This window comes from Astatotilapia calliptera, chromosome 3, assembly GCF_900246225.1.
Source record: "Astatotilapia calliptera chromosome 3, fAstCal1.2, whole genome shotgun sequence".
Lineage (NCBI taxonomy): Eukaryota > Metazoa > Chordata > Actinopteri > Cichliformes > Cichlidae > Astatotilapia > Astatotilapia calliptera.
In genome coordinates, this window is record NC_039304.1 from 39,058,152 (window position 1) to 39,127,904 (window position 69,753).

The 69,753-nt window shown below is 39.8% G+C and overlaps 8 protein-coding genes across 10 annotated transcripts in view; 2 read left to right on the plus strand and 6 right to left on the minus strand.

Moving 5' to 3' along the window:
- Positions 1–1,475: 1,475 nt before the first annotated feature.
- On the plus strand, positions 1,476–5,631 carry LOC113019499 (programmed cell death 1 ligand 1-like). The gene is made up of 3 exons (XM_026163256.1): positions 1,476–1,750; positions 3,056–3,376; positions 3,603–5,631. The coding sequence occupies exons 1-3, from the start codon at positions 1,681–1,683 to the stop codon at positions 3,761–3,763; spliced, it is 552 nt and encodes a 183-aa protein (XP_026019041.1). The 5' UTR covers positions 1,476–1,680; the 3' UTR covers positions 3,764–5,631.
- A 3,642-nt stretch (positions 5,632–9,273) lies between these two features.
- On the minus strand, positions 9,274–11,059 carry LOC113013230 (Fc receptor-like protein 5). Its single transcript, XM_026153968.1, has 6 exons — positions 10,990–11,059; positions 10,870–10,905; positions 10,334–10,594; positions 10,009–10,254; positions 9,766–9,933; positions 9,274–9,680 (listed from the first exon to the last, which is right to left on the minus strand). Exons 1-6 carry the CDS (start codon positions 11,018–11,020, stop codon positions 9,580–9,582), a joined length of 843 nt encoding a protein of 280 aa, XP_026009753.1. The 5' UTR covers positions 11,021–11,059; the 3' UTR covers positions 9,274–9,579.
- A 5,528-nt stretch (positions 11,060–16,587) lies between these two features.
- LOC113019501 (low affinity immunoglobulin gamma Fc region receptor II-like) lies at positions 16,588–18,842 on the minus strand. The gene is made up of 6 exons (XM_026163259.1): positions 18,649–18,842; positions 18,529–18,564; positions 17,949–18,221; positions 17,624–17,869; positions 17,375–17,530; positions 16,588–17,268 (listed from the first exon to the last, which is right to left on the minus strand). Exons 1-6 carry the CDS (start codon positions 18,677–18,679, stop codon positions 17,165–17,167), a joined length of 846 nt encoding a protein of 281 aa, XP_026019044.1. The 5' UTR covers positions 18,680–18,842; the 3' UTR covers positions 16,588–17,164.
- Positions 18,843–23,266: 4,424 nt separating this feature from the next.
- Positions 23,267–25,381, minus strand: LOC113014582 (low affinity immunoglobulin gamma Fc region receptor II-like). The gene is made up of 6 exons (XM_026156220.1): positions 25,319–25,381; positions 25,012–25,047; positions 24,034–24,294; positions 23,709–23,954; positions 23,475–23,633; positions 23,267–23,370 (listed from the first exon to the last, which is right to left on the minus strand). The coding sequence occupies exons 1-6, from the start codon at positions 25,347–25,349 to the stop codon at positions 23,267–23,269; spliced, it is 837 nt and encodes a 278-aa protein (XP_026012005.1). The 5' UTR covers positions 25,350–25,381.
- Positions 25,382–34,102: 8,721 nt separating this feature from the next.
- LOC113019500 (low affinity immunoglobulin gamma Fc region receptor II-like) lies at positions 34,103–36,611 on the minus strand. The gene is made up of 6 exons (XM_026163257.1): positions 36,347–36,611; positions 36,227–36,262; positions 35,628–35,894; positions 35,303–35,548; positions 35,055–35,231; positions 34,103–34,946 (listed from the first exon to the last, which is right to left on the minus strand). The coding sequence occupies exons 1-6, from the start codon at positions 36,375–36,377 to the stop codon at positions 34,843–34,845; spliced, it is 861 nt and encodes a 286-aa protein (XP_026019042.1). The 5' UTR covers positions 36,378–36,611; the 3' UTR covers positions 34,103–34,842.
- A 1,504-nt stretch (positions 36,612–38,115) lies between these two features.
- Positions 38,116–49,612, plus strand: LOC113019502 (uncharacterized). Of its 3 annotated transcripts, XM_026163261.1 has the most exons (4): positions 38,116–38,435; positions 38,526–38,615; positions 47,480–47,809; positions 48,048–49,612. In XM_026163261.1, exons 2-4 carry the CDS (start codon positions 38,543–38,545, stop codon positions 48,254–48,256), a joined length of 612 nt encoding a protein of 203 aa, XP_026019046.1. In that variant the 5' UTR covers positions 38,116–38,435; positions 38,526–38,542; the 3' UTR covers positions 48,257–49,612. The 3 variants fall into 3 exon arrangements, 2 of the variants coding, with proteins under 2 accessions (XP_026019046.1, XP_026019045.1); XM_026163260.1 differs by having other exon boundaries at positions 38,116–38,615; XR_003272028.1 differs by lacking the exon at positions 38,526–38,615 and having other exon boundaries at positions 38,117–38,435.
- A 9,528-nt stretch (positions 49,613–59,140) lies between these two features.
- On the minus strand, positions 59,141–60,981 carry LOC113013240 (Fc receptor-like protein 5). Its single transcript, XM_026153979.1, has 6 exons — positions 60,951–60,981; positions 60,831–60,866; positions 60,003–60,266; positions 59,678–59,923; positions 59,408–59,602; positions 59,141–59,313 (listed from the first exon to the last, which is right to left on the minus strand). Exons 1-6 carry the CDS (start codon positions 60,979–60,981, stop codon positions 59,309–59,311), a joined length of 777 nt encoding a protein of 258 aa, XP_026009764.1. The 3' UTR covers positions 59,141–59,308.
- Positions 60,982–65,937: 4,956 nt separating this feature from the next.
- The window catches only part of LOC113013249 (lachesin-like), a 9,648-nt gene continuing 5,832 nt past the window's right edge, over positions 65,938–69,753 (minus strand). The window contains exons 7-10 of the mRNA XM_026153991.1: positions 68,391–68,639; positions 68,096–68,166; positions 66,580–66,630; positions 65,938–66,444 (exon numbers count right to left, since the gene is read on the minus strand). Coding sequence (XP_026009776.1) covers positions 66,604–66,630; positions 68,096–68,166; positions 68,391–68,639 — 347 coding nt within the window. The 3' untranslated portion in view covers positions 65,938–66,444; positions 66,580–66,603. The remainder of the gene's footprint in view (positions 66,445–66,579; positions 66,631–68,095; positions 68,167–68,390; positions 68,640–69,753) is intronic.

Here is a 69,753-nt window from a genome sequence, read left to right on the forward strand (position 1 = left end):
CCACAAACAATTTGGTCCACAAAGAGACTTCACCCTGTTTAAATCCTTACTAACTCTTTCATCTGTCGCCCAAGTTGACCTTTGACACCAGAGGGAGGAAACATTAGCACATCTCTGACATTTACAAAGAATTTTCTAAGTGTGGTGCAAATGGTTCTGTGTGTAAAGATAGCAGGGACTTTTGAATTACATGACTTCTGTAAAAGACTTCAGTTGAAGTCATGTGACTTAAGAGAAACTGGTGATCTTTACACTTTATCTGTAGACCTGCCTCATTCGCTCTGCTGCTGCTCTCTGAATAAACACCTGGCCACACAATCACAACAAATGTTATAAACAAGTTACAGTGAAGTTATCAAGAAACCGTTTAATATGATCGTTTCAGAATCAGAATCAGAGAAACTTTATGAATCCCAAGCTGTCAGCAGCAGAATACATACATACAGCAGACAGCAGAGCAATCGTATAAAAAGAATTGTAGAAACAGAGATAAAAATATAAAAGGAAAGACATATTAACAGTAATGTTAGTGGGATATTAACAGGTATTATAGCTGCACAGGTATGCAAATGTACGTTGTGGTGTACAAAAAGTGACGGTTTGCAGTGAGGTGTGTTTACTGTGGTTCAGTATTTGTGGATCTGACCACGTGGTTGAATTAAAGAGTCTGACAGCAGCAGGAAGGAACGGCCTCCTGTTGAAACCTAGGAGGTTGGAGTCATCGCCAGGTTTCTGTCACCAAAAATAAATGAAATAAAGTTCATGTGAGGTTAAAAGTTTAATTAAGAGTAAAAGTTTTGACTGCAGCATTCTGAGGGTCCTGTATGGATGTTACTGAGGTTGTGGGAATGTTCCTTGATAACCGGGTAACAGTTAAAATATCTGAAACAAAAGTTTTTTTCACATGTTTCTGCTACACTGATTTTTTTTTTACCTTTTTCTTAACGTGACCGAGTTGGTTAAATTTAGTGGTGGGATGAGAACTGAACAGTAAGTATGAAAGTTTCCTGAAAGAACAAAACTTTTACTTATTCTGATGCACAAAATCAACTGATTTTAGTGAGAGGCAGCAGTTCTGACAGCTTTTTGCACTGTGGCTGCTGAAAGTCGGGGTTTTGTTAGCAGTCGACTGTCCTCAGTTTGTTTTCTCGCTCCTTTGTTTATTTTGGTTCTTTCAGTTTACTTTCTTGTTTAAAGACATGACTCACTGTGTGCACTAGCATTCATATAGATAGGCTGCTGCTGCTGCAAGCCCCACAGCACGGTGGACTAAACCATTTTTTTATCTGTAAGGGGTGAAATGGCATCACACCTAGTGTTATCACGGCTAGTTAGGAATCAAAGTTTAGTCACCTGACTGATTTATTCATGAAATTTAAATATGACACTAATTACTAAAAAACAAAAAAAATGCAAACTAAAAAAAAAAATGTTTCAGGTTTGGATAGACCCCTCCCACCTCAGGGGCCCTGGGTAGTCCTACTCTTCCTCCACCGCTTCCACGCCCCTGCTTGCGTTGACACGATCACGGAAGACGCGGAAGACGCACGGATATTTAAACAACATTAAATGTTAATGTTTTTAATAAAGTACAACTCAGATAATCTCACGCCCAGGATCTATCGATAAGGAAGTTTAAAGTTTTTTTAAAGCTGAAGAAGGAAAAGTCCGAACACGGAAATGAGAGCTGGCAGGTCTGCGTGTCTCTGCTGGAGTTTACTGTTTGTCTGCGTCCTGCTGGTCTCTGCAGGTGAGACTCAAGCTGTTTTAAAGCAACATGAAGTATGAGAGTTCACTTTATATTACTCTGAAAAGTCCGTAATACTGAGCCTATCATATCTGTGTCATTAGTGTCTGTTTAACCTGTGCTGTGGAAACTCAGCACGCAACCCGATTTATTTGCAGTTATTCTGAAATACGCACGGCGGGGTGCTGCGCTCAGTTCCCAACAATTTCTTTTCACTAACACGACAAGGTCCGGAGAAATGATGTTGCTCTGCGCTGTCACTGAGGGAGGAGTTTAAGGTGTGCAGGAGGAGGTGGAGACTATATGGACTGCATGTTTCCAAGTGATTCATGTATTTTAAAAAAACAGCTTTTACTATAACCTATAATTTCCTATAACATGCATAAAACTAGACCCGTTTTGGATAATTAATTGCAAAAGTTGTGCATTTTTACTACCACCAACAGTTTATTTTGTTCCCCTTTCTTGGAACATTATGTTATAGCCTACAACAGGATTTTACCACAGAGTAATGCTGTGCAATACTACATATTCTTGTATTCATCCAATATCGAGTAAATATAGGGTCAGTATAGCTTTTAAGTCATAAAGGCAGATTATGTTGGGGTGAGCAGTGTGTTGTGATTTATGGGCTCAGTCATCCTCAAATTGAAAATTCTGAACACATTTTCAATCTGATACCAATATCATCACTGTACTGATATTTGCATGGATCTGCCCACCTCTATAGGAAGGGTTCAGAGGCCGATGTGCTCCTAATACCTGTCCCAAGACCAGATAGCTCAGTGCAGGTGAGCTGAGTTCTATCAGGGAGGGTACAGGGACGTTTCCCGGCGGCCTTGGGATCATTTTTGCCAGCCATGGACTTCAGCTGTGCAGGAAAGCATTGACAGGGCTCTGACAATCCACACATGTGGTGTGGCTGTGTTAGGCTCACTTAAAGACTGTTTGCTGTTACCAATGCATTTGTAGTTGTAGGGGACTGTAACACTGTCATGAGAACTCCCTCTGTTCCATTTGTCCACAGTGTTCCCACAGAGACGGAGACCTGCTGATCTTTGAAGGATTATGAAGAATCTCCAAACAGTTTAATAGTAAAACGGCACCGAAAACAAGAAAATAAACAATTTAGATTAAAAGATAGATCATAAAAGGACTTAAGGGGCTCATAAGATTATAAAGTTACCTGAGCTGCCGTGTGAAACACATGAAAATCCCACACTGAGTGGTCTCTTAGCTCCTTACTCTGATTGGCTACTATACTTTGAACCCATTAAACTCTCTGCTCTGAATTATTTCTTCTTTCAGACCGCAAAATCATCACAGCGGATAGTGGACAGACTGCCACTCTGCCGTGTCGAGGTCCAAACAGCGACATCATAGGTGTGGAGTGGAGCAGAGCTGACCTGAAGACACAATATGTCCTTTTGTACCGAGACGAGCAGCTCGATCCAACAAACCAGCATCCGAATTTTAAGGACCGGGTGGATCTGCAGGACAGACAGATGACGGATGGAGACGTGTCTCTGATTCTGAAGGATGTGAAAACTGAGGACACAGGAACATATGAGTGTCATTTGTTAGATGGGAAGTCCATCAGCAGCATCTATCTGAGAGTTGTTGCTCCAGGTGAGTGAGTAGAGTTGAGTGTGTGTGTGATCAGAGGTGAAGCTGCTTCCTGGTTGTTGATGTTTGTTTGTAAAGATGTTGTTGATGAGACTTTGTAGAAAGCAGCTGGTCTGAGTGATGTGATCAGAGTGCAGTAGATAATGTCTGACAGCAGTTTGATTCTGTTCTGTTCTTCACTCATCACCTACCTGACAGCTGACACCTCACACCTGTTTCTCACCTGCAGCTCAGACAGGAGGACAGAGTGGAGATGGAGTGAACGAGGATGGATTTGTTGGACTGAGAGCTGGTCTGCCTCTTCCTGTGATGTTCATCATTGCTGGTGTATTTTTAATTTACCGAAAACATAAAAAACGCAGGCGTCACGGTTTGTACTATCATGTGTGAACTGAAACTCTTTGTTGCACTACATGAAGCAGGAAAATGGTGGAGCGGTTTACAGTGGAGATGTGGCCATTACTTTTATTTATTTTTTGCACAGAAGGACAACAGAGCAATGCTAAACAGTATCCTGCTAACAGAACTTTGGCTCTTTGCAACCATTTGCACAGACAGCATGCTAACACTAAGTTAGCCAATAACACAGAGTGTTGCTGAAAGTGGGTGTATGCTGACCCCAGCCCAGCAGCCAGAGTCTGAACTTGCACAGGTAACAAAGGCAGAGATGATCAGTCAGACTTGAAATTGGTGTTTCTACCTGTCCGTGTTTCTATAGTAGAGCAGCTGTGGTGATCACTTTGAAGTCATCTTTGCTTTGTGTTGAAACCTGAATAATAAAAGAAAGATCATATATGTGTGTCCTCATTAGGACAGGGATTTTTGTTGATGTGTGGGACTCGGTGTAATGACACCAAAGCTGGTTATAAGACACAAACACAAGAATCAAACTGAGCTGTTAAGAGTTCATGACAGAAACTGAGTAATTTGTCATCACATGAAGTCAGATTATATCAAGTAATTAATAGACATGGAACTATTTTTTCTTCTCTCCATTAAGTGTTTTCTCTTAAAGGTGAAGCTAGTTTTCCTCTCTATGAATTATAATGTAAAATGTCCTGTTTTTACAGTTTTGTAAACAAAGCTTTATATTTTATACGCTAATGCTAACAAAAACTGTTTCATTTGTGAATGTGAAGATATCCTGTAAGTTGTCAGATTAATGCAGCTATTACAGTAAAATGACTCTTTGCACAGATAAAGCTTTACCTCCATGTGTGAGTGATCGAAGCAGATGCTGTATAGACATGTTTGTATTCACTGAAATTCACAAGAACGTCTCGTGTGAAGTTCACATTTAAAAACAGGGTCTAAACGGTAAAGATGATTTGGTAGACAGAGGATGGAGGGTGGGTGGATGAATTGATGGATATTTTTTATACATCCAAATAAGAAAAAATGATTATAATTAAGGATTAAACTATATCACTGTACATTCATGCTACTGGAAGGATTCATTAAATAGAATAACATCAAGTGAAACGCTACATGTATAAAGGCTACCTTACACCACAAAGCCTCGCTCTAAAAAGCTTTCACAGATTTAACACTGTGAAGCTGGGAATAAAGTTTCTATTTTTAGAGTATGTTTGGCACCATGTTGTGCAAGTACCGCATGTGATGTTACTGGGTTGGTTGGCTAATAGACTTCTATTCATTTATGTTAGCTAACTAGTGACAGATCAGATGTACCTGACTCAAACTGGCTCTCCTCCTCACTCTTAAAACAGGTGGATTTTCATGTTTCAGTTCAGCTAGCCGATGTTGAAGAATCACTTGCTGCTAAAGAGACAGAGGTGTAAATTAACCTTTACACATGTAATGTTTCATGTCCACTTTAAATACAATGCAGGGATTTAGTGTAACACATGGGATACGTCCAAGTGAACACATTTACGTTAATTACTTACATAAAAGTCTTCTTAGCTTACAAAGTTTTTCTATCAGGCTGTAAAGATGTCGTTATGTAAACTTTAACAGATTGACAGGTGACAGGATATGATGTATGCTGCTGTAGTGAAACTGGAATGGGGTTTAAAACTTGTGATTTTAACACAGATAATTTATGCACTTTTTAATTTTATGATGTTTAAGACTTTGAAAAAGTATTTTCATGAAGTCAGAGCTCCTATCTTGAGAGCACAGGGTTAGCTTAATGTGACATCAGAGGCTGAGGAGGAGGAGAAGCTTCCACTTTATCTTTGTGGTAAAATGTTTCACTGTGTTTAAAGACATGAATAAAAACTGTGTTAAATCAATGTTTCTGTGCTGACTGTGTTGTTTTCTGGTAGAAGGAAGTTTCAGGAGGAAAAGGTTTTAAAACTCAGAGAAGCTGTGCTGAGCTGTATGTTCCTTCCAGGCAGACGCAGATCAGGGTGTGATCAGTTAAGTAAAGACGGCTAATGCCCAGGAGTGCAGGGTGCTGTCCTCAGACATGCAGTTTTACTAACGCACAGACATGAAAAACGGAGAGAGTATAGAGCGCTCTTCCAACAAAAGGTCAAAGGTCAGTAAATGCAACATAAAATCCAAAGCAAAGAATTACTCGGACATAGAAATGGTGATTAGTGATCAGACGTCTGAATCTGGGACTTTTACTGTGAAAGGGTTTTAAAAAACTGCTAATTAATAACCAGACAATACAGACCAAAGAGAATTGAGGGAAACATTTACAGGCTGGATTATAAAAAAATCAAACAATAATCAAACATCTTATTTGGTCTCTTATGACAGAAAAACGCTGAGCTCAGGCATTTAAAGAAGACATTAAGATTAGAGACATGTTGCCTCACACACTGACCACATATTGGTCTTTTTGTAGAAAGTATTTGTTATTAGTATCATGTAGTCCATCCCAAGCTTCTCATTGACTCTTGAAACAAAAGGCAGTAAACTCTTGCTGTGTCCTCTATACTAGACTACAGGTGGACACAGCTGTAGTCTAAAGGGGAAAAGTCTTTCAGGTCACATCAGGAAAAGAGGCTATCCTAGATCATAGAATATTAAACAGATTCAAAGTCTAATCAGAATTCCTGATGGGTGTAAAGGAGTAGCTTCTTGAAGCAGCCAGCAGGTGGCAGCAGATCACCTCTTCAGTATCCTTAGAGAGCAATTTAGGATGTAAAATTGGATTCAGAATCCAGCATTTCTCCATGAGTCATTGAAATAGAGACAAAGATGGTTAAAAACTACAACACAGAGCAGAGAAGTGAGTGCAGAAACAAGGAAAATAGAAGATTGTTTAACACAGACAGGCGACTAAGACAGAAACAGATGTGTAACTGCCCATATGGAAAAGAAATAGATTAAAAAAAAAAAGATTATAAAAGACTTGCATAAGATGTGGCCTACTTCATACAGTGAATCATATAAGGCTTAAATGATTTACTCATGAAAGTGGCCACTTTCTCATTACTTTCATATATTGTTTTAATAAGTATCCAAAACATACAAGTTTCATTTATATAATTTTTCAAGGGATCTTATATCTGTTTTCACTCTTGTATGCTGTTCATACAAGTTTCACACAAGACAGATACAAACAGATATCTCCAAGCTCATAACCATGCTGCACTCAGTGAGCCCATTCTGAGAAGTCGCACCTCGTCCCATCGTTTCAATCCCAGCGGGCAGCCTTGTGGGGGTTTGAACAGCCGGTTCCGCTGTCTTAATTCTCCGATAAGCCAGGGCCAAGCCAGCTCCGATCAGCAAGAACCCTGTTATCATGGTCCTGAATAGGTAGATATCTTCAGCGTCCTCGATCGACAGTCCCGCCAGGCACATGATCCTCCATGTCTGCCACCCGTCCATCGTGTATCTGGCAGGGAAAGTCCCTCCAGGGCACTCGGGCTCTCCCGAGCCCAGACTTCTCGTTGAGAAAAGGGTGTCAATAGCATTCAGAGACCAGTTGATCAAATCCATAATTCTCTTTAGGTTTTAGAAACAGACAGTGAGAGAGTGTTCCAGGGAAAGTAATGCAGACAAGACAAGGACACAAGAGGCCAAGCAGGGAAGATAAGGGAGAGGAGAAAAGTGTGACTGCCTTTGCCGAGAGCCAAATGAGAAATATAAGATTTATATATACCTTTTCCATATGGGTGTGTCATCTGTCCATAACTCTGGTTTTCAGAGCTAGCCTAAAGCTGCTCTCAGAAACACGGAAAACACACAGTGACAAAGGCTTAACTCAGTGTGAACACACCCAGAAATGATTAACAGCATAATCAAGGAACAAAAAGTCGGAGCTTAAATTAGACTCACAGTTTTTTAAACATGCTTTATCTGTGTCTGTAGCTCAGACTGACCTTTGAACCAGAAGAATGACACATTAGAACATTTACTCAGCTCGCCATCAGTCTTTGTTCAAACAGCAGGAACCAAACTAGGTGCAGAAACGCATTAATGAGGTGTGTCTGTAGGAAATGTACAGATATTTATTTTACCTCTCCAAAAGTTGATTCTGTTCATCTGGACGTAGCGTTTTGTAGGAGAAACGTTTCATCACTCATCCAAGTGACTTCTTCAGTCTCAGCTGACTGCAGGTTTCCCCAAATCAGTGGGTTTTGGTCAGTGGTTGTTGATCAATGGTCATGAGAATTTGCACAGTAAAGATTAAGGAACTGACCTCCCAGCTCATTGTCCCTTCAGTGGGCTGGTTTCAGTCATTATGCAAATGTACTGTTTATAAGATTTGGGGAAACCTGCAGTCAGCTGAGACTGAAGAAGTCACTTGGATGAGTGATGAAACGTTTCTCCTACAAAACGCTACGTCCAGATGAACAGAATCAACTTTTGGAGATTTACTTACCTGAATGATTGAGCATGCATCAAGTTATTTGTCTGTGAAGGTTCTCAGTCATCCAGGTCATCGTAGTCAAAGGAGCTTGCAAAGAAAAGCGTCTGGACTAAGTTCTAAGGTCAAACCTTGTCTCAGGCGATTAGAGGATCATCAGGGGGTCCTTTTGTCCCTCTGTGGGGGGTCACTCCCACTAGGTTTATATCTGGGACTCTCCACCATTTGACCTTAGAACTGAAGAAGCTTCTCGGATGAGAGGTGAAACGTCTTCAAGTAACTTAAAGAAGTCCAGACACTTTTCTTTGAAAGCTCCTTTGATATCAAGTTATTTATTTTACATTTATCATTTAATTATTCATATAAATAAATATGTAAACCAGCAAAACTGATTATTGACATGGTTCCCTATTTATTTAATTCTCTGGAGTACAGGTGTGCAGAACATTTTTATGCATCTTCTTTGGATGTCATCACAGGAGAATTCAGCTCAGGCCTGTGCATGGAGGCAGCAGTACATTTCTGCCTGCCGGTGGTCTTTATGCTTTACGTGCTCTCTGTCTCACTGGATTAACACCTGGCTCACTGTTTGCTGAGAAAGGCCGGATAGTAAATAATCAGGAGATGCAATGGTGGGTCAACTTTGAATAAAGATAATTATCTGAGTCTGCTAGAAAATGTTTTCTCTACAACTTTATTAGAACTACTTTAGCTTTTACCAACTTTTCTTACTGCAGGTTTTTATGTTATTGCCAGAAAAACTGAATGAGCTCTGGAAAGATTTCTGTGAAACCTTTTTCAGGTTTCAGGTTTCCATAGTGTGGTTTAAGGTGGTTTGAGAATGAGCAGAATAACCTGACATGCATGTGTCTGGGCTGTCGGAGTACCTGACAGAATCCATGATCCACACTGGTCGTCCAACAATCCTGCTATCAGGGAACATTTCCACAACAAGTTCTAGTGATGCTCTCAAAGAAGGAAGTTCCAACTAATGTTTCTGTAAAATGTTATTTCATAAAATGTCCCCACAGTGGACACGACAACAGTGAAAAGAAATCTCCATTATGGGACATTATATCAATCAGTGAATCAATCAGTCAGGCCTTTATTTGTCACATGCAATGTTACACATACCTGCGTTGAAAATACATACATTGCACAAACATCACATTGGGAAGACAGGTCGGAAGCAGAAATAAATGTAATGGTTTGTACAATAATTAGTGACAGAGCTGCAGTGATGCACACAGACAGTACATGATGACCTCCTCCTCTGAGCAGGAATATTTACTGGTTATCTACAGAAAAAAATTTGAGAGATGAACATCTGAGTCCATTTATTCAGATAATCTCCACATCAGAGATGGAGAGGACAAAGTTAGTGAGACTCACAGAGACACAACAGAGCTCTGATTCAGAAGTGATACTCTGTAGTGACATCGGTGATGACATCATGATGATCATCCAGTCCCTGATCAGGGTGAGCTGGCAGGATTGAGACACGAATGTTATTTCCTGCAAAAATGTAAGAAGTGTTTCAGCTGTTAATTTATAGAGAATTCTGCATATTGATTAATCAGAGAACGATTCAAAGTGTTACCTTTAGTTCTCTGTCGACATAAAGACACGACAAGGAGAGTGGAGATAAAGTATGGACAGAACACCACCAGGTGGAAAACTACAAGCTCAGGTGAAAATAAGTCAGGATGCAGAGTTGATGGAGTGGGAGGTGGTGTAGAGGTGGGTGGTGGTGTGGTAGTAGGTTTTTCTGCAGACAGAATCCCACCTGTTCAGGTGAATATGTGGATGGAATAAGAGGTGAAATCAGAGTGAAGCTCCTCACCTGTGACAGTGATCCAGCTGGATGGAGACTCTCCATGACCGCTGATGTCACACTTGTAGAGGCCTTCATCAGACCTGGAAACATGCTGGATGGTCATGTGACCTGTAGGCCGCTTCCTGATGAGGGAGCCATCTTTATAGAAAGCAGCTGGGAGGTTGGAGGGAGTGGTCTTTGTTTTACAGAGCAGAGTGACGTCATCTCCCTCCATCACAGAGAGGACAGGACTCTGCAGGATCACTGATCCACCTCAACACAGAGACAAACTACAGCATTTCATCCATTTACACACAGCTTCATCAACACTAACTCCACACACTCAGCTTACCAGTGACTGTCAGGTTAACCATGTTACTGATGGGACCCTCTCTGGACTCACACCAGTAAACTCCACTGTCCAATGGGAAAACATTGATGTTACATGAAGAACCAGCACCTTCTCCCCACCCATCTCCACACTGAGTTCTCTGTTGTTTGCTTGTGTTTCTCCTCAGAGTCCATCCAGCAGAGCTGTCGTCCTCCTCACAGCTCAGAGACACAAAGTCTCCTTTAAAGAACTGAGAGCTGCTGGGACTCACAGTCAGACGAGCTGTGAGGAAGAAAACATATAGAACTACAGTGTCAGTGCAGTCTTATACAACCACTTAAGTCCTCATACCAGATGTCATTGTATGGTCAATAAATCAGTTGTTTCTTGCATTAGACTAATTGCCAACAAGCAATTTTTGGTGTGTTTGATCTAAATAAGACATGACAACATTTAGACTGAACAAGAGTAACTCTGACATGTTCTTAATAAATATGTCCCACAGCCTCCTGAGAGAGTGAGTCAGGTTTACAGTGTGACAGAAGAAGGTTACTGACCTTGGTTTGTGGTGCAGCTCAGCAGTGAGATCAGAGCTAAAGAGAAATTAAACTCAGGTTAGTTCAGAGTTTCACATTCAACAAGACAGCAGAGGCATGAAAAACACAGAGTGAGCTTACAGAGCAGACACAGCAGAGACGTTTCCTCCATCCTGCTGCTCAATGATATCACACCAACACTGAGATCAGTTCATGGTTACACTGAGTAAAACCCTCCTCTTCCTCTTTCTCTGTCTCTGGGTCTTAGACTTGTGGTTAGAAAAAAACCTTGTGTGAAAAAGCTTTGTGTGTTTATTTCTCTGCTTCCTTGAAACCAAAGTTTTACACGTTTCAACTGAATATTGAATAAGAATTAAAAGCAACAATATCTACGACTGACAGTTGACCTTGAATGCAACACCAGTACCTGTATGATGTCTTCACTGACTCTCCGACCTCTTTTAATGGATGTTTTCTCAGCTCTTTGAAATAATTATATTGACTGCATTAAAGTAATCATTGATTTAATTAATAATGTCGCAGATTGAGCCAAACAAACTGTGTCTTCCTGTAGTTGACTGCACGTTAACTGTGCAAACTTTAGTTGCTTTTGTGCTTCTCTCTGTTCCAACCACTGACTTGTGGTCCGAAAGACTAAATAACTTGAATGGCTGCACAACATTAGACTACACGTCACGCCCTGGTTTATATTTGTGAAGGTCTGAAGGAGACATGTGCTGCATACAGTGATCTTTGTTCATGTACCTGCAGTGACAACACAAGATCACAAATCTTGTGTTTCTCCTCAGAATCTATCTGTCAGTTAAGTTAATACATTATTATTCCTACATTATTCATGACAACATTTATGTTACTTGGGATACAATATAGTTTTTCAGTTATCAGCACAAAGGTCAGATAAACATTAAGTGTGCTTTGCTGCAGCGCTCACGTGATCTCAGCTCATCTAGAAGGAAACACAAAATCACAGACCAGAGCATCAGGATTATGATTCTAGTTTGTGTTCATATGAAGGATTTTTCAGTGTGTTATTTGATGACAATTACAACACAACACATCTCTGTGTGTAATTAGTTCTACAGTAAATAAGTAAAGTAATCCTTTATACTAACACTGCTACTCATACAGTCTTTGTTGAAGGTTCATCATAAATTTAGTGATCTGTCAAGCTTTGGTTGGTCTTTTAAAGCTGTACAAACAAACAAATAAGTGCAGAATTAACTGAAAGAAGATGATCCTTATCATACTGATATTTCATAACTGTCAGATTAGAGATGCATGAAGTATCTGAGCAATAAATTTGAACACATTCTGGTCCTGCTTCCTCATTGGCTGCAGTAGTAATGACTTCAGAGTGTCACATGATGACGTTACTGACTTTGGTTTGTGTTGTAGCTCAGCAGTGAGATCAGAACTAAAGAGAAATGAGTGTCAGATTAGTTTAGAGTTTGTGGTGTTTTTAATGAAGTGGTCAGAGAGCAGAGCCAGGAACATCTCCGTGAGCTGATTGTAAGAAAATAATGAAGCAAAGCCAAAGCAGGAAGTAGGGACATTGTTGAATTCAAAGATATGAAGAAGATTCATGTTACAGACAAACATCAATGAAATCAAACTACAGACATGACTGGGGCAGAAAGTCAGCCCTGGCTTATTTTAGCCAGGGCTGATTTTATGTCTAGTCTCCGCTGGGCTGCCCAGGTTGCCTAGCAACCATAATACTAACAGCTGGAAACGTTTCATACAGCTTTGTTTGACAGAAACGAAGGAGAAAATCTTTTGTTCATTTGTTTGTTTGTTTCTACATGAGTGTTGATCATTCTCTGTAAGATTAAGCTCAGCTATTGAACGGCGTATATTTTAAAGTAAAGGCTTTAAAACCAAGTTAGTACAAACGTCTCTAATGTCACATAACTTTGCCGATATGTGGCCAACAGTAATGTTTTAATGTTCTTCGTTATTAAACATTTGCACACAAATAAGTGACATAATATTCAGTACTTACTTTTAAAAGTGTACTCTTCGGGCGCCCCTCATCCGCCATTTTTTTTCCGGCAAAATTATCCACACCCACCGCCGCGCTATGCATTCTGGGATATGTTGGGCAATGAAGTCTACACCGCCACATCCTTAAAATTCAGGGAAATGAAGGACGCATTTGAGGGCCGCATTTCGAGCAGCCTTCGAAGTGGCACAGCCTTCGTCGCGTCGCTGTGACATAATCGGGCTTAAAATGCGGCCTTTAAGGCTGCAGACCCTGAATTGGGATACAGCCTATTGCTGTACAATGCCATCTGCCATCTTAGTTGAATTGGTCACATGACTGCATCATATGACTAAAATGTGTCATCATTTTCGAAAGCCTCGGTTTTTCCAGTCCGCACTGCAACGGGAAAACGCTATTTTCAAATTTATCTGCGTTTTCAAAAAGCTCACATTTCCTTGAACAAAAACGCCGTCTCAGTGTGGACGGACGAAGACCAAAATGGAGAGAAAAAGATGCATTTTCAAACAAAATCGGATTAGTGTGGACGTAGCCTTATTGTGACTGCTTTCCCTCCTCCTCCACTTCTTCTCACAGTTACAGCCTCCTGTGACTGTGATGAGTCGTTACTCGTTGTTGCTGGTATGACTGTTGACAGTGCAGCAGCAGCCCTGAAGGCTAATATGTGATAGGAGTCTTTCTTCCTCTTTCTGCACTGTTACATATCAGTGCATCAGTGTGCTTTTCTCTGAGGATACAAGTGTTAAACCCACAAACATGTGACCCAACTAAACACTGGGTGAAAAGCTGACACAAACGCTGAAAAAATAACACTTTAATGTGTGAAGTCCTTCACCTGAATCTCAAAACATTAGAAATGGCTTTGTAACCATAATAAATGTGTCTCAGTCTCCTAGAACTAAAGATCATGTTTCCTCCGGCCTGCTGCTTCCTGATAATCAGACCAACACTGAGATAAGTTCACAGTCACATCTAGTAAAACCTTCCTCCTCCAGCCTGTGACTGACTGTGTTGTGGCTTTCTCTCCCTCAAGCATTACGAGCAACTTTCATTAATTGACTGAAAAAAATTGGAAAAATAAAGTGTTAAAGATTCAAACTGAAACAGTAACGATGTACAACAACTGATATCAGGACCTGAAGGCAACATGAGCGTCTGTGTGATGCTTTCATTGACCCTCCGACCTCCTGTAAGGAGTGTTTGAAGCTCTTTTCACACAAAGAAAATAAAATTCAACTATTTAATATATTATTGATAGTACATTCAATGATTTTTTTCAGAACATTTGCAGATTGTTAGAAACCAGCTGTGTCTTCCTGTAGCTGAATGTAGGTCAACTGTGAGGTCTGAGTTGGAGGTGGGCTTTAGCTTCTTTCTGTTTCAACCACTGACTTGTGGTCAGAAAGATAGTAAATAAATGTTTGGCTGCACAACATCAGACTGACAGAAACACTAAAGATGTGAATCAGAATACTTTATTGATCCCTGTAGGGGAAATGTTGTGGGTTACAGTGCTCCAGTACAAACAGTAACAAAAACAGACAATACAAGAAGTAAAAAATAGCACAATATATACAATATATACAATATATATATATATATATATATATATATATATATATATAGAGAGAGAGAGAGAGAGACAGAGAGAGAGAGAGAGCATGTGCAAAAAATGTGTAGCTATCGCAGTGTTTACAGTGTGTTAGATGGATGCGTTGTACAGGGAGATGGCCACAGGCAGGAATGATTTCCTGTGTCGTTCAGTGGTGCTTTTCAGTAATCTCAGTCTCTCACTGAACGAGCTCCTGTGACTGACCAGCATGTCATGGAGTGGGTGGGAGGTGTTATCCAACATTGTCTTTATCTTGGACAACATCCTCCTCTCCGACACCACCTTGAGGGAGTCCAGCTCCATCCCCACAACATTGCTGGCCTTATAGATCAGTTTATTGAGTCTGTTGGCATCTGCGACCCTCAGCCTGCTCCCCCAGCATGCAACAGCATAGAGGATCGCACTGGCCACAACAGACTCATAGAAAATCCTCAGCATTTTCTGGCAGATGTTGAAGGACCTCAGTCGCCTCAAAAAATAGAGACGACTCTGGCCCTTCCTGTAAAGTGCTGTGGTGTTTTTAGCCCAGTCCAGTTTATTGTCAATGTGTACTCCAAGGTATTTATAGTCCTCCACAATGTCAACACTGACCCCCTGGATTGAAACAGGGGTCAAGTGTTTCCTGGTCTTGCTGAAGTCCACGATCAGTTCCTTGGTCTTTGCCACATTGAGCTGCAGATGATTCTGCTCACACCACGTGATAAAGGAGTCGACCACAGCCCGGTACTCTGTCTCATCATCTCTGCTGATGCATCCAACCACCGCAGAGTCATCAGAAAACTTCTGAAGATGGCAGGTCTCTGTGCAGTGGCTGAAGTCTGTGGTGTAGAGGGTGAAGAGGAAGGGGGAGAGGACAGTCCCCTGTGGTGCCCCTATGCTGCTGATTAACTTGTCAGACACACACTGTGGAAGACGCACATATTCAGAATCAGAATCAGAAGACTTTATTTATCCCCAAGGGGCAATTAACAAATAACAGAGCAGCATAATGTTGAATGACAAATAATAAATATACAGTATATACACTTTTAAAATGACACAGCTTTAAAAGTAAAGTGACTGAAAGGGGAATAAATAACTGTAAGTGACTAAAAGTGAACAAAGCGTTGGTAGTATAAGAAGAGTGTAGTTTGTATTGTGGTCTTCCTGTTAGGTAATCAACAATCCAGGACACCAGAGAAGCAGCCACCTGCATCACTGTTAGCTTATCACCCAGGAGGGTCGGCCTGATGGTGTTGAAAGCACTGGAAGTCAAAAAAAACATGACCCTCACAGTGCTCGCGGCTGGTCCAGGTGGGTGTAGACACGATTGAGCAGGTAGATGATGGCATCCTCTGTTCTGAGACGCAGAGAAGCTGAGCTGAGCTGCTGTCAGATCACTTCTGCTCTCACACTAACAGAGTTTTTGTGTTTACTCTCCATGTCGTCAGAACTCTAATCTCACTGAAATCCAACTGAATGTGTTGCACAGAAACCACATCAACACAAGCTGAGCTGTGTTGATGTAACTGCAGTGAAAACACAGAGTCAGTATTTATCTCCACATAATGTTCAAAAGAAACAGTGTTAAATGGGTCTCTAAATATCTGAAATAAAATGTTCATTAATCAGTGATTTGATAACAAATTATTTGTTATCAAATCAAATGTGATTTACATGTGGTGGTCCTGAAACATTGGCCCTGACCTACTTAGAAATGTCTGACAGTCATGAACAGTAAAAATTAGGATTTCAGTCCTGCTTTGATTTGATTTGTACTTTCACTCATATTTCTATGGATGTAGCATGTTGCAGCTAATGCGTGCTCCACCCTGTTGCACACATTTGATCACTTATGACAACAACAACAACAAGAAACACTGCTGTGAAATAATTGAAGCTACAAACTAAATGATCCAAAATCAGTCGATCTTTCATACTGTCTGTGGGTCTTATGAGCCAGGCTGTGACAATGTGCGGGCTCACCTGGGATTCAGACCCAGGACCTCTCATTTCATATGAGGCTATGACAAAAAGAGTTGGGACAAAGAGAGCAGGGGGCCATCACAGCACAAACCACATGAGCTGTACGTACAGATACTAAAGAGTGACACGGACAACTGGAGCAGTTTAAAATGTTTCACAGGATGTGGCTTTAATAACAAAAAAGCACCAACAAGAAAGAGTCAATTTCAAGGCTCACTGAAAAATTCACAGTTTGTGTTGATCCAGGAAGAGGTGAAAAGACAAAAACTGCATTAGTCCAGTCTGAGTCATGTGATCATGTGTTTACAGTCAGGCACCAAAACGCTATGACAGCATCTGTGTGTGACGGGTAGATTTTATTCCGGTCAGAACCATCAGGACACCTGCTACTCCAGTGAGGTGATCAGGTAGGATGTGGAAACATGAAATACCAAAATCAAACAGGAAGTAGCATGACTTTGTCTTTTTCTCTGATATTTGACCTGAAAATGTCTTTCATGTAAAAATAAGCTGAAAACGTCTTTCAGTGACAGAGCTGCAGTGATGCACACACACAGCACATGATGGCCTCCTCCTGTGAGCAGGAATATTTACTGTTTATCTACATAAAAATATCCAGAGATGAACATCAGAGTCAATTTATTCAAATAATCTCAACATCAGAGATGGAGAGGACAAAGTTAGTGAGACTCACAGAGACACAACGGAGCTCTGATTCAGAAGTGATACTCTGTGGTGACATCAGTGATTGCATCATCATGCTCGTTATCCAATCCCTGGTCAGGAAGAGTGGGCTTGGTTGAATCACTGATGCCATTTCCTGAAAAAAACAAAACAAATGTAGAATATCTATCGGCTGTTTATTCATGAAGAGACAGGATTTAATCATCAGCACATTCATTGATCAGTGAATGATTCAGTGTTACCTCTGGCTCTGCATTGATATAAAGACATCATGATGAGAGTGGAGATGATATATGGAGAGAAAACCACCAGGTGGAGGACTATTCTGAATGCAAGCTGTAGAGAGGAGTCAGCAGTCAGACCTGGAGCGGTGGGAATAGTTGTAGTGGTGGGTGGAGCTGTGGTTGTATGTTTGTCTGCAGAGAGAATCCCACCTGTTCAGGTGAATATGTGGATGAAATAAGAGGTGAAATCAGAGTGAAGCTCCTCACCTGTGACAGTGATCCAGCTGGATGGAGACTCTCCATGACCGCTGATGTTACACTTGTAGAGGCCTTCATCAGACCTGGAAACATGCTGGATGGTCATGTGACCTGTAGGCTGCTTCCTGATGAGGGAGCCATCTTTATAGAAAGCAGCTGGGAGGTTGGAGGGAGTGGTCTTTGTTTTACAGAGCAGAGTGACGTCATCTCCCTCCATCACAGGGAGGACAGGACTCTGCAGGATCACTGATCCACCTCAACACAGAGACAAACTACAGCATTTCATCCATTTACACACAGCTTCATCAACACTAACTCCACACACTCAGCTTACCAGTGACTGTCAGCTTAACCATGTTACTGATGGGACCCTCTCTGGACTCACACCAGTAAACCCCACTATCCTGTGGATCAGTGTAGCTGATGTTACAGGAAGAAATTATTGAACCAGACCATTTTCCCCACCCATCTCCACACTGAGTCCTCTGTCGTTTGCTTGTGTTTCTCCTCAGAGTCCATCCAGCAGAGCTGTCGTCCTCCTCACAGCTCAGAGACACAAAGTAATATTCAAAGAACTGAGAGCTGCTGGGACTCACAGTCAGACGAGCTGTGAGGAAGAAGAGGGGACACATACATTACATTGTTATCAGACATATTTTACACTGACTGAATTCACATTGTGAGTTGTTTTCTGCTGACCTTCAGTGATGGGAACTTATCACTTTCGTTCTTGTACCTCACATTTATATGACATCTAATCATTGCGACTGATATAATAACATGATTAGATACACCGACAATGACTGAGGAGGAGTCTGTCTGCAGTTAGCTGCACCATGTTCTTAATTAATGTGTCCCACAGTCTCCTGAGAGGGTGAGTCAGGTTTACAGTGTGACAGAAGAAGGTTACTGACCTTGGTTTGTGGTGCAGCTCAGCAGTGAGATCAGAACTAAAGAGAAATTAAACTCAGGTTAGTTCAGAGTTTCACATTCAACAAGACAGCAGACGCATGAAAAACACAGAGTGAGCTTACAGAGCAGACACAGCAGAGACGTTTCCTCCATCCTGCTGCTCAATGATATCACACCAACACTGACATCAGCTCATAGTTACACTGAGTAAAACCCTCCTCTTCCTCTTTCTCTGTCTCTGGGTGACATACTTAAAAAGTGTGAAGGAAAAAATGTCCATCCCGGTTTTCCCTCCAAGGCACGAGCGATAAGCAGAGTTTTGTCCTTTCCTTATAAGATTCCTAATTATTTAAAGTAACACTCAGGTATGCCATTCAGCTGGGTTAGTTACGACGTCGGGAGCAGCTTGGGAGAACAAGAAAACAGAGACTGCTTTAGGTTGCCTTCCCAATCGACTCAAAGGTTTATTTAGTACATAACAGCTTATATAGAGGAAAAAAAGGTTCGTGTGTCAGCAAGTTCTCAGTTCAAACCGGTACAGACTAAATAAGGAAACGTCTTCCTGCCTTGTGAGCAAAGAAGTATCCTGTGTGTAGTTTATCAGTTCAGCTACAATTTATGATCATCCCAGCAAAATACACAGAATACAGAGTTCTTTCATTAGTGAATTCTGAAACAAACCACCTAGCCTTTAACGAGCCTTTTTCTAAGAGATAAAGAAAAAGGGAGGATGGGAGTAAGGAAGTGGTCTCGTCTCTGTGGTGTTTTCAACCTTGGGGTACCAGCCTGTGAGTCTTACACATTAATTCTTGGGTCAGAGAGAAAGAGAAAAACAACTATTAAATGGGCCTTATTGAGTAACTCTTTTCTGTATAATATCACAATAAAACAATATCCTGTAAATGCTACCATGGTATCAAAATATCACAACAAAGTGCTTATGAAAAATTGATCAGGCAGTTAGACATAAATATGCTGACCAATGACCAATACTGACAAAGAATTCATGACATCTTGCTTTTTTTCTTCACCCCGCCTTTTTTTTTTTCCTTAAACAGCAGAGCAAAAAAGGAAACCCTCGAAATAAACACTCTTACTCAATCCTTTTCTGCTTCAACTTCCTCTTCTTTCTTCTCGCTGATGGCAGCATCATTTTTTCCACATTTTCCCTTGTGGTTAGAAAAAAACCTTGTGTGAAAAAGCTTTGTGTGTTTATTTCTCTGCTTCCTTGAAACAAAAGTTTTACACATTTCAACTGAATATTGAATAAGAATTAAAAGCAACAAAATCTACAACTGACATTTGACCTTGAATGCAAAACCAGTACCTGTGTGAGGTCTTCACTGAGTATCTCACCTCCTTGGAGGGAAACTTGCGCAGCTCTTTCTTGACAATTACATTTGAAATATATCGACTATGCTAATGTAATGTGTCTTCCTGTAGTTGAGTGCACGTTAAATGTGCAAACTTTAGTTGTTTTGTGCATCTCTCTGTTCCAACCACTGACTTGTGGTCAAAAAGAGTAAACACATTGAGTGGCTGCAAAACATCAGACTACACATCATGCTCTAGTTAACATTTAGAAAGGTGTAAAGCAGACATGTGTTGGATACAGATAGTTGTGTTCATGTACCTAAAGTGAAAACACAGAGTCAAACATTATCTACCAATAATGTTTATAGGAGACGCTGTGACATGAACGAAAAGGGCTAAAAATTCACTGATTTGTTGACATTCAAAGGACAATGCCTAAAAATCACAGAGGTAACAGAAAACACGGACACTACCTGACGTAAACTTACACATTTGTGGATTCCTCTACAGATATCAGATGTAAACTACAGATGGAGAGGATCATCATCAGCATACTGTCAGTGTCTATATCTGAAAATAAAGATTTTTAACAACTCGGTGATTTGTTGACTTTCTGCCTAAAAACAAAAAATAGAGACAGTAAAAAACACGGACATTTACTTACTTTGAGTCACACGTTTGTGAAATCCTCTACACATTTAGCAATCCAAGTACAGACATGGATTTTAGTGCACACACAAAATGACATTTACAGACACACATGCATTTGCTGCAACAATATCCACATAGAATCCTCTTTCACATGAGTTGGACAATGTAAGGAAAGTTCAATGTGCGAATTACGGAGAAAGCTGTAAGATGTCAGCATTACCAATCGATGGAAGCAAATCGTACATTTTAACATTAGCTTTTTAAAATTGTATTTTAATCCTCAATGTTCTCAGAGGTTTGTGCTCAGTCAGGAAGATAAGAAGCGATTAATGAATCCACTCCCAGTCACATGATGTTATTTTTACCATCTACTGGACACTATTTAAAGTAACATGTCAGTATCTGTGAGGGAAAGTGCATGATGCATATCCTCATCTGAGCAACCAGATTATCCATTGATTTCAATAACAACACAGGAAAAACTATAATAAAACAGTCCTTATCAATAACTCTTTTATGTGTTCCTCAAATATCACTGCAGGTTTCATTTAGAGATAAACTGGATGCTACTGTCAATAATTAGTTACAGAGTTGCTGTCATACACATAATGATGATAGAAATCTTCCTCTATGAAAGAATATTTGGTTTTTAATTTAGATAAAATGATCCAAAGATGAACATCAGACTCAATTTATTCTAATAATCTCCACAACAGAGATGGAGAGGACAAAGGTAGTGAGACGCCAACATCATCATGCGTATCAATCAATCCCTGCTCAGAGTGAGCAGATAGGATCAAGGTATAAAGATTGTTTAGTAACGAGTCCATTAGCTGAGCTATGCCAGAAAGCAGTTAGTGAACACCAGAGTGGTGTAAATCATGTCCTCTCTGTCATCCTCTACACGAGTCCTCAGGGTCCATTTCTTGTTCAAAACACTGTGCTGTACATTATGATTCAAATAAAGACTCCAAGGTAGAGTGAATTAACAAATAGTGAATGTTTACTAAGGGTTACGTTGCAAAGATCCAACTAACTCCAAAGGTTAAATAAAAAAAAGAATCAGCAAACCAAAGTCCAGGTAGTTTCAGGAAACACCAGGAGTCTAATCAGCTCATCAGAAAAGAGGACAAAACAGGAAATACCAAAATAAAACAGAATGTACCAAAACATGTTCCTTTAACACCTGATCTGAAAACATCTGCAGGTTTCATTTAGAAATAAGTTGGATTATTTGTACAAAACAGTAGTTACAGAGCTGCAGTGGTAAACACACAAACAAACCAGGAGATTTAAGCTAGAATACAAAACAAAATATGGCAAGAATAATAAAGCATGACTTAAATTTCAAGTTAAAAAGTACTGGAGCAAAGACCCAGGCCTGTGAACAGTCCATGGACCTGAGAAGGAAGGAGAGGGACTGAGGAAATATCCAGAGGAAACATTATCTATATAGCAGATGTTTGGTGTTTTTTCTCCAACATCAGATCTGAAAGCATCTGCAAGTTTGAATTTTTAGAAATAATCTGAATGCTTTGAAGAATCCCTTAGTTACAGAGCTCCAGTAACACACACAGTATATGATGAAAATCCGCCTCTTAGGATCAATTTATTTGATCTTCCTCCACCAGTGGCAGACGCCCACAGACATCGCTGCGTTGGTGGTTCTTTGTGTCCGGGGATGGGCGTCCAGGTACCCACCGGCTCACTCCTGGTGGCTGCTTGTCGGGGCCTGGAGCCTGGGGCTCGCTCGGGCCTCTTCGGGGGTGGGGTGCCCTCAGCCTCTCACCCTGGGGCTCGGTCACTCAGGCACAGCTGGCTGCAACCCAGCTTTGCCAGACGGGCACGTCACTGCAACTCCCCCTGGCTTCTGCTCCGCGGCTGCTGAGTGAGCCCCTCATCTGGGACTCTCCTCAGCTCTTTCTGGGACAGTGGCGCAGCTGCCCCTCTGTTGGTCTTCCTTGGTCTCTTGTGTTCTGAGGGCCTCTGGATGTCTGGAGTTTTGATCTCCTCCATACCTGCTTCATGCCCTGGAGGACGGGGCAGTGGCCCCCCCACACTCCCTAGCAGATCATTACATGAAGGAACCTTTTAAATACAAGCGCGTCCATGCTCACAGGTGTACACACTGGTGCTCACACACACAAACTACACCCTTTTTGGCTCCTACCTCAAAGCACACTGTGTTCTGTCGATCTTACGTGCTGCACAATAATGTTTAATATTTAGTATTTACTGTTATATTCACATAGATCATCACGATGATGTTGTTTATTATATTGTTCTCTTTTTTGCTTGTTTTCTCTTTTTTCTCTCTCAACAGGTGATCCAGGTGATTGATAGATGGATTTTTTGTCTGTTTGTTTTGTTGGTTTATGTTTTTTGCCCTCTATGACAGTTCCTCTTTCCTGCTGTTTTCCTTTCTCCCTTTTCCTTTCCCAGTCAAGTCTGTCCTGTATTTAGCAAGTGAAAATAGAATAAAATAAACAATAAAAGGTGAATTCAATAGACCATTACGGCAAGGCTGGGATGGTCCATTTGGTAAAGTAAATCCGTTTGGCATTTTTCTTTGCCTTTAGACAATAATTCTGATGGCAAAAGAGCCAAACGGGACAGGCAGAAAAAAAAAATTAAAATAAATGATGAATTTATTTGTTTAGCTAGATGAAAATATCCCGAGATGAACATCAGAGCCCATTTATTCAGATGATCTCTATGCCAGTTCTGAAGAGGACAAATTTATTGAGACCCACAGAGACACAACAGAAGTTTGTTTCAGAAACGATGCTCTGTGGTGACATCAGTAATTACGTCCTCATGTTCATCATCGAATCCCTGCTCAGGATGAGTGGGCAGGTTCAAGATGCAAAGTTTGTTTCCTGCACATACAAAATATGAAAACGTATCAGATGTGAACCACTGAAGAGTTCAGATGAAAAGAATATAATCATCAGCATATTAAGAGATTGATTCAGAGTGTTACCTTTGGTTCTGTGTCGATATAAAGACATCATGAGGAGAGTGGAGAAAAAGTATGGACAAAACACCAGCAGGTGGATGACCACTCTGAATGCAAGCTGGAGGGAGCTGCAGTCAGGGGGTAGTGCTGAGGTGGTAGATGAAGGTGTGGTTGCATGTTTGTCTGCAGAGAGAATCCCACCTGTTCAGGTGAATATGTCGATGAAATCAGAGCTGAAATCAGAGTGAAGCTCCTCACCTGTGACAGTGATCCAGCTGGATGGAGACTCTCCATGACCGCTGATGTTACACTTGTAGAGGCCTTCATCAGACCTGGAAACATGCTGGATGGTCATGTGACCTGTAGGCTGCTTCCCGATGAGGGAGCCATCTTTATAGAAAGCAGCTGGGAGGTTGGAGGGAGTGGTCTTTGTTTTACAGAGCAGAGTGACGTCATCTCCCTCCATCACAGGGAGGACAGGACTCTGCAGGATCACTGATCCACCTCAACACAGAGACAAACTACAGCATTTCATCCATTTACACACAGCTTCATCAACACTAACTCCACACACTCAGCTTACCAGTGACTGTCAGCTTAACCATGTTACTGATGGTACTCTGTCTGGACTCACACCAGTAAACTCCACTGTCCAATGGGAACACAGTGATGTTACATGAAGAACCAGCACCTTCTCCCCACACATCTCCACACTGAGTCCTCTGTCGTTTGCTTGTGTTTCTCCTCAGAGTCCATCCAGCAGAGCTGTCGTCCTCCTCACAGCTCAGAGACACAAAGTCTGTTTCAAAGAACTGAGAGCTGCTGGGACTCACAGTCAGACGAGCTGTGAGGAATTTAGTGTATTTTAACTAAAATTACTTGACCTGCTGACTTTTCCAGTTCATTAATGGGATGACAGGAAGACATTACCATAAGCATACATTAAGGTATTTACGTTGCATTTGTATCTAATTAGTAATTTAATGAATTATTATTCTTAAGAACACTACTGCAAACAACCAACACCATCTAGATAACAATCAAAGGAATATTTCAGGGTTTTTTTAAGCATCACATTTATTTAACTTCACCTCAGCTTATTAAAAGTCACAACAAAAATCACAGCGTGATCTCCAAGTCTGCATAAGTCTGCACTAACATGTCATCATCTATGTTTTTTCATCCTGATTTTATGCTGACAGTTGCAACACAATCTCACTATATCTGTGTGTAATTAGTTACTTTTTAAAGGCAGTAAATAGGCTTTTTAAATAATGAACTGTTAGTCTCACAGCCTCCGTGAAATGTTCATAAAATTAATGATCTGTCAGGTTAGTTCGTCTTTTTTATCTGTAAAAATGGACGAATAAATACAGAAATGAGAGAAAAATGTGACCCTCATTGTATTAATATTTCATAACTGTCAGATTACAGATGCGTGAAGTAGTCGAGGACTAAATTCAAACACATTGTGATCCTGATTCATCATTGGCTGCAGTAACAACTAACAATGTTAATGACTTTAAACTGCGTGACAGCGCCATATAATGAACTCACTGACCTTGGTTTGTGTTGAGGCTCAGCAGTGAGATCAGAACTAAAGAGAAATTAAACTCAGGTTAGTTTAGAGTTTGTGGTGTTTCATGAAGTGATCAGAGAGCAGAGCAGACACAACATCTCTGTGAGCTGATTGTAAGGAAAGACTGAAGCAGAATCAGAGCAGGAAGGAGGAAGACTGTTGGATTCAAACATGTGAAGAAGATTCATATTACAGACAAACGTCACTGAAAACAAACTACAGAGTGTTTTATGAGCTTTTTAAAGATTTCATCATCTGAATCTTCCAGAAATACACAGAGTGAACTTACAGAGCAGCCACAACAGAGATGTTTCCTCCATTTAAATCCTCAAACTTTCTGTTAGATGAAGTTGTTCCTTTTCTTCAGGACGATGGAGGAGTTTTCTTTGAAGCTGTCAGAGACGAGGACGATGTTAAACACAAAGTTTGATCTTCTTGTTAGTGACAACAGGTCAGCTGAGACTTGTTGCTGCTTTTCTGTTCTGATGTCAGAGAGACATAAACTGTGTGGCTGCGACTGCACCCTGCATCACCAACAACACACTGACTTTAGTTCAGCTCAAGCGTCATAAACTGGCTTCAGTGCAACTAAAACCTGCACGAGCCTAAAACAAGAAGCAATGAACCAATTATCACATCTACTTTAACATGTGCAGTCTGAGTACTAACGTAACAATAATGTTCACATGATCTCAGATCTATAAATGGTGTCTGCTCCCTGACATCAATCCTAAGAAGTAACTGAGATCAGCAGCAGTTTGACAGCCAGTAAACGCGTCTCTCTGCTTCTTCTTCTTCATTACATGTCACAGGGTCAGTGCGCGTTTCTCTACCAGGAAGCAATTTTATATGAGAGTTAACCCCACAAACACAAACATGTGGTCCTAATAAACACTGACAGAAAATCAGCTTTATTCTTATTGACTGCTCCAGCTGGCTCAAACACTGAAGAACTAAACAGTAGAACATGAGCTGATGTTTATACCTGAAGTGTAAATGACACATTTCTTTTCTATAAATTCAGTTTTAACTGCAATTGGGTGTTGAATAAAAATATTCTATTGCACAGATATATTTCCTTATGTGTGGATGTTTAATTTAGAAAAACAGGTGACATCATCTAAGACTGTCAGAAAATCAGGTTTGTTGATGCAACAGGGAGAGGATTTTTTAATTTTATTTAAATAAATGTGTCCCACAGTCTCCTGGAAGAGTGAGTCAGGTTTACAGTGTGACAGAAGAAGGTTACTGACCTTGGTTTGTGGTGCAGATCAGCAGTGAGATCAGAACTAAAGAGAAATTAAACTCAGGTTAGTTCCGAGTTCTGAAACGTTTCCTCGTGCTGCTCGCTGATATCAGACAAAGACTGAGTTCAGTTCACTCTCATACAGAGTAAAACCCTCCTCTTCCTCCTCACCTGTGACTCGGTGCCAGTGTTGTGGTTTCCTCTCTGAACTTCATGCAAAAGTTAAATTATTTGGTGGAAATAAAGCAGAAATACAAAATTTTAAATGAAAAAAATTGAACCAGAACATGAGGTAAAGATCAACAGCAACAAAATCTACAACTGCACCTGAAGGCAACTTTAGCAGTTGTGTGATGCCTTCACTGACTCTCTGACCTTTACTTGTCAAATAAATGCATCAAGCACTGTTTGAAATACATTTTCACGATTAAATTAAAATAAATCCTTAAGTGTTTTATTGACAATAATGATTTTATCAGTCATGTTGCAGATTGTTACAAACCTGCTGTGTCTTCCTGTGGCTGACTGTAGTTTAGCTGCGAGGTTTTTGAGTTGGAGGTGGGCTGTAGCTTCTCTCTGTTTCAACCTCTGACTTGTGGTCAGAAAGGCAGTGAGTTCACTGTTTGGCTGCTCAACATCAGACTGCACATCACAAACTGATGGCTTTTAAAGAACATCCTACCTATCAGCACTAAAGCACAGTGCTGATAGAAAACATGGACCTACTTTAACTCTGTTACTGAGTCTTAGAAATGTCTGACAGTCATGAATGATAAATATGATTTCAATTCTGCTGTTTTCTAGACTCCAATAAATTTTTTATTGAATGTATTTCAGTTTGATTAATTTCTCATTTTTGTTATTATCATGACCATATAATGCCCAAGTAGCATCCTCTGTAGATGAAGAAGCTAGCATAATACTTTTCACTATTTTGCAGGTATCTCTATCTGTATCTAGCGACAAATTGCATGATCCAACACCAACTAATCTTTCATACTGACTGTGGGTCTTATGAGCCAGGCTGTGACAATGTAAGGCTTGTGTGGGATTCAGACCTGGGACCTCTCACAACCTGTCATACGAGGCTATGACAAAAACAGATGGAGAAAAAGTGCAGGGGGTATCACAGCTAAAACCAAATGAGCTGTAGGTACACGAACGAGAGGAACAGTTTAAAGAGTTTCACAAGATATCATTTTAATAGCAAAAGCACCAATAAGAAAGAGTCAATTTGAACACTTTTACACTGTGTCAGTATCTGTGAGTGAGCAGCAGCAACAACCTGGCCGTTGGAATTCAGTCAGAAACGTCAACAATAGGACGCCAGGTAGTTCAAACTGATGATCGCGAAGGAGGCAGAGCAAGCAGAGTTGGCAAAAGTTCAGACATTAAGTACAAATACAAACACTACTGTAAAAAAATACTCCAGTAAAAGTTGAAGTACTGATTCAAGTTCCTTACTCAAATATAAGTAGAAAAGTGCAGGCTCTGAAATGTACTCAAAGTAAGAAAGTAGAAATTAGCTCTATTTTCAGTCACCTACATTGTAGAGGGTGACTTTGCCTGTAAACAGTAAAATGTGCACAGTCAGAGGTTAAAGTGGGTTCAGTAGGTGGAGAAACTCTAAAATTGATTGTAGTGACTGAGTGTAGGGCATAAAATCATAAGTCAATATAATTTCTATTGAGAGCTCCAGTAGATTTTCTTGGGAACATTTGTTGCTTATCTACATAAAAATATCCAGAGATGAACATCAGAGTCCTTTTATTCATATAAGATTCACAACAGAGGTGGAGAGGACAACATTAGTGAGACCTAAAGAGAAGCACCAAAGCTCTGATTCAGAAGTGATACTCTGTGGTGACATCAGAGATGACATCATAATGCTCATCGTCCAGTCCCTGCTCAGGCTGAGTGGGACGGATCGGGACACGGAAGATTTTTCCTGTAAAAATGTATGAAGTGTTTCAGCCATTAATTTATAGAGATTTCAGCATATTGATTAATTAATGAATGATTCAGTGTTACCTTTAGCTCTCTTTCGATACAAAGACACCATGAGGAGAGTGGAGATGACGTATGGACAGAACACCACCAGGTGGAAGAGCAGTCTAATCACAAAGTGGAGTAAGGACGAGTCAGGGGGCAGAGGTGTGGTTATATGTTTTTCTGCAGAGAGAATATATGGTTATTTCAACCACATGTGAATATATAATGAAAAAAGAGGTAACATAAAAGTGAAGCTCCTCACCTGTGACAGTGATCCAGCTGGATGGAGACTCTCCATGACCGCTGATGTCACACTTGTAGAGGCCTTCATCAGACCTGGAAACATGCTGGATGGTCATGTGACCTGTAGTCTCATTCCCAATGAAGACACCATCTTTATAGAAAGCAGCTGGGAGGTTGGAGGGAGTGGTCTCTGTTTTACAGAGCAGAGTGACGTCATCTCCCTCCATCACAGGGAGGACAGGACTCTGCAGGATCACTGATCCACCTCAACACAGAGACAAACTACAGCATTTCATCCATTTACACACAGCTTCATCAACACTTTAATGCCTGGCTTCTGATGGCCTTGTCTCGTCTCGTGTAACTTTAACCCTCAGAGAGTCTTTCAGTCTTGTTCTCTAAAACCTAAAGAAGATAGATTTGATCATCTGGTAACTGGGTTCATTAGTGCCCGATCCCAAAACGTAACATATTACGCTATGTGACAACACATCTCTCTGCTACACGTTCAGAAACAGGAGGAAACATGAGAACTGTTTGGACTGAATCAACACATGTATATTTATTTTACTTTCTCTTCATGAATAGTTTTGGAAAACTCTATCAAACACGATTAAGGTTGTTGTTAAAGTTAGGGATAAGTTTATGGTTGGAATAATAATAATAATGTATACTTCATTGAGCGATGGGAAGGGTGCAGCATCATGCCGCAGGACCGTATGCTGCGGTCTACACCGGCGAACTCTCACCCCATTTACCCACCCCTTTAGCTTCCTGATGATGTGATGTGTTTTCGTGTCATGTTGTGAAGATTCATGTGCTTTTTGTGCTGAGGGGTTTTTGTTTTCTGTTCTCATATTGATCTTCTACCAGGAGCTCAGTCTGAGTAGAGTTCTCTTTTCTCTCCTCCACTGCCCTCTTGTGTCCTACATTTCATTTGTTTTCTTTCCACTACCTGTTCTGACCTGTCTCGCCAATGTGATTTTTGTGTAATATATGTATGGTTGGAAGAGGTCCAATCTTGCTACAGGCAACTGCAAGTGACAAATAAAAGCTTTGTCATCATCATAATCATCATCAACACAAACTCCACACACTCGGCTTACCAGTGACTGTGAGGTTAATCATGTTGCTGACGGCACCCTCTCTGGACTCACACCAGTAAACTCCAGTGTCCCATTCAGGAATAACTTTCATGCTACAGAAATATCCTGGTCCTTCTCCCCACACATCTCCGCACTCAGCTCTTTTGTCTGTGCTTGTGTTTCTCCTCAGAGTCCATCCAGCAGAGCTGTCGTCCTCCTCACAGCTCAGAGACACAAAGTCTGTTTCAAAGAACTGAGAGCTGCTGGGACTCACAGTCAGACGAGCTGTGAGGAACAGGAGATGATATATAATATATTATAGCCATTTTTCAATAATTCTGACACTATGGTGAACAGCTCCTTCGAATCAATGGTTTCTGTGGAAGCATATACACTTGGACAAATAAAGAGGATAATATCTGATTCATTGTTATTTTTGCTGTGAAGAGCAATATACGCTTCTCATTTACTTAAACACTGAGATCAAAAGTGTTCATAAAAATTGCTTTAATCAAACATTTACTGATATATAGAGGGAAAGAAAGAGACTCTTGGATGAGCTCCAAAGAGTTACAGGAGAGAGAGATCGGCTCTGTGCTGTGATTGTATTAAATTATATCAGAAAATCAGACAGAACAATTTCCAGCTCTAACTTTCATCTGTTTTCGTTTTTCCTTTTCTCACTGACAGAAAATATCTCAAAAACCGAGAAAGTCATGCAGATTTATTTAACCAAAACGTCAAACTCAGACTAAATGAAAAATAATGCATATGTCATCTATCCATAGCAGCATGCATATCAAATAAAGTTTTAGGAAAGTTTCTTCATTCTTTGCTGAAAAAGTTCTGTTTCTTCCGATTTAAAAAAAATAGGTATTTATCAGTTTGAAATGGACTTACAGTTATTACAGTTTCCCAGAATTAGCCAGTGATAGCTTTTGTAAAATATGTCCTTTCTTGTCGAAGGAAAACTATTTTTATTTTTAAAAAAAATATTATTTTCAAAATTAAACTTGAGAAAGTTGATCGGCCCATTGCTTAAGTGTTTGGATTCTGGCGCCTAGGTCCATGCACAGAGCCACAGGAGCTTCTAGCTTTGTTTGACTGTGTGTACAACAAACCCGATGACATTAACTACCAGAAAGTTGAAAGGCCAAACAAAAACACACTTTGACACCAAAGACTGGGCAGGCAAATGATTCAGCCCCAAAACAGCTAAAAACGTTTGTGGTTATTAAAATAAAAATGCTCATCTTTTCTAAGGACCTTGCAAAGAAAAGCATCTGGACTTCTTTAAGTTGCTTGAAGACACTTCACCTCTTATCTGAGAAGCTTCTTCAGTTCTAAGGTCAAAGGGTGGACAGTCCCAGATTTAAGCTCTGTGGGTGTGTCCCACAAGAGGGTCATGGACCCCTCATCATCCTCTACCTATTCACACGAGCCAAGGTGTGAAAACAGTTGTAGGCCACAACCTGAATCTGTCATGATGTAAAAAAGCTTCTTGGATGAGAGGTGAAACATACAGACGCTTTTCTTTCCAAGCTCCTCAGACTACGATGACCTGGATGACTGAGAACCAGTCATCCAGACATGCCCATCTTTTCTCACTATATTCATACATTTGTTTATTGTGCATTGTACTGGATTACTAAGCAACTGAAACAGCCTCACATATGTTAACACAGGGGAAAATAGTATTTGCTGAAGTACACTGTTTTTGTCAGCTTGTTTACTTTAACAGTCTCAATGTTTCTTTCCTTGTTGTACAGGGATTTCTCCATTTGTACAGACATGGGTTTCAAGTTGTTTCGAAAGATCAGTATAATTTTAGCTAGTTGGTTTCAGTATTTCTCAAAGCCTCGCTATCTTTTACAACCCTTAACCTCGTACAAATGGAAGATAATTTCTGCTGACCTTTGGTTTGTTTCATCTGCAACATTTTTAGTATTCCTAGTCTAATTCTGATAATTTTGATAAATTCAAAAATTGTAGGAAAAAAAGTAGCCAGAAAAGCACAGGACAAATCGACTGTGCTAAACTGGCCAATTACAATAGTCGTGAGCTGCATTGACCCGACTTGAAGTCACAGTTCTCTGGAGGTGTCCATCGGGCTAGTTGGAAAGTTAGGACACTGAGGTTAAAATAGACTTTCCGGTTACTTCATAGGTTGCAACACAGATTTCCCACAGGAGTCTAAACAAGACCTTAGGAAAAAAACTAACAAATGGACAACTGTACCCTCATACACACAATAATAACATGGACTAAACCACCACTCAAAACCACTAGCACTTTATATAGCCTCTGTAGGAATTATCTACATATTTCACTGATCTAAACTGCACTACTGTAAATGCTGTAGACACAATCATTCTGTGCAATAGGATAATTATAATTCTACAACTGTTTACAACTGTTTATAACTTGCATAGCTCATATTTCATATTTCTGTATAGTTTTCATATTTATATCCTGTTTATACCTGTACATAGCTTGTACACTCACTACAGCCTGTACATACTTATAGTATAGCAGATCTGTACGCTCTACTGTACAATATAAAGCGCCTTGAGGCGACTGTTGTTGTGATTTGGCGCTATATAAATAGAATAGAATTGAACCGTGACACTCCACATTGTTCTCCTCCATAAAAACGACATCTGCATCTGCTGGGTCCAAAGTGGTCAGTTACTGTCATGGGGTTGAGTGTGAGGAGTGAGGACCCAAATGCAGAGGCCTAGAGGCAGGCTAAGTTTAACTGAAAGCAAGCCGTTTATTTTGGCTGATGGTAGGAAGTACAAAAAGTAAAATATAAAGTTCAAACTTGTGAAGCAAAAAATATTAACTTATTGAAACCGAAAACATTCCAATTAAAAACTGGAACCTGTGCTAAGGCTGGACATATTATAACTGGGAGAACAGACACTTTGACAAAGAGTATACGTAAAGAAAAGGAAACTTGAGAGAATGAGACAACTAAACAATTGAAGTAAATCAAAGCATACAAGACAAAGGAAGGAACTGAAAGAGGAACAAAACTAATGCAACTATGAACTCAAATAACAACTTACACACTAACAGGAAAAATGCATGTGTGTGTAACTAGTAAAAACAAATTCAACAAAAAAGAGGTCTGTCTGCAGTTAGCTGCACCATGTTCTTAATTAATCTGTCCCACAGTGTCCCAAGAGAGTGAGTCAGGTTTACAATGTGACAGAAGAAGGTTACTGACCTTGGTTTGTGGTGCAGCTCAGCAGTGAGATCAGAGCTAAAGAGAAATCTCAGGTTAATTCAGAGTTTCACATTCAACAAGACAGCAGAGGCATGAAAAACACAGAGTGAGCTTACAGAGCAGACACAGCAGAGACGTTTCCTCCATCCTGCTGCTCAATGACATCAAACCAACACTGACATCAGCTCATAGTTCACTTCAACTACAACCCTCTTCCTCTTTCTTTGTCTGTCAGTTTTGTAACTTCATCCCCACTGTATATCATGAGAGGAGTTTCTTTGTTTGACCAAAATAAACCAGAACATAAAATAAAGACAACAAACTAACAGCAGAAACTGAAGGCAACATAACTACACATCTATCTCACTCATCTACAATAAGTGAGATAGATGTGGTTTGGACAAGGCAACGTCTCCCTGCGTCAACCACTGATTTTTGGTCAGAAAGAGAGGAAATAAACTGTGTGCCTACTTCTTTCTGCCTTCACATTTTTTTTTGAAAATCCTTGTTCCTTTAGTCTTGATCCTACATGTTTTTACACGTCTGAAAAGCACATCAGACACAAGGAGCTGTGTTAATATAACTGCAGTGAAAACACAGGCAGAATCGGCCTTCATCTCCTTATGATATTCAGAGGAAAAAAGTGTGTAGGTCTCTTTATATATGAAATGCAAATGAGCATAAATCAGTGATTTGAAGACTTATAAAGGACATCCTGCCTAAGGATCATACAGAGCTGATAGAAAACATGGATGTTGATCTCCTTTAACTCTGTTAATGAGTTGTAGAAATGTCAGTGGGACAAGTGCTGTAGGGAGCAGTTCAGAAGGGGAATGGTCTGAAGGTGAAAACAGTTCAGAAGGTCGACCAGCAGATGACCTTGTTGGAGTCGTCTGCTGGTTTGTTAGATCACTGTGGAGGTCTAGTGACCATTGTCCTCAAAGGGAGGATGCATTTAGGTCTGGAATCACCTTACCCTGGTAGAGGAATTTTCAGGCAGCTGCAGTGTCCAGTTTCCTCTTTGAAAGAGGAGGGGAGCACAAGGAAGTAGCTGGTAAGAAACACAGCAAAGGAGGTGAAGGGACATGAAGTGTAACAACAACAAAATCCTTTAGCCAAGTCAGGAGTCCATTAGTCCTGGGTTCATTTCTTGGGCAAGTGCTCTGACATACAATGTAAATCAAGAATCAGATACAGACTCGAAGGCAGACTAAATTAACAAAAGTTAATCTTTATTGAGGATGAAGTTGGAATGATTCAACTAACACCAAAAGTTACATTTTTGAAAAAGCAGGGAACCAAAGTCCAGGTAGTTTCAGGGGAAAAGGTTCAGATGGAGTCACCGCCTGGTAGTTATAATTCCAGTCAAACATCAGGAGTGTAATATCCTCATCAGAAAGGAGATGAAAACAAGAATTACCAAAATAAAACAGGATGTAGAATAGCATCTTCCTCTAAAACCTAATCTGAAAACAGTTGTAGGTTTCATTTAGAAATGAGTTGAATGCTTCGTACAATAGAGTAGTTACAGAGTTGCAGTGGTAAACAAACAAACAAGGAGAGTTAAGGTAGAATACAAAACAGAACATGAGAAGAATTAAAAAAAGAAGATACCAAGCACAAGACAGAATAATATAAATAAATTAAATTTCAAGTTAAAACATGCTGGGGAAAAGACTCCGGCCCATGAACAGTCCAGCTATTTAATCATGCAGGACAGGGACATAAAACATGAACATTATCTATGTAACAGTTTTTAGGTTTTCCTCCAATATCAGATCTAAAAACATCTGCAGGTTTGATTCAGAAATAACCTGAATACTTGGTGAAAAATACCTTAGGTACAGAGCTGCAGTAACATACACAGTACATCATGGAAATCCTCATCTTAGGATGAATATTTGTTGTTTATCTGCATGAAAATATCCAGAGATGAACGTCAGAGTCCTCCAATGACGTCAGAGGTGAAGAGGACAAAGTTAGTGAGGACCACAGAGACACAACAGAAGTTTGTTTCAGAAGCGATGCTCTGTGGTGACATCAGTAATTACATCCTCATGTTTATCCTCTAATCCCTGCTCAGGATGAGTGGGAGGGATTGAGACGGAAAGTTTGTTCCCTGCACAAACAAAAAATATGAAAAAGTATCAGATGTGAGACAATGAAGATTTCAGAACAAAAGGAGTTCATCATCAGCACACTAAGTGAGGAAATGATTCAGTTTTACCTTTAGCTCTGTGTCGATATAAAGACACCATGAAGAGAGTGGAAATGAAATATGGACAGAACACCACCAGGTGGAGGACCACTCTGATAGCAAGGTGGAGGGTGGAGGAGTGAGAGGCCAGTGTTGTGGAAGAGGGAAGAGCAGAGGTGATGGGCTTCACTGTGGCTGTAGGTTTTTCTGCAGAGAGAATCAGGTTCAGGTGAATATGTGGATGAAAAAAGAGGTAACATAAGAGTGAAGCTCCTCACCTGTGACAGTGATCCAGCTGGATGGAGACTCTCCATGACCGCTGATGTCACACTTGTAGAGGCCTTCATCAGACCTGGAAACATGCTGGAGGGTCATGTGACCTGTAGTCTCATTCCCAGTGAAGACGCCATCTTTATAGAAAGCAGCTGGGAGGTTGGAGGGAGTGGTCTTTGTTTTACAGAGCAGAGTGACGTCATCTCCCTCCATCACAGGGAGGACAGGACTCTGCAGGATCACTGATCCACCTCAACACAGAGACAAACTACAGCATTTCATCCATTTACACACAGCTTCATCAACACTAACTCCACACACTCAGCTTACCAGTGACTGTCAGGTTAACCATGTTACCGATGGTACCCTCTCTGGACTCACACCAGTAAACTCCACTGTCCAATGGGAGGATAAAGCTGATGTTACAGGAAGAACCAGCACCTTCTCCCCACCCATCTCTTCCACACTGACTCCTCTGTTGTTTGCTTGTGTTTCTCCTCAGAGTCCATCCAGCAGAGCTGTCGTCCTCCTCACAGCTCAGAGACACAAAGTCTCCTTCAAAGAACTGAGAGCTGCTGGGACTCACAGTCAGACGAGCTGTGAGTAATAGAGTAGTAGAGGATATATAGACCAGGGCCCATATTACATTTCATATCTTAACTTCTAGTCCCATATTCCTTGTTTTCATTCACTATCAATTGTTACTGGATGATAATAAATCAGATATTATTTCGTACATAAGAGTCTTTGTTAAGGTGCAGATGTATTTGAGTGTAAGACATCTGTTTAATTGTAATTCAACATGAAATTATGTAGACTGACAGGAGTAAGATAACATTGATTTGACTGAAGTTTGGCACCATGTTCATAATTAATGTGTCCCAAGAGAGTGAGTCAGGTTTACAGAGTGACAGAAGAAGGTTACTGACCTTGGTTTGTGGTGCAGCTCAGCAGTGAGATCAGAACTAAAGAGAAATTAAACTCAGGTTAGTTCAGAGTTTCACATTCAACAAGACAGCAGAGGCATGAAAAACACAGAGTGAGCTTACAGAGCAGACACAGCAGAGACGTTTCCTCCATCCTGCTGCTCAATGGTATCAGACCAACACCAACATCAGCTCACAGTCACTTCAAGCAAAACCCTCCTCTTTCTCGTTGACTGGCTGTTAGTGTTGTGGTTTCCTCCAGAAATGCACTAAATTGAACATCAGCACCTGTGTAATGCCTTCACTGCCAGTCCGAACAAACCACAGGGATGTGTTATAGCTCTAGCTGACACATAGAGTAAAATTACTGACTATGTTACTGAAAGGATTGATTTTATCAATTGTGTTACAGATTGAAAGAAACAAGTTTTGTCTTCCTGTAGCTGACAGCAGGAAGTGACCCGGAGGTGGTTTTGTTCCTGTTGACTTCTCTCTGTTCCAACCACTAACATGTGGTCAGAAACTGTGTGGATGCACGACATCAAACTGCATCAGGCTGTGGTTAAAGATTTTAAAGGTATTTGGCAGAGGTGAGCTGACGTTTGATCACTTCTATCAGCTAACAGACTTTTTGTAAACCCTTTAACCATACATGTCGTTACACCTCTTATCTCACTGAAATCCAGCTGAACACGTTCCAGTTCACATTTCTCTTGGTTGTGTGTTTGGGATCATTGTCTTGTTTAAATGTTGGCCCTCATTTCATCTTCGTCAGGCTGGTAGCAACACTATACCAACTTCACTGCTGATTTGGTGTTTTCTGGATGATATGCAGTGCCTTTTGACCAAACGTGGTGTGTATTATGGCATCCAAAGAGTTCAGTTTTGGTTTTATCTTGCCAGACTATGTAATTCCAGTATTTCAAAGGTTTCTCTAAATGTTGTCCAGTGAACTTGAAACGTGCTTCAACAGGCTTTTGTTTCAGCAATGGAGTGTTGCATGGTGAGCATGCGTATGGGCCATGGCGGATGAGTGCATTGCTTATTGTTTTCTTTGAAACAATCATCATGAGATGTGTGTTGTGTGAAAACTTGCTAAAAAGTTACATTTTTATAGACGATCAGTTGGGAAAGAATCAGCTGATATCAATTTCCACCAAGTGGCAAATTACTAATTACTGATAGATTTCAACTGGTGTCATAACTTTCCACGCCTTTTTCCACCTGCTTCTCTTCACGTGCTCAAAAAGTTTTCCCTGTGTTATTTCTAATTATTACACTTCATTTATGGACAATGGACATCTATGGTTTTCTTTGCACGTGTGGATTGGTTTGGAAATGCGTATATATAATATATATATATATAGCTCGAGACGTTGTGGAGGGTGAAGGTAAAGGTGGTCCCAGTGGTAGTTGGAGCACTAGGTGCGGTGACTCCCAAGCTAAGCGAGTAGCTTCAGCATATCCCAGGAACAACATCGGAGAGCTCTGTCCAGAAGAGCGCAGTCCTAGGAACAGCTAAGATACTGCGCAGGACCCTCAAGCTCCCAGGCCTGTGGTAGAGGACCTGAGCCTGAAGGGATTTTTTAAATATATATATATATATATATATATATATATATATATATATATATATATATATGTATATGTGTGTGTGTGTGTGTGTGTGTCGCTTGTCTGTTTGAGATTGTCATTGTTCTAAATAAAGCTTATAGAGAATAAAAAAATTCTTGAGCCTTGTTTACTTCCTGTTTGAACAGGTATTTCCTGTATGTTTTAATGTTTTTATTTATTTTTATTTTGTTAAGTAGTTATTGTAGGCTGCTAACAAGTGGAAACATGTTTAGTTTATAGTACAATAATTAAATAAAATATAAAAGTCAGTTAGTCTATCTAGTTGCAGCCGCTGGTTCACCGTTCACCTGGAAGATTCCAGAACATTCTGGAAAAATAAGGAAGCTACGTAAGCTCCCGTCACGGGATCACTGTGTTCATTTAAGAGTAGCGTTTACACCGTGGACGTCGGCGCCCGCCAGCTCGTGAGTAACGGAAACGATTAAACTGTCCTTAATCGAGCGACAACTCATCTCCGCTACATACCGGATGATTTCCCGTCTAAATAATCTGGATTTTGTAAACGCCTAATTATAAAATTGATCTACGTTACGATCTACGACGTATCGGTTCAGGTTCCTGTCGCGGTGTAAAAACAGTAAGTGAACGGAAACTTTTACTCCAAGTTTAAGTTGACTGTGTTCGATTAATGTTATTCTGACGATCGGTTTTCCCCTACTGTCTGCAGTTTTCAGTTAAGCAACAATGGCTGCGTGCTCGCTGACTACCTGGATTTCGCTATTCGTTGTCGTCGTCGTTCCCTCGGCTGTCGTGCCCGGTGAGATTTCGCTGTGAGGTTAAAATAAGCTTCATTAATCGAAATGAATGAATCCCGTAAAAAATCTTTTCATTTCTGCTCTGAAAACATCGGTGTCTTGTGTTGGTTAAAAGTAGCCCACAAATCAAATTTGTGCCGGTACGTCAATACGGCGCTCTGGTAGCAGCGATTTATTAAATGATGCGTCATTGCGGCCGCCATATTGTATACAGGCAAAGGTAGTTAATGAGGTTAGGACGATTTTTATTCATGTACTAACTTGGTGAATGATAACCCAAACTCGTTACAGGTGGTGATAGTGTATGATACAGAACATGGTTGCACCGGTCTCTGCCTGAAGCCCATTTATAAAATAGATTTTGCTCATTTCAACAAACAGTTTTTTCTCCTTTCTTTTAAAGTTAATTTCTATTCTCCGGTTAAGTGATTACGTGTGAACCCTGCTTTGGGGAATACTCTGAGTTTATTAAGGCTGTTGTGTTTGTAACATGTTTTAATGCTGTGGTGTCTTGTTCTGTTTAATCTTAACAACCCACTATTTAAAAGGAAGGAAAAAAAAAAAGTTAGTGATCTAGTGATCACTGTTGGCATCTCTCGCTTTTTATTACCACTATTCATCGGCAGCACGTTGTAAAGCTCAGTTTTTAAAACCTTACCATGTATCTACGGCCCAGCCCACGTAGCAGTAAATTAATGACTATTCTTGTATGTGGATGGATTATCGTTTGAAGCTTCTGAATGTCCTCTGACAAAGTCGTGTCACCCCCCAGCCATCCCAAACAGAGCAAGGACCTGATTTACCTGCACACTAAAGTACACAAAGCACAACATGTGGCCATTTATATTGTTTAAAACAGATGCTATACGTAGGTATTTTGTAATACATTTTTAATTAATTTTAAGTTGTTCATTCTACTTTATTTTTTGTATTGAGTTTTTTTTCTTCTTTTTTAAACAGTGATGTGGAGGGTATTTTAAAGTTCAGACTGGTACAGTTACAATAGAAAGGCATCACTTATTGGCAGCGGTCGCATAGCTGTCCTAACTGTCAAATACATTTGATTCCTCATCAAGTAGGTAGTGATTGGTGATTAATTAGTTTATGAGCTGTGTTCTACATATCCAATGGCCTGGGGTGAGTAGAAGAAGTTTGTGTTAGTAACTTGTTTACAGGTGACTCATTCATCTGTGAAGAAATTGACTCTCACTTGTGGGCCTTTTCACATTAAATTCCTAACAAAGAGTCTTCATTAACCCCCCTTGTGGATACTTTTAAAAGCAAAGAAAGATGGAAGGCAGAGCTCACCATGACCACAAAGGACAGGATTAGAAATGAGTACATCATAGTGAAGAGGGACATATAGAGCACATATTTTTGAAACCTGGCAGTGAGGGAAATGGCTACACAAAAAACACATCTATGGTCCCCGAGTCTGACAAAAAGCTACTGATAGAGGAGCAGGTATACCATCACCTCGACATCCTCCTTGTGACATTCTTGTTGCATACAAATGATGTCATGGGACTTTCAGCCGCATGGCTATAGTGATCCCATGCACATTAGGTGGTATTTGAATATAATAGAAAACAACTCAAGTTGCACTGATCTGAGTAGGTACTACTAATGGAAAAGAGCTGTCAGGGGTGAGCCACATTTACTACCACTCTGTTAAGAGTTTGTATGCTCTACATGTATGGAAATCTCACAGCAGAGGGCAGCAAATGATCTGTTTCACACTGCACCTTAGTCATCCATCTGATCAAATACTTCCATAAAGATTTGGGAACACATAGTTCCAAAATAATGTTGTTAAAGTTACTTTTGCAACAGGTTGTTTACTGTGAATAAAGCATATACTTGTTTAAACAAAGCAAATAGATAGTCAGATGGTGTTATGATGAAAAGTGTCAATGTGATTGTTTCTTTCCCCCCCCCCCCCCCCCCCCCCTTATCTCAGAACTATCAGCCGCTCTTGACTGGTCTGCATGGTTATGCTCTAAATCGCAGGTGTCGAACCAGGCCTCAAGGGCCGCTGTCCTGTTTGTTTTCCAACTAACCTGCCATTGTAGCTTCTTATTGGCAAAGCACACCAGATCCAGGTAATCAACGGCAGGTAGGGCAGGGATATCTCAAAAACAAGCAGGATGCTGGCTTTCAAGGACTGGAGATAGACACCCCTGCTCTAAGATGATATTAAAGAAAAAACATATTTAAAAAAAATTCAGACAGCTTTCAAAAGTTCTTTATCGGTTTCAATTGTGCCTCTTTTAACCTTGATTTTTAAGTTGCATTACCTGTTTGTGCATGTACTAATTTGACAGCAGTGACCTACTGTGGGAATTTCTACATTTCTCTGTGTAAAATGGTTATAAATGTCCTTAAGCAGAGTGACCTGGGCAGCTAATTCTTGGAGCAAAAAAAGGCACTTCACACCACAATAAGCTGTAGTATGCCTGATTTTTATTTATTTTTTCCCCTTTACTTTTTTTAAATATTTAATTAAAAAGGACAAGAAAAAGATAAACTGCCCACATGCTGTGCATTAGTCAGTCTAAATAAACTTACAAAAGTAATGTTAACATTCTGGATGTTAATGCACACAAAGACATGTTCTGTCTTTTTCTGCAAACTCGTCACTTTCTAGCCAGCTGTAGGAGCTTTTCTTCTCATATTTGTGATCTGATAGAAAAGGTAAATTTAACAGATTTAAATAAAGTAATTCAGTTGGTTTTCTTGTGGGCCCACAGAGCAGACATTCAAGTGACAGTGGTTTCTGTTTGTTATTTTCATACCCTTTTTTACCCTGAAGTCTTTTTTTTAAATATCTGAATTTTATTTTTAGTTCACTATAGTAACCCTGCACTTTACATAAAGAAGACTTCATCCATCCATAAACCTACTATGGCTACATGACAGGTGTCTGATCTAAGTCAACTTCAACAGTAGAAGTGAGCCTATGGAGCAAAATTGAAGCTAAAGGTTTTCTTAATTTAATAGGAAACTGAAATTCTAAGTTTTGATATCTTCGTGCATGCTCAATAATCCAGGTATTTTGATGAGTTTCAGACTTCAGATCAGATGTTCAGATCCCGATTTTGTATTTTAGGAATGAATCGTGGGGCAGAGTGCGGACTAATGATTGACAGTTGACAATTTGTTACAAATTAAAAATAAACATTTTAGTTAAAGGTGGCCACCGCTCCGTCACAGTTTACTGCAGACACCAGTCAACAGGTAGGAAACACTGTTTCTGATTGTCCTGATGGACTATATCGCTGGGTGAATGTTTGTAACATTAGCTTAATGATTAACTTAGTACTCAGTCATTAGTCAAAGCCCCACTGCTCTTCATTGATACAGGCCCACAAGGCAATACTAAAAATAAAAAGGGTGTAAAGCTGGAAAAAAATGTAAAAAAAAAAAAAAAAAAATCCAAGAAAGATTTGTATGGAAAAACATTTTTTTATAAATGTATTCAAAACAAAATAATTCATTTGAGTTTTTTAAAAATATATCAAAACTAAGAATTTCAGTTTCAAATCACGTAAAACTTTTAAACCCTCATTTAGCTCCATACAAGTTCATATAAAAGAGGAGAAAAAATCCAAACAAATGAACTTGTTTTGCCTGCCAGGGTGACCTAGAGCTAGGGTTGGCAAATTTGCTATCAAGAGTAATTTCTAAGCAGTGTTTGACCAAATCTGTTTAAGATCATAACTCATATTTGTAACATAGTTTTCACAGCCTGTTGAGCCTGTTCATATTCTGAAATGGTTAATCATAATCGCATCATGTGACTTTGCAGCAGGTTTTTGTGATTAGTTGATACTTTAAATTTGCCTTTTTATTGTGATTTTTCCTTTTTGTCATTTATGAAATTAGAGAATTTTCTTTTGAAGCCAACAAAACAGTGATTGAATTAAATAGAAAAAAATATTACTGTGGATATTTATTTAAGCTTACTTTGATAGACCATTTTGATTACTACCTGTGTTTGTGCAAAAGAGTCAAAAGTAGCTGCATTGTATTAAAAAAGGGGTGGGAGGGGTGGTGGTGAGGAGCTCAGGCAAATGTAAGGTACTCTACGAAAGCAATGTTTTGGACATGTCCCATTGGGTTGAGGCCCCCAGCAGCCCAGGATACACTGGAGAAGATCGCATCTTTTGGCTGCTTTGGGGATACCTCAGTGTCCCCCCTGAAGAGATTGAGGAGGTGGCTCTGCAGAGAGAGGTCTGGGCTAATCTGGGCTAGACTGCTGCTGTGATCTGAATTAGAATTAGTAGCCAAAGATGGATGGGTGGGCAGTCTAAACATATTTGCTTAAAAAAGGGCCAATTCATTCAGTCATTTTGACTGAATTGCAGAAGCAGATGAAGCATACAGTAATCAGTGTTGGTGGTGAAAGCAAATAAATCTGAATAGATATTGTTACACTCTTCTTATATGGATCTGGACTCCATAGAAACACGAAAAACTAGACATTTGTGTTTACATTCATGTTAACCACAAGTACTGAGGTTCAGCGACATTCACCACCAGGTAATTAAAATTCAGGTGTTAGACTCCTTACAGGTAGAGGGTGTAACTAAAATGTTGGAAAAAAAAATACACACACACACAAAAGAAATCAGTAGGCACTGCAGAAGCACAAGTGGGAAATTGCAATGTTCACTAAATATGAAAATATGTAATTAATTACCTTTCTTTTTTAAAACTAAATTTCCAAAAAAGCAACTCTTATACTACTGTTTTTGGGATGCAGGAGTGATTTAGACTTAACAGGCTGTGAAAACGTGAGACTGAAATGTTTTATGGCTCCATTAAGATAAATTTTGGCCAAAACTTGCTCAAAACATTTCTTGACATTAAATGTTGCATACCCGTGGTCTGAATGCTAACTGCATTATTTAAAACACCTGCTACTTTATTGATAACCAAAGGCACGACTGGAATACACAAAACGCTACATGTATAAAGGTAATTAGCTAATTTACATCATGGAGCCCTGCTCACAAAAACTGGCATGGATTAAATTCAGTTTTATTTATATAGCACCAAATCATAACAGTAGTTGCCTCAAGGTGCTTTATATTGTAAGGTAGACCCTACACCAATACATACAGAGAAAAATCCAACAATCATAAGACCGCCAATGAGCAAGCACTATGCTTTGGAAAAAAGGAAAGTTCTAAGTCTAATCTTGAAAGTAGAGATAGTGTCTGTCTCCCGAATCCAAACTGGAAGCTGGTTCCACAGAAGAGGGGCCTGAAAACTGAAGGCTCTCCCTCCCATTCTACTTTTAAATACTCTAGGAACAACAAGTAGGCCTGCAGAGCGAGAGCGAAGTGGGCCTGATTATTTAAGACCTTTATATGTGAGGAGCAGGATTTTGAATTCAATTCTGGATTTGAAGGGAAGCCAAAACAGGAGAAATATGCTCTCTCTTTCTAGTCCCTGTCAGTACTCTTGCTGCAGCATTTTGGATCAGTTGAAGGCTTTTCAGAGAGTCCTGATAATAATGAATTACCGTCGTCCAGCCTGGAAGTAATAAATGCATGAACTAGTTTTTCAGCATCACTCTGAGACAGGATATTTCTAATTTTAGAGATGTTGTGCAAATGGAAGAACGCAGTCTTACATATTTGTTTAATATGTGCATTGAAGGACATGTCCTGGTCAAAAATGACTCCAAGGTTCCTCACAGCGTTACTGGAGGCCAAGGTAATGCCATCCAGAGTAAGAATCTGGTTAGATACCATATTTCTAAGATTTTCAGGGCCGAGTACAATAACCTCAGTTTTATCTGAATTAAGGAGCAGAATGTTAGCGGCCATCCAGGTCTTTATGTCTTTAAGACATTCCTGCAGTTTAACTAATTGGTGTGTTCAGTGATGGGAATAATGGCGTTACTTTTTTCAGTAACGAGTAATCTAACTAATTACTATTCCTATCGTTACAACGCCATTATAGTTACTAACAAGAAAATGCAGTCTGTTACTATTTTTCAACAAACAGACGGTTGAAGCTGTGTTCAGTTTACCACATCTTATATCAGCTGCAGGAAGTAGCTGTAAGTAATCTGGACGCTACAGCTTTAAGCAGCTGCGCGCTCCCGCGGACGGTAATCACATCACTGTCTAGCACAACACCTGGAGCTCAGGGGCAAAACAATCGCATGAGAGCTGCTGTTTGACTGAGGAAGAATAAAGTAGTCGTGGTAAGTCAGTCACATGACCACTTAAAGACAAAGCAACAAGGTGAGATATACCAGTTTTTAAATTGATAGGCCAATTAAAACCAGAGTCATGATAAACAATATTTTTCCTCAATAGTTTCACCACATTAGCGCTAGCAAGCACTCTCTGCTTATGAGCTAAAAACCAAACAAAACTAGGGGAAGTTTTAGGAGTGACAGTGAGAGAGAGAGTGAGTTTTGAGATGTGAGAGATTTGTGACGTTTAGCGTGTTTGGAGTGTGTAGTTAATGTGTCGTCTTGTGTAGTTCACGTGTAGTGTTGTGGATAGTTTTGTGTTGTGTATCAGAACAATGAGGCGACTGCTGTCTCCAGGTAGAAACAGGCGTGATACACCTGCTGCTCAGACCTGCAGGTATCAGGCTGTGATGTTCTCCTTCATAGTGGACAGAAATTATATTTTTGGAGTGGCACAAATAATTTGTGAGGCATCTTATTGAAGGCAGAACAGCTGATTGTTCTGTAAATAGTTTGAAATGGTTATTTTAAAAAAATGGTAAAAGGTAAATGGATTCAAATAACTTTGTTGTTTGCAAAACTTGTGCATACGATTTTAAAATTGACAATTAATATTTGCATCTAAAGTTATGAAATATGATTCAATAAAATGTTTGTGGTTGTTACAGTAAAAAAATATAACTTTTTCTACTCTGATTTTATGGTTTTTGTCTGATTTTGGATCAATTGTGTTAATACAGTATGTCAAAATGAAAACATAACTGTAAATTCAGACACGTCAGGTTGTGCTGAAAATGATGATACCAAAGAAGGCAAAGTAAATAATTTTTAAAGGTGAAATGTGGAGGGAAAATCAAAAGTAGTGAAAAATGGCCAATTATACCCTGGACCCCAGAGGGTTAAACAGTTTTTTTAAGTAACGCAATAGTTACTTTTCAAGTAATTTCTTGATGCATTCTCAATCATCCAGGAAAGTAAATCACGAAATCATGAAAATGAATGCTATATCTTCTGATGAAAACTTAATTAACTTTAGTGTGTGAAGAGGACTCTCCATTTACATGAACAAATTAGACTCTCTTAGATATACAAACCACTGCAGCGCAGTACCTGTAATATACATGGATGAAACCCTGTCTGTGAAGCTGTGTTTTACATCCAAATGCCTCGAGGCCTTATGACATCCTCCACACTATGTACTTGAATATATTAAAGTGATGAGCACCTCTTTCATTAAATTTTGTGTGTTTTAATCAACTTTGTTACATCTGTGGTCTTTCCAGTCAAAAGTGACCACCGTAGGAAATGAATTGGAATCTACCTTGACTTGTTTTTCCTACAGATGTGCTGATGGGGTGATATGTGTGTAGTGGTTAGTGGGCTGTTATGTTGTAAACTGTTTAATTGCATAAAACAGTGCCGATTATGGCTGGGTATCGTCACTGATTTCTAGAATCGATTCGATTCCGACTCAATTTGAATTGGGGGAATTTTGCCTCAGACAGACAGAAATATTATAATTTTGATCATGCATCAGTACATTTCCATATTTCTATATCTCTAAAAAGAAAGCTGACACTTACGAGACTTTATAAAACGTGTAAGCATCACAGCAGCTTTGTAGGATAGTAGGATAGGACACAGAAAAACATAAAGGTGATTTTCCTGGCCTGGGATTTTATAAAAAAAAATGTTATGCAGTAGATCAAAAACAAAAGAAAACCATTAATCAACATTAATGAACACTAGAAAGTGCATTTTTTGCCGACGGATCAGACTCTCCTCCACACAATTCACATTCATAAAGTGCTCTACAAACCCAACATTACAACTAACAGCTGGATTTTCTTGTGTCAGTGCAGCTTGTCAAACTAGAAAGCACCACTTACTGTTAAGAGAGAGAAAGTATATCCTCGGTTTCTTAACTTAGACTTAAACTTACAGCCAGGAGCAGCACAAAAGTGACCCCCTGTTGACTAATTTTTTGTTTTAGTGTCCTTATTTTCCTCTGTGTTATTGGTTCTGTTACTAGTTAGCTAACATGAACTAATGTAAGTCTATTGAACACAACCAATCAACCAACTCAGTGATGTAACTTTCTGTATTGACACAAGATGGCGCTTTAAAAACTTAAACCATAAATTCTTATTTCTTAAATAAGAAAACAGCATTTAAACAGCATTTACCAGGGAAATGTTGGTAAATTAATAAACCATCAGCAGAGCTCGAAGTTCACACAGCTAGCCTCCTCCACACATAAATAACTGAGCTCATCTTCTTCCAGAGTGGATGGATGTCAGCTGAACATGCCAAATTGTTCGAAGGGTTGACTTCTGTCTGGTTCTTTATTGCCCTCTGTATATTTTTCGTGTGAAACACATGGGCCCTGCAGGGCTGTGGGGTTTTATGTACTGGCAAAAACACTGAAATGTGTAGGAAAAAAGTTCACGTTAGAAACCACAGAACTGAATTTATTTACAAATTTTATTTTTAAATAATTTATTTAGAACCACTTTTTGTCCTGGTTGAACAGCACACACAGAGTCTCATATAATATTCTCTTCCTTTTTCAGCTCAACAGAGCTAACTGGTTTCTGATCCTTAGTGTAGTTTTACATTAACCTCTCTGCTCTGTGTTATTTCCTCTTTCAGGCCAGAAAAGCATCACAGCTCATTCTGGACAGGACGTCACTTTCCTGTGCCGAGCTCCAAACAACAAAACCATCCATGTAAAGTGGAGCAGAACTGACCTGGGGGAAGAATATGTCCTTTTGTACCGGGATGATGTGTTTGTTCCAGGAAACCAGCATCAATCTTTTCAGAACCGGGTGGATCTGCAGGACAGACAGATGAAGAATGGAGACGTGTCTCTGATTCTAAAGAATGCTACGACTGCCGATGCTGGAACATATGAGTGTAAGGTGTTAGTCGGAAAAGAAATGAGGCCCAGCAACACCATCACACTGAGAGTTGATCCTCCAGGTGAGTGAGTAGAGTTGAGTGTGTGTGTGATCAGAGGTGAAGCTGCTTCCTGGTTGTTGATGTTTGTTTCTAAAGATGTTGTTGATGAGACTTTGTAGAAAGCAGCTGGTCTGAGTGATGTGATCAGAGTGCAGTAGATAATGTCTGACAGCAGTTTGAAGAGGAAATGGATTCTGTTCTGTTCTTCACTCATCACCTACCTGACAGCTGACACCTCACACCTGTTTCTCACCTGCAGCTCAGACAGGAGGAGACACAGAGGATGGAGGGAAGGAAGTTGAAGCGAAGAAGGCAGGAGGGAAGGAGGAAAAATTGTATTTACTAATAGCTGGACCGTCAGTTGCTGCTGTGCTTGTTGCTGTTGGCTTTTTTCTTATCTACAGAAAATGTAAAGCACAGCAGAAGCTGGGTTCATACGAGCCTCCAATTGAACTTCAGCCAGTTTGAAAGACCTCAGAACTTTTCCCATTTTAACTCACATGCTGATGATGCAGCTGACCAACAGATAATCTCAAACAACCAAACCAGAGTTTCCTGCAGCAGCATCCTCTTCTGTGAACACTATAAAACAACAGCAGCAGTACAGACGTCTGTCTGTGTGAGTCAGCTTTATGAATCACATAAGGAAAAAACTGGTCAAAAACTGTTGAATCTGCTCAGAGTTCATAGAGTCTGGTCCACATGTCTGTACTAATCATTCAGCTCCCTCCTTGAAGTCTTTTTTTGTGAGTGCAAAGGATCCTGAGAGCTGACTTGTCTGCAGCTTTCGACTTCTGATAAGCTCAAGAAATAGTAATAATTTTGAATTTGTTTTCCCGACTGCAACATTTACATCGGATGCCCTGATTTGGAGCAGGGACACAGAAAATCATGTTCAGGAGAGTTCAACCATGTTCAAGGGACGTTACCTTTCAGATGCATGATGGTTGGGTGGCAGCATTGGCGCATCGTGTGCCTGGAGGGACTGTCTATTGAGGACCTAGAAGATTTATACCTATTTGGAAGAATGATAACAGGGTTTTTGCCGATCGGAGCTGGCTTGGCCCTGGCATATCGAAGATTAAAGAAAGTGGTTACAGCTGTTCAAAACCCCACAAGGCAAGCCGCTATAGAGGGAAGGGCTCATGGGTCTACTGGACCAGCGCAGAGTCATGCTGCAGGACCGGATGCTGCTGTCTACATCACTAAACTCTCACCCCATTTACCCACCCCTGTTGCTGTTATCATTTCATGTTATGGTGTGAAGTCATGTGCTTTTTGTGGCGAGGAGTTTTTTTTGTTTCATGTTCTCATACTGATCTCCTACCAGGAGCTCAGTCTGAGTAGAGTTCTCTTTTTTTCTCCTCCACCCCCCTATTGTGCTATACATTTCATTGTTTTTCTCTACGTTACCTGTTCTGACCGGTTTCCCCAATGTGATGTTTGTGTAATATATGTATGATTGGAGGTCTAATTTTTCGCTGCAGGCAACTGCAAGTGACAAAAAATAAGGCTTCATCATTGCACATTGTAAAAACTGTGTAATTTATTCATCTAAATGATATGGAAAGTATTCTAAATTTAAGTATGTCTTTGTACAGTTATGTTAATTTGTCTTAATAAATTAAATGGAAAATTAGTGATGGTGAGATGAAGCCTCGTGATGAACTAAAGCTTTCTATCCAACTGGTTGACTCATGGTTCGAAGCATTGTGATGGTCATTTGCTCTACTGCGCCATCAAGTGGACGATTCAAGTGAAACAGGCTAAATGATTATAATACCATTATGTGTAAACTGAATAAATAAATTGTTTTCATGGTTATTTATCCCGAATATTGTCTCAGTATGTCTGATACAAAAGAGAAAGTGGAAACTATCAGGACAGTTTTGGTATGATTGTGTAACTGTTACCGTTGCCAGGGCTGGGTATCGTCACTGATTTCTAGAATCGATTCCAATTCAATTCGATCCGGGGAAATTTTGCCTCACACAGTCAGAAATATTATAATTCAGATCATGGATCAGTACATTTTCATATTTTTATATATATAAAAAGAAAGCTGACACTTGCGAGACTTTATAAAAGGTGTAAGCATCACTGCAGATGCCTTTGTGTCAAAGTAAAATAAAACAGAAAAATGGTTTTATAAAAATATTCTGCAGTAGATCAAAAAAACGAAAGAACGAACCATTAATCAACAAATGAACATTACCTGATGCTGCTGAATTGAAGCAGAGCAAATTACAGAGGTTTTATTAGAGACACACCTTAGCGTTTTGCAATTTTGCATAATGTTAAAAAGTTTAAATTATTTTAGTAGCCTATTGAACGGCAGAAATTAGGTTTTCTTTTCGGAAGTATTTAAAAAGGAACAAACAGCGGCTGACAGCGCTGTAAACAACGGAGGTCTTATGCATAACTGTCACGGTTCGCTTGAGGACTCACACGCAGGACTCAGAGGCACAGTCAGTATTTATTACAGTTCCACAAGGTGTATATACAAACAGTGCAGGGGATAGTGCTATATACAAAGCGGTGACAGGGAAAGAGCTCCGGGGAAATCCAGGCAGGGAAAAGACACTTGCTCCTCTTCTGGCTCTCTCACCAAACACTCACACAAAAGGGAATCCACTCGGGGAATGCAGGGTCGGGTCCAGGGGATCTATGTACAGAAGGAAACAAACGTTAGACGTTTTGCACAGGGAAGCAAAAGAGAACTTGCTCAGAGTCGGGCTGCACTGACGCGAGTCACACACAACGATCCAGCGATGAGTAGAAGCCACTCCCTGGCTTAAATGCTGGCTGCACTGATGAGGCCCAGGTGTTTCCTCTTCAGAGGGGCGTGGGCCAAGGGTGTGAACCCACCATGAGTTCCGCCCTGGCGAGAGAAATGCTCAAGTAACTATGTAACACGTACGTAATCCAATTCCACAACACAGTGTGATGGGAAATCAGCTGTGTTTTGCTGCCCATTTTATTTCGAATCTGGCGCGAACCGGTGAACCAGTCCCTGAATCAGTCACGTGGTACGGACTGCCCGCGAGATCTCGAACGTCACTGCATACGTAATCAAAGCAAGCCTCGATACGCGCTTCACAAAAACGCCCCCGAGATTACCCGACACACGATTCGACGCTTCGACACACAGGACACATCACTATTTGTAACCTTCACTAAAGCTGTTTCTGTCCTGTGATGAGCTCTGAAACCTGACTGAAACTCTCCAATATGTTCATTTACTTATTTCAATGTCTCCCTACAAATGTTCCCAAAAGTTTCTTCAAACAGCTTAATAAACATATAACTTCTTTTATATCGCAAAAGAAAAATCCAAGAGTTATACTCACCTCTCTGCAGGCCCCATATTCAAGGAGAGAACTTAATTTACCAAACTTTAGGAACTTATCTTGCCTCCCAGTACCGATCAGTTTGGATCTGGCTACGTGCAGAGAGGAGTGAGGTTAGATGGGTTCCAATAGAACAACATGAGGTGAACCCCATACTATTAAAATATGTTCCATTTTAGGTACAAAAAAATGTCTATCCAAGTTTACAAACAATTTGATAATATTAAACACCTTCAGCACCTGGCAGGAATCTCACTCGCTTCTGAAATTAAATATCTCTTTTCTTAGAAGGACACCCTTATGGGGCAACCCTGATCTCTCTCATCACATTGCCGACCCAATATTGGGGAGATGGAAGGACAGAAATATTCGAACTGCTGCTGATTAATACAATAATGACACATTTATTGACTTTCAACAACTAAAGGAAAAATTCAAACTTCCCGGACAAAGTTCCTTCAAATTTCTACAAATAAGACAGTGGGTCAAAGAGAAATCCAAAGGGGCTTTTTTTCCCCCCGAGATACCAAAAGAAACTCCTCTTGAAACTTGTCGGGTCATCGTGGCTCAAGAGTTCTTATACAGACGTCCTGTATAAGAAGGGGCAGAGTCGACACTACCCACTGAGGAGACTGAGATCCTTTGGAGTCTGCAGGAGTCTGTTAAGGACATTCTGTGACACTGTGGTAGCATCTGCCTTTTTCTATCCAGTGACTTGCTGTGGGAGTGGATGCGTGGACAGGGACAGGAGCGATACTGATAAACTGGTGCAGAGGTCTAGCTCCATGCTAAGCTGTCCTCTGTCTGTGGAGGCTGTTGGTGAGAGGAGGAAGTTAGTAAAGCTGACATCCATCATGAATAACCCACATCCCCTCTGCATGAATCTGTGAGTGTGAGTGTGCTGAGCAGCTCCTTTAGTCAGAGACTGAAACACCCTCGCTGCAGGACGGAGCACTTTTGCAGATCATTCATCTCGACAGCAGTTAGACTCTTTAACTCCTCAATCACGATGTTATGAGTCACTGGACTTTGTGGACATCCACGGTCATCTCTCCATGCATAATGCACCTATTATATGTATGGACGTGTTGCCTGAGCAGGTATATGTATATGTATACATATGTATATTAGTGTGTGCATGTACATGTATATACTTATAGATACTTATAGATATCTATTACTTACATAATAATAGTAGTTGAAGAAGAGAGGAAGAAGAAAGGTTAAATTTATTTCTTGCATTTCCACAAACTTCTGTCCATAATCATATTTATGCTATCGTTTCATATACTGTATTATCTTAATATTTTGTATTTGTTTGTATTTTATTTCTATTTTCTTCTGATATCTGTACCTGAGCTGAGGTAATGCACAAATTTTCCTGCTGTGGGGTCAATAAAGTCTTATCTTATCTTATAAAAACACAGAACTTGTTCAAAGCACTTGGTTCCCAGTATTTAGATACCTAAAGTTTCAATGAATATGTCCATCATCAGGCAAATTTGACCAAACTAGGAAATACTTATGCAAAAGTTCATGCTGGGGATCAATAAAATACTCTGATTATCTGTTCCTGTTTTACTTTGGTAGTCATTTATTGAGCTTTGTTTACTTTCTGTTTGTCTTACAGTTTTCATTTATACATTTTTAAGTAGTAATTGATTATAGGCTGCTATAGTGGAAACATGTTTAGTTTATAGTACAATTATTAAACAAAAGATAAAAGTCAGTTTGTCTGCCTAGTCTGCTGGTTCACCGTTCACCTGGAAGATTCCAGAACATTCAGGTAAGGACGCTACGGGATCGCTACCTGAGGACAGCGGTAGGTCCTGCCTACAAGAAAATCACGAGCACGCCCAAGTGTGAGCGAATAGAAACTAAGGAAGACTTCGTTCAGTCATTGTGGCATTTATGGATTCGATGAAAGGTTTGTTCTTGGTTTACTGACAGTTTTAATTTGACTTGACGCATGGTGAAAACCTCTGTGTCACTTGTGGCGTTTTTACACCTTATGTCAACGTGACACCTGTTGTGTGACGTTTTTCTAGATGATTCTTTTAAAAAGACAGTAAAGTGACTGGAAACACACGAAAACAGATCGTTTTATGTTTTAGGTTTGATCTCTTCTTTTTTTTTCTGTTCAGTTTTTAGAACAGCTGAGATGTCTGGTGCGACGTCTTCCGTCTGGCTCTGGTTGATTTTGGTGTTCGCCATCTTCATCAAGTCTTCCTCGGCTGGTGAGTTCAGCTGTTTCCTGATATATGAAATGATTGTGGACCCACTTGAGTGAAATATTTTTAGGTTAGTTCGGTAAATGTCAGTGTACGTGTGTTAAAGTAGTTCTTATTTAATAAGCGCAGTTGAGAACCACTTCCTTATTCCCTATTGCGTCGACGTCACCTCACTGTTATGTAATGCCTCAGCCTGAGCGCTTCAGTTTGAAGTGAGAGTTTGAAATATTTAATTTTATATTTATGAGCCAATTTTACTATAATTTAACACTGTCACTAAGCCTATGTTTGACTCTAATGATGAAATAACTTATTATATGTAGGACGGAGGTTTTTTCCTACTTAAAATAAGCCATTAGGGTGTGAGTACATAGCTAAAGCAAAGACAGTGACTCAGTGCTGTCTGTTCGTCTTATATAAGTAAAGCATGTTTAGACTTCAGCAAGTTCAATCTCACTGACAAAAACATGTTTAAAAAAAAGAAAGCTCAAACTAGGCAGCAATCGGGGGTTTACAGTATATACATATTATTTTATGGATGGATATTAGCTCAACATGTTGAAATGTATTAAGTGACATTTGCTTGGGTCTTTATTTCCATTCCTAAAAGGTTTTCATGATTTTTGTTTTTAAAAATGTCACCAATAGACACTTACTAATGATTACAGGAGGTTTTAGGGGCCTGCAGGATGCTGGGCTTAATGTACATCACCTGAAACACTGAAGTTTGTAGTGAAAATGTGTTATATACCTCAATTACACCTGAAATTTACTTGTATTATGTATTTGATTTAATATAAACTGGGGTTATTATAAGTGTATCAAATGGACACTCTGGTCCCGTTCAGCTGAGCTCAGGGGTTTCTGACTGTTGATCTTTGCGCTGTTTGGCTGGGGTAAATATCAACATTTCATTTGCTCCGTTTTTGTCTCCCTTTCAGGACAGATAAATATTACTGCTGTGCTCGGTGAAAATGCCATTTTGCCATGTCGAGTTTTGGATGGTAACAAAACCATCAATGGCCTAGAGTGGAGCAAACCTGAGCTGGAGACAGAATATGTCCTGTTGTACCGGGATGGACACTTGGACTTATTCAAGCAGCATCCATCCTTTAAGGACCGGGTGGATCTGCAGAACAGACAGATGAAGGATGGAAACGTGTCTCTGATTCTGAAGAATGTGATGACTGCTGATGCTGGAATATACGCAGTCCGTAAGATTCCAGAAACAAAGCGCAGGAAGAGAGCATATCTGGGCGGTGATCCCATCTGCAACATAACACTGAGAGTTGTTGATCCTCCAGGTGAGTGAGTAGAGTTGAGTGTGTGTGTGATCAGAGGTGAAGCTGCTTCCTGCTTGTTGATGTTTGTTTCTAAAGATGTTGTTGATGAGACTTTGTAGAAAGCAGCTGGTCTGAGTGATGTGATCAGAGTGCAGTAGATAATGTCTGACAGCAGTTTGAAGAGGAAATGGATTCTGTTCTGTTCTTCACTCATCACCTACCTGACAGCTGACACCTCACACCTGTTTCTCACCTGCAGGTCAGCGTATTGGACTCGAGATTGTTCTGCCAATAGCCACCGCTGTGCTGCTTGTTGTTGCGATCACTGGCATATTAATCTACTACAAAACACAAAAACATCAGGATACAAACGAACCAGACGACTGTGACTCACCTGACAAGAGTTTGTTGTCCTGATTCACTGTTTTTTGTTTTCAGTAATTTCTTCCCAAGCTGGGAATTTTATTTTACATGTCTTTTTCTGACACATGCCACACTCATTAAGCTAGCCCACGTGTGATTAGCTGAGCTGTGTTTGGCATGTTGGATTCAAGGCATGTCCCCCTCCTTGAATTGCCACCTTATCGTGGTGGAGGGGTTTGTGAGCTCAGACGATCCTGGGAGCTGAGTTGTCTGGAGCGTTCAGCTCTTGGTAGGGTCTCCCATGACAAACAGGTCCCAGGTGATGAGCCAGACTAAGAGCAATTCAGTAACATTTAACCATGATCAAATTAGGCTTTCTGTAACGTTGCTTTTGTACATTTTGGTTGTATAGACAGGTTAAAATACAGCCATTTCTCTCAGTCGGTTACCTTTTATCTTTAATGTGATTGTATTATGTCTGAGTAAGGGTCTGTGTCCACAGGAAGCTGTTTTTCATTTTAATAGCTCCTCTCTCAAACACTTATTGATGCCAGCTGCCTGTTAGCACCTTATACTCCTTCACAGTTGACAGAGTCTGGAAACCAGGATAAAAATGGCTGATTTTTTTTTTTTTCATAGTTTGTCCAAAAACTAGAACAAAAACAGGTTTCTGTTGATAAAAACCTTTAATCTGCAACTCCACATGTTTGTAGTCCAGCAGTTTTCAAACATCGAGTCTCTGCTTGTGCAAAACAAACAAGTATCTGCTGATGCTGTGACCTGGGAATAAAATTTAATCTCCATCTTTTTTTTTTTAAGATTAATTGACAATGATTCAGTTCCTGAAATGAGACACAGGAGAAAATATTTGAGAACTGCTGATTTAGTGGATTGAGAAGCACAAAACTTAGAAGTTATTATACTGTATATGTTTACAACGTAGAAATTAACTGTGTACAAAGCCTGAAATGTTTGCGAATGTATTAACGCTAACTTGTGGTGTTTTGTATTGAAGTGATTCTATTTGAGTTCAGATATCTGACATTAAAGTAATGTCATGGTTTGTTTGTTTTTGTCTTTTTTTGTTTGTGTATTTTTTCAACCACTTGGAAGCAGAAAAGCAGCTGAAAATTAAAGATTAGACTCAACTTCACTGAAGCACAAGGAGCTTCCTTCTACAAACAGATGCTGTAAACACTGGCACTGTGTCTATGATGTGGTTTACAGCTCCATTACAAAGTGACATTGTAACCTGTACAAATTTATAAAGACACAGGAATACTGTAATGTGTTACATGTTTTAAATGTGAACTTGCTCCAGCTTCATTTAAGAGCTGAGCTAAACAGACATAGATTCAATCTTTCCACACACAGTTTGGTCCACAGAGATGTTAGTCATGTCTTCTGATCAGATCTCGTCTTTCTCTGTGGTTTTACTTCCTGCTGTGTTTTCAGGGCTCTGAATGTGTGCTTAAACAATTTAGAAAGGTTCACTTATTGTTAGTGATGCAGCATTTTAAAGGCTGTTACTCAGAGGTCATAAGTAAATCTGCCAAACTGTCATGTCTGTATAAACCAATCAGATCTCATTCTGCACTCAGATCTGTGTTTGTAGCTCAGGCTGACATTTGAGTGAGGAAACATTCACCTGTGTTTCTAACATGTATTCAAGGCTCCATTAATATATTTTAGAGCAGCAGGAACTGAACTTGGTGCAGAAATGTCTGAATGACGTGTTGAGACGTCAAAGAAAAACATTCCTCAGTGCTGACGCACCCAGTGAGCCAGAGGCTCCTTAATGTGGATCCCAACACAAGGTAGACAGGTTTTCAGAAATGATGATGTTCTTTAACTGATGTAATCTAACACTGTGTAACACTTATTTTTCTTTTTTAATAATAGAACCTCTTTTAACCTTGAATGTTCCCAAACACATTTAAGAATGTTGTGGGAACGTTTCTTGTTAGTTGGGACACTTTACAGCTGCTGACGTCCAAGAAGATTAATAACGTTCGTGAAGATAACTGTGCTTTTATGGAGGCTGTTAAGTCAAATATTTAGTACATGACGTAAATCCACACTCGTGCATCTACAGGCTGAACGACAGCCGAATTCCACATCTGCACATTTCTTCTGTGTAAGAGCAGCTCTGTGTCAGACGGTCTCCAAACCCTCAGAAGAAACACTTTAGTATTTGTCTGCGTCAAAATGTAGATTACAGATCTTAATTAATGCTGTTACAGGTGCAGTAAAAACAATATGAGAACAATCACAGTTATTATTTACTGAAGCGAAAAATTAATATTAACATGTCCCACCCTCTGAATATAAATATAACAGCCTCTTCAGAGGAAAATCACGCTCAGGGACAAACTGTTGAACAACACAGGTCGGGACGCTGACTCCATCCCAAACCATCAGGAATTGTAATGTGTTTGTGGTTTTCACTATATTGTGTTTTCTTTATGTGACTGAAATAATTAATTTTCCTGATAATACTTGCTGATGAGGACAGATGTTCAAATTTTAGTAGATAATCATTTAATTTGTTATTGTTATTTCCACTGAGAACAAATTCAGTTATAAGTATAAAAACTACGGTGCATTTTACATTATTGGATAGTAGAGAAGAGCCATTCTATGAATGCTGTTAAGTATTTGTATAAGTATATCACACCTGTGAGGAGTGTTTCAATATTTATATCTTTTATTAGATGTACATGTGGTTTTGTTATTTGCCTTTTGGTTGGAAGTACACTGAGAGAGGACTTTTTTTTATTAGTGATCTTAATACTATTTTTTTTTTCATATTAATGTAATTTTTAATTTAATTTAATGTTATTTCATTTTTTAAATAAATCTACTGGGCACTGTAATGATGTTAACAACATATAATTAGTGCATAAACATACATACCTAAAGGCTTTGACTTTGGCATCCTAAGTTCCAATAGTGACTATAATAAAATGTGATGTATTGCTGCTCTATGATATATTTTTAAACTATTTGTTTGTTTGTCAAAGCTGCTGGAAAGATATGTTACCGGTAAGTCTTTGTATTTACATTTAAAATTTATTTTATGTGAAAATGTACTTTTCTTTATTTCTGTTCAAAGAATGATCTTTCTAACTGTAGTAGTGAAGACAGCTTTAAAGAAAACCCTATTTCAGTAAGGCAGCTGCACTCATCTGCTTCTCAGAGTTACACCATTACAACAGCTTCCTTCCTCAAAAAAATGTGCTCCCAAATTTCCCCCCTCTTGCCTCATACAGTAAAAGGTCTTGAATTATGAGGCCCCATCATATCCCTGAATCTGAGGTTTCATCATGTGCTCTTTATTGAACAACAAGAAAATGCAGTGAAGTAAATTACAATACCCCCAAACTGTGCATAAACTACATCCACACTCAGTGTGTGATCGGTGAGTTTAAGTCACCCAGTCTGTAGATGGCAGCATTAGTTCTATCTTCTCCACTTTTCCTTATAACCATTCCTTTAGGTGACTTACATAACAGCAGCAGCCACACCCTAACACACACATTAACCCTGCAGTATGCATGAACAGATGCTCAAACAACAAGTGGCATAAACTTATGATATAATTGTGGCTAATACTTGACCTAAACATATAGGTTAAATGCTTAAAAATTTGCACTCACATTTACATCTGTGGGCAATTTAGAATCACCAACAAACCTAAACCCACCAACTGCATCCGGGAGAAAACGTGAAATGGACACACATGCAGAACTTGCAATGCAGATAGGAGAAGAATATATTTACAATAAAAAAGTAGTCAGAAGTGAGCAAATAATGCACGATTACATTTTAGGGACCTTACTTGCCAGAAACAATTAAGCTAGGCTGCTAATATGTGTTTATATTTAATGTTTTGATAATGTCTGTTTAAAGATTTGCCATTGACTATTTTCATGTTGGCTTGAAATAAAATATCTCCCTCTGCTGGTACTGCGGCTTACTGCAACTTCTGCATGCACACAGCCATAGTCTCAATACTGACATCATTACTCTAGTCCAATCATCTTCTTTTTAACCTTTTTTTGAGCCAATCAGCTGCCACTCTGCACGGTTTAAATCTCAGTGCTCTTCTGTCATTTTCCTTTTTAGACTCTAATTCACTTAATCCACCTCCTCCACATATGACCAACCAATTGATTTACAACTCGAAACATCAGAACACATTTAATTTTTTTAAGTTAAGGTAGAGGTTCAGATGTGGTGCTCTTTGTTGATGCAGTGATGTTGTAATTACGGTCATCATCCAGTCCCTGCTCAGCCTGGTGGGGTGGGCCAAGAGAAGACAGAGTTTAAACAAAGAGAGGAATTTATCATCAGCATATTGATTGATCAGTGAATGATTCACAGAGTTACCTTTGAGTCTGTGTTGATATAAAGACACCAAGAGGAGAGTGGAGATCAAATATGGACAGATCACCAGCAGGTGGAGGACTAGTCTGAAATTAGGATGGCAGAGGGAGCAGCCAGGGTTTGGAGCTGTTGTGGTGGACAGGGATGTGGATGTGAGCAAAGTTGTTGTGGTGGGTGAAGCTGTCGGTGTAGGTTTATCTGAAGAGAAAATCGTAGTTGTTAGTGTGAATATGTGCATTAAATTAGAGGTGAAATCAGAGTGAAGCTCCTCACCTGTGACAGTGATCCAGCTGGATGGAGACTCTCCATGAGCGCTGATGTCACACTTGTAGAGGCCTTCATCAGACCTGGAAACATGCTGGATGGTCATGTGACCTGTAGGCTGCTTCCTGATGAGGGAGCCATCTTTATAGAAAGCAGCTGGGAGGTTGGAGGGAGTGGTCTTTGTTTTACAGAGCAGAGTGACGTCATCTCCCTCCATCACAGGGAGGACAGGACTCTGCAGGATCACTGATCCACCTCAACACAGAGACAAACTACAGCATTTCATCCATTTACACACAGCTTCATCAACACTAACTCCACACACTCAGCTTACCAGTGACTGTCAGGTTAACCATGTTGCTGATGGGACCCTCTCTGGACTCACACCAGTAAACTCCACTGTCCCACGGGTAGATGTAGTTTATGTCACAGGAAGAACCAGCTGATGTTCCCCAGTCAGCCCTACACTGAGTCCTCTGTCGTTTGCTTGTGTTTCTCCTCAGAGTCCATCCAGCAGAGCTGTCGTCCTCCTCACAGCTCAGAGACACAAAGTCTCCGTTAAAGAACTGAGAGCTGCTGGGACTCACAGTCAGACGAGCTGTGAGGAAAGGGGGAGAATATATAATATTTGCATGTGATTGGCTTGGTTGAATCAATACACAAGAATCCGATCCTGTGGCCCATGATGGCGAAGCTGAAACACATTACAGAGCAGAGCAAAGTTCACAAATTTATTGACTCTGAGATTTTAAATATCTCCTGTTCATCTCAGTAAATGAATGAGTGTCTAAACTTTCCTTTTTTAGGGAGATTCGAAATTTGGGCAAAATAAGGCAATGTGGTGCAGACAGCCTCCATTACAAAGCAATCAAACCAATGCTGGAGGTGGGAGTTGAAATTTCGTGGAGTGAGGGCTCTGACAGATGTTCCCAGTGCACCCTCAGAACAAAAGAGTATCTGGATGATGAATTCTCCAACACCCCATCAAGGATACAAGTTAAGCCGCTTATTTAAATAAAATATAAATAATGGAGACCGTCAGCAGGAGTGAGATAAGACTGATCTGTTTTTATACATTTTCTTTCACCATGTTTTAATAGCCTCTTGCAGCCTCCTGAGAGAGTGAGTCAGGTTTACAGTGTGACAGAAGAAGGTTACTGACCTTGGTTTGTGGTGCAGCTCAGCAGTGAGATCAGAACTAAAGAGAAATTAAACTCAGGTTAGTTCAGAGTTTCACATTCAACAAGACAGCAGAGGCATGAAAAACACAGAGTGAGCTTACAGAGCAGACACAGCAGAGACGTTTCCTCCATCATGGTTACACTGAGTAAAACCCTCCTCTTCCTCTTTCTCTGTCTCTGGGTCTTAGACTTGTGGTTAGAAAAAACCTTGTGTGAAAAAGCTTTGTGTGTTTATTTCTCTGCTTCCTTGAAACCAAAGTTTTACACGTTTCAACTGAATATTGAATAAGAATTAAAGGCAACAATATCTACGACTGACAGTTGACCTTGAATGCAACACCAGTACCTGTATGATGTCTTCACTGACTCTCCGACCTCTTTTAATGGATGTTTTCTCAGCTCTTTGAAATAATTATATTGACTGCATTGATGTAATTATTGATTTAATTAATAATGTCGCAGATTGAGCCAAACAAACTTCCTGTAGTTGACTGCACATTAACTGTGCAAACTTTAGTTGTTTTGTGCTTCTCTCTGTTCCAACCACTGACTTGTGGTCCGAAAGACTAAATAACTTGAATGGCTGCACAACATTAGACTACACGTCACGCCCTGGTTAATGTTTGTGAAGGTCTGAGGAGACGTGCTGCATACAGTGAGCTTTGTTCATGTACCTGCAGTGACAACACAGATCACAAATCTTGTGTTTCTCCTCAGAATCTATCTGTCAGTTAAGTTAATACATTATTATTCATCAAAACATTTATGTTACGTGGGATACAATATAGTTTTTCAGTTATCGTTTTAATAGTTATTAGTTACAAGACAGCAGAGGCATGAAAAACACAAAGTGAACTTACAGAGCAGACACAGCAGAGACGTTTCCTCCATCCTGCTGCTCAATGACATCAGACCAACACTGAGATCAGTTCAGAGTCACATCAAGTAAAACCCTCATCTTCCTCCTTCTCCTTTTCATCTTCCTCTTTCTCGTTGACTGTCTCAGAGTCGTGGCTTCTTCTCCACTAAACACCATGAGAAAGTTTCAGTTTTTGGTTAAAACAAACCAGAAAGAAAATGTAAATGCTGAAACAGAAAGACTTGGATTGAAGCAAAATCTACAACTGACAGTAGTTTTGTTGACAACGTCTTATCAATAATAAATTAATGTTTTTAGGTTGATAGAGGCAAGTATTTCATTTTTTCCTGTATCGGTTAACTGACCTAGTCTTAGTACCAAGAAGTTCCAGCTTCTCTGTGTTTTAATCTCTGAAACGTGGACAGACACTGTGTGAATACGCGAGATCAGACCACATGTCATGCTCTGGCTGATGTGCTGCTATGAGAGCTCTTCTTTCTGCTCTCAAACTACCAGATATTTTTTTGCAAATCCTCAAAACATTAACTCTGCATGCTGTTACGGTTGATATGACAGAAATCCAGCTGAACGTGTCTGAGAGAAACCACATCACACACACAGAGCATGTGTAACTGTAGAAAACACCCACAGTCAGTGAGTATCTCCCCATAATGTTCAGATAAGACGGTGTGACATGGGTCTCTTTATAGCTGAAACAAAAATGGTTATAAATCAGTTTTTTGATGACTGTTAAAGCATGTTTCCTGCTTAACGGTCACACAGAGTTGACAGAAAACATTTTCTGTATTACTGAATCTCAGCAATAACTTAAAGTCCTTTGTGTTGTCTTATTTTGATTGTTGTTGATTTCATTTCATTTGAAACATTTAAGGTCTTCACTTCCAAAGCAGTGAAATAAAAAAAACAAAACTAAACTAAATAACTAAAAATAGCTGTGATGTCAGTAAGTACACTCCCGTTCCAATTGTAGAAGGGTTGCTCTGCGTTCTCGGGAAGCCGGGACTCCTGTGTCAACTTACGAAGTCTGGAATAGTGAAAAGGTGAGTACGGACTCTTGTACATGAGTATTGAGAAACGGCCTAACAGTCTGCAGTCTATGAACTAACCTCACCAAACGAGCATTCATCATTAATAGTAATAAAAATCACACAACAATAATACATCGAAGATACTGAAGTTTCGCCCATCTCATTCTTCTTATGAAATGATGTCGGAAATGGATTCCTGCCTGTGCACTGCTGCCTCTGGGTCCATTGTGTGACTGATGCCACCAACATTAACAGGACACTTACATTACAGCCTTTATTGCTCGTTTTGTTTGGATTTACAGTAATCAGAATCAGAGAAACTGTATTAATCCCAAACTGAAATTGAGTTTAAAAATAATTTCTTTTTAAAAAAAGAAAGAGTCCTAGGTTGTACTTGAACATGGGCTGGCCGCTCTCAGCCCTGCGATATATGACTACATACACTCAACAAAAATATAAACGCAACACCTTTGTTACTGCTCCCATTCCCCATGGGATGGACATAAAGACCTAAAATTCATTCCAGATACACAATATAACCATCCCTCCCAAACAGTGGTCACAAATCAGTCCAAATGTGTGGTAGTGGGCACATCTGCCATATTGAGATAATCCATCCCACCTCACAGGTGTGCCACATCAGGATGCTGATCTGACATCATGAGTAGTGCACAGGTGTACCTCAGACTGCCCACAACAAAAGGCCACCCTGGAATGTGCAGTTTTTTGCTTTATTGGGGGTCTGATACACAACAATATTGTGTATCTGGAGTGACTTTTAGGTCTTTATGTCCATCCCATGTCAAATTGGAGCAGAAACAAAGGTGTTGCGTTTATATTTTTGTTGAGTGTAGATATATATTCACTTGTCAGAATAAAAATGAACAAAAATGAGAAACGGTGAAGAACTGCAAGCAAGTGCTCGAGGGGAAAAGTCCTTAGTGACCTTTCATTACATTTTGTCAATCCGAAACTTGTTGGTGTATTTCCAGGCACTAGGTGTACCGAGTGTCTCCCCGACTGTTATACAGTTCACACTAATTCTAACATTGCATAACTTATTTTTTCCATCATCATTCTTTCCACATACAATCCACGTAGATGTTAGTCAGCTTTTAAAGGCAATCATGACCTTTGATCAGAGCTTTCCTTTGCGGTTTTATTTCCTGCTGTTGTTTGAGGGGTTTGGCTGTGTGCCAAGCTAAACTGAGCATAAACAAATCAAAAAGGTTTACTTATTATTAGTACCTCGGCAATTTTAAAGGATGAAACTCTGAGAAACTTTATTTGTCTTTATTTATAAATCAGTCTGATCGAATGTACTTGGATGAGTGTCTAAAGCTCAGGCTGACTTTTGAGAGAGGAAACATTCACATCTGTTTCTTACATGTATTCAGGGCTCCATCACTGTTTTCTAGAGCAGCAGGAGCCGAGTGAAATACAGAGTCAGCTTTGATATTTTCTTGATTCCAGTCATAACCAATCATAGAGCAAATGTATTAAATAACTTTTTGTACAGAAGCTACAACAACACAAACTGAATCAGTGTTTGATTGCTGGTTTTTATTTGAACTGGTCTGTAGGTGGCAGCATTGTTTATTCTCTATCCTCCACTTTTCCTTTAACCCACTCAAACCCACTTCTTAAAACGACTTATCTAACAGTCACACTCTACAGGGAGAAAATCACCTGTTTTCTCTAAAACAGGTGATTTCTGTTTCCAAGAATTATTTCACTTTGGATCTTGATCTGTGCTCAGCCCAGCTTCTTGCAAACTAGAATCAAAGGACTTTGTAACAATCAAAGTTTGTGATTAGCAGACTTGGAGGAAGAGAGATAACTGCTGTCTGTACCTGTGCTGCTCTGCTGGACTTTGCTGATTTTTACCTGTTTGTTCAGTAAGTGAAATGCACATAATAACAGCACCGCAATAATGATGCTTTTCACGCTGATTTTGCATGCATGTGTTTAAGGTTAAGGAGAAATCAGGCAGGTACAGCTCATTCAATAAACACACGCCAATATACTTTTTGTGGAGCCTGATTAGCAGATTTGCATTCTGGGTTGAGTTCATATTCAACATATCGACATGTTCGACCTCTTTTATTTCTTCACATATTCTGACAGTGTACCAGCTTCAGAAAGAGGGCAAAGTGCAAAAGACTAAATTCCCTGATTTGTGCTTCAATATGTGGACGCAATTCTTGGTGCCTTTAGGTTCACTTCATAAATTTAGCAGTCTATACTCCAAACACAAAAGTTTGTTTTATAAACACATATGACATATGCAGTGCTATATTTATATACTTCTAAGACTATTGTAATCAAGTTGTTACCACTTTGCTCACAATATCTTTGTCTTTGTTTTCTATTATTAAATACATTATAACAACTGTGATACCTACATGGTTACCATGTGCTTTGAAGAGAGAGTAAATCCTATGAACAGGATTGAGATTTAAATGCAACACACGATAACAAATGAATGAATGAATACAAGATGATATATATCATATGATACAGCTCAGTGGTCTTTGTTTGCTCCTTAATCTGTAGTAGGAGAAGGAGGTTTGCCTTGTTTCCTTTTCTCACCTTTGACCGGGTGTGGTGCTTGTCCTTAATTGCACTCACCTGTCACATCTTATAAAAGGACTGCACCCACCTAGAGCTCACTGCTTCTTCACTCCCACATGGGGCGGCAACTGAGGTGAGTTTTTGTTTGGGTCTCCTGAGTTCACGCATTATTTTAAGTTAATGAGTGACTTAAATCACATTTTGTTTCTTTTCAGAGTTGGCAGTCCATGTGTGTCCTTTAATACTGTTTATTCGAATAAAACGAGAAGCCTGTAAGTAATTGATAACTCTTCATTCACATTCTGACCAGATGAGCCCATAATGGTAACAAGCTCCAACTTCCTCTGAGCCTCCTCCTCCTTAACAGTTGCTATGGCAATTTCATCACTGAAATTGAAATACAGCTCTGCTTATTACACAACGCTTTCTGTTTAAACTTTCCTCATAATGTGGTTGCAAATTTGTTTTGAATGTTTACTCTCTTCCCTCTCCGTTTGTTGTTGTTGGCTGTTTTAACTGGCTTTAATCTAAAATCTAAAATCCATGTTAATCTATGCGAAATTTAAGACAATATTAATAAACAAACAAATGAATGTGCCCACTGAATTTCTTTAAACATTTATTTGGTACAGAAATGTAGAAAATCAAATATGGACCATTAGTAAAAAAAACTGTAATCATCATGGATAATCCTGATTGGCCTCAGTACCACTTACTGTACAGTTTCACCTCTGCTGTCATAAGGACAGACACAGGAGATTTTTCATACTGCATGCTACTACCCTCTATACACAATCTATACAGAGATTATTCAGATGCATTATCAGTCACTGAAGATCACATATTTCAGATTTTTCTTACTACAAATGATTATATTTATACTTTTTAATTGTAAAAAACAAATGATTATAGAGCCCGAATAATGTATTTATGGTGTTATTTGTGCTGAAACAGACTATGAAGTCTGTATTTAGTTGTATTATCTTCAAACAAACGAACTGTAGAAAATATGCATGTGTTTGATATGTGTCTGATATTTGTGTAGCAGAGGAGCAACAGTGATTCATAAAATGCTTCTTTTTTTGCTTTGTGGCTACAGCTCTCCTCACTGACCTGTAAAACATCCACATAAAGACAGAAAGTTTAAAGTTGTCATGATGAGCCAAATCCTCCAAAATCTGATATCCTTCAATCAAAAAGCTTTCACATCTTGTATTGCTCTTTAATATTCGAAAAAATATACAGTACCTTCTCCAGTTTCTTCCATTTGTGTTACTGATTCATAGACAGCATCATTACCTACATAAAAGAAACATCCAGCAACAATTAATTTAATGTTATTGGACTCAATAAATATCACATTGTCATACACTGCAAAGACCAAGTATTTGGAAACTATATAACTAAAACCAGAATTATGCAATATTTTCGTACTGTGAGTCTGCATGCTGTTGATATGAAGTGAAACACTAACATTTGGATTATTTAAAGTCTTTACAATTTTGTTTAACTTTGATCTATTTGTCAGTTGGCTGTTTGACTGCTTGCTCAGCAACTGATTTTTAAGAACATGGTTTGTGGACCAATACTGATAGCCATGAGTTGCATGTACATTAAGGTTGATAAAGGCTTAATGGCAAGTCCAAATCATCTTCTTTAGGGATCACCACAGCAGATTATCTGCCTCCCTCTCAGCCTGTCCCTCTTATCCTCCACAGTGACACCAACCCTCTGAGAAAAAAATCCTTTCAGGCCACTGTGATCCCAGATGATCCCAGACTGGAGAAAATCTTGTTTTTTCTGTAGTTTCATTGTTTAGTACAGGATAAATAAGCCAACACCAAAAGCAGTCTCCTCTCCTCCTGATTCATCAGAAATTCTATTCAGTTTGGGTTATTGGTCATGTGCCTGGTCATGTGATTTTTCTTAAAGCGATACAGGCACCGATTGATCTTTGTTGTGTCAGTTACTTTGGATGTTTGACCCCAGGGATTTAAACCCATCTGCCTTCATGACCTCTACTCCTTGTATGTTCATCTTCCCACACACAGTTACTATGTCTTGCTTCTAGTGACATTCACTCCTTTTCTCTCCAAACCATACCTCTACCTCTCCTCTATTCCAACTGCTCCCAACTCTCACTGCAGATCACGGTGTCACAGGGGGAGTAGGTTCAGCCAGATGGCTCTCCAGCCCAATCGGGCGAAGGGGGTATATGGTAGGGCGTGGTCTGGGGTGCCGTGCAGGGAGGGCCCACGCACCTGCGCGGCAATTACGCCCACCGACCTACACAAGGGGTTGTTGTGTGTTGTGGTGTGATGTGCGGCTGGCAGTTTGGGATTGTCAGCCAATGCAAATAAATGGCTCATAATTACAATCAGTGGTGCTGTGGTGCCTTATTCACTCCACACATAGTTTACAGAGAGTCCAGCCTGACCTCATCAGTCAGCCTGTCCATCACCACGTCAAACAATAGAACTGATCCTTGATGTAATTCCACCTCATTGTTAAACCCATTTGTTACTACTGCTCACCTCGCTCATTGTCTTCATACAAGTCCTCCACCACTCTCACATACCACTCTATCAGTCTTGACCTCCTCATGCAAAGAAAATGCAGTACCGCAGTTCCTCTTTTGGCACCCTCTCAAATGCTTTATTTAGATCCACAAGGACTCCTGACATTCTCTGTACTTTTACTTTTGGCTTTTAACTCCATCTCAGTTCACATTAAAATGGTAATAATAACTGGTTTCAGTACTGACCAGGATGAAGGCGACTGCATTCATGACTTTCATTCTGACAGGAAATGAAGAGCTTTCAGGTCCGACAGCAGCTAGTGTGATAACAAACAGAATTGAAAGATGTTATATGAGACATTTTTACAAAATATAATTTAATAAACTATAAAACAGAGTAAGTTTACTTTACTTAAACAGGCACACATTTCTATCTGCTATACATATTTGCTAACGCAATACATGAGGACTGAGTTCCTTCTCAAACATTAAGATGGTTTTTAAAAAAGTCATGTTTAAATAACGTTGCAATGCTACTCACACTTAACCGACATGTAACGTGATGGCGACTCTTTTCCTGAGTACTGACACTTGTAGGAACCTTCATCAGATTTTGACACTGCCAAGAAGTTCAGCTCCTCTCGGGAATCATTTTGGATAAGTTTGTTATTGTGGTAAAAAGCCACACTGGGGAAGTTTTTTTTTATTCTCAAGTTGCAGCTAAGACTAACGAAAGTTCCCTTTTTCACAGGATCATCAGGGATCACCATGAGAGGACCTGAATAAAAATCTGAAAAACAGTCAGAATATATTGTTTCAACTGGATCAGCTGGTGCCGGCTTTCAGAAAAAAAAACAAAAACAAAAAACGCTTATTTGCAATAATAATAATAGATTTCATAAATGTCTTGTAGCATGAAGATGTGATATGTGACCTGGCTTATTTAATAACTATTCTATAAAAATAATAATTTCCAAATAAACAGCAGGTTTATGAACTATATAGAGCTTTTAAATAATAATAATAATGAAATAATAATGGATTGCATTTATACAGCGCTTTTCGGGACCCCTCAAAGCGCTTTACAATACCACTATTAATTCACTCTCACATTCATACACTGGTGAAGGCAGCTACAGTTGTAGCCACAGCTGCCCTGGGGCAGACTGACAGAAGCGAGGCTGCCATATCGCGCCATCGGCCCCTCTGGCCAATTGTGTCTAATGATATAAAAACCGAACCTCTAAGCTCCAGGGAATTTTTTTTTACATTTCGCCTGATTCAGCCTGTAACCAGCTGCCTTTTTGGAAACAACACTGTTTTAAATTCCAAAACATTCTTTTCCTAATTACAAGCCCAGAGTAAAATATGAAAAACATAAAAAAATATATTAGTAGCCATACTCAGTACTAAAACGTCAAGAGAAAATAATGATACAGATGTTATTGAATATGTCTAATAAAATAACACCAGCATTGCTCTAAATTGGACAAAACAGTAAGTGAGGCATAACTAATCATGCTTTCTTTTAGCTCACAGAGCCCTTTGAACTGTCGAGGTCAAGGACATTCACAGAGTTGTCCTGAATCCAACTCTGTGTGCTTAGGATCGTCGGCCTGTTGGAAGATGTGGCACTGTGGAGGAGATTATCATCAAGGGTGTCTCTGTACGTGGCTGCATTCATTTTTCCCTCAACACTGACTAGTCTCTCAGTTCTTGGTGGTGAAAACATCCTCACCACAGATGCTGCCACCACCATGCTTCACTGTAAGGATGGTAATAGTCAGGTGATGAGTGGTGCCTGGTTTCTTCCAGACACAATGCTCGACATCGGGCCCGACATTTTTGCTTGGTTGTTCTTTTGGAAAGTTTATAAGAGTAACATAACGAAATGTGGAGCAAGT

Coding starts and splice junctions, on each gene's coding strand:
- LOC113019499 (XM_026163256.1), top strand. CDS start 1,681: ATGAGAGCTGGCAGGTCTGCGTGTCTCTGCTGGAGTTTACTGTTTGTC. Junction 1,751..3,055: donor CGTCCTGCTGGTCTCTGCAG/GTGAGACTCAAG, acceptor TTCTTCTTTCAG/ACCGCAAAATCATCACAGCG. Junction 3,377..3,602: donor TCTGAGAGTTGTTGCTCCAG/GTGAGTGAGTAG, acceptor TCTCACCTGCAG/CTCAGACAGGAGGACAGAGT.
- LOC113014582 (XM_026156220.1), bottom strand. CDS start 25,349: ATGGAGGAAACATCTCTGTTGTGGCTGCTCT. Junction 23,634..23,708: donor CAGCTGGATCACTGTCACAG/GTGAGGAGCTTC, acceptor TTCTCTCTGCAG/ACAAACATGCAACCACACCT. Junction 23,371..23,474: donor ATATCGACACAGAACCAAAG/GTAACACTCTGA, acceptor TTGTATGTGCAG/GAAACAAACTTTGCATCTTG.
- LOC113019500 (XM_026163257.1), bottom strand. CDS start 36,377: ATGGAGGAAACGTCTCTGCTGTGTCTGCTCT. Junction 36,263..36,346: donor GTCTCTGCTGTGTCTGCTCT/GTAAGCTCACTC, acceptor ATTTCTCTTTAG/TTCTGATCTCACTGCTGAGC. Junction 35,895..36,226: donor GAGCTGCACCACAAACCAAG/GTCAGTAACCTT, acceptor TATTACTCACAG/CTCGTCTGACTGTGAGTCCC.
- LOC113019502 (XM_026163260.1), top strand. CDS start 38,543: ATGGCTGCGTGCTCGCTGACTACCTGGATTTCGCTATTCGTTGTCGTC. Junction 38,616..47,479: donor TCCCTCGGCTGTCGTGCCCG/GTGAGATTTCGC, acceptor TTCCTCTTTCAG/GCCAGAAAAGCATCACAGCT. Junction 47,810..48,047: donor ACTGAGAGTTGATCCTCCAG/GTGAGTGAGTAG, acceptor TCTCACCTGCAG/CTCAGACAGGAGGAGACACA.
- LOC113013240 (XM_026153979.1), bottom strand. CDS start 60,981: ATGGAGGAAACGTCTCTGCTGTGTCTGCTCT. Junction 60,267..60,830: donor GAGCTGCACCACAAACCAAG/GTCAGTAACCTT, acceptor CTTTCCTCACAG/CTCGTCTGACTGTGAGTCCC. Junction 59,924..60,002: donor GGTTAACCTGACAGTCACTG/GTAAGCTGAGTG, acceptor CTCTGTGTTGAG/GTGGATCAGTGATCCTGCAG.
- LOC113013230 (XM_026153968.1), bottom strand. CDS start 11,020: ATGGAGGAAACGTCTCTGCTGTGTCTGCTCT. Junction 10,906..10,989: donor GTCTCTGCTGTGTCTGCTCT/GTAAGCTCACTC, acceptor ATTTCTCTTTAG/CTCTGATCTCACTGCTGAGC. Junction 9,681..9,765: donor ATGTCGACAGAGAACTAAAG/GTAACACTTTGA, acceptor ACATTTTTGCAG/GAAATAACATTCGTGTCTCA.
- LOC113019501 (XM_026163259.1), bottom strand. CDS start 18,679: ATGGAGGAAACGTCTCTGCTGTGTCTGCTCT. Junction 17,531..17,623: donor CAGCTGGATCACTGTCACAG/GTGAGGAGCTTC, acceptor ATACAACCACAG/CTCCACCCACCACTACAACT. Junction 17,269..17,374: donor ATATCAATGCAGAGCCAGAG/GTAACACTGAAT, acceptor TGTTTTTTTCAG/GAAATGGCATCAGTGATTCA.